This window comes from Lolium perenne, chromosome 4 (assembly GCF_019359855.2).
Source record: "Lolium perenne isolate Kyuss_39 chromosome 4, Kyuss_2.0, whole genome shotgun sequence".
Lineage (NCBI taxonomy): Eukaryota > Viridiplantae > Streptophyta > Magnoliopsida > Poales > Poaceae > Lolium > Lolium perenne.
The window spans coordinates 175,939,232-176,011,320 of NC_067247.2; the positions used below are offsets into that span (position 1 = coordinate 175,939,232).

Here is a 72,089-nt window from a genome sequence, read left to right on the forward strand (position 1 = left end):
TTGGTTTGCATATTTTACGTGGTTTAGGGTTTTCGAGTGAGATCTAATCTACCTACGAACATGAACCACAACGGTGATACTAGTGTTGTCAATAGAAGAGTAAATTGAATCTTCACTATAGTAGGAGAGACAGACACCCGCAAAGCCACTTATGCAATACAAGTTGCATGTCGAGCGTGGAGCAAATCTCATGAACGCGGTCATGTAAAGTTAGCCCGAGCCGCTTCATCCCACTATGCCACAAAGATGCAAAGTACTCAAACTAAAGACAACATAAGCATCAAAGCCCACAAAACAATTGTGTTCTACTCGTGCAACCATCTATGCATAGACACGGCTCTGATACCACTGTAGGGATACGTTGCATAGAAAACAAAAAATTTCCTACCGCGAGAACGCAATCCAAGCCAAGATGCAATCTAGAAGATGGGGGCAACGTGGAGATGAACGAGACTCACCCTTGAAGATTTCCAAAGCCTACAAGATGAGGCTCTTGTTGCTGCGGTAGACGATCACTTGCCGCTTTCAAAAAGCGTAGAAGATCTTGACGGCGCCACAATCGGGCAGCACCTTCGTACTCGGTCACATGTTCGGTGTTGATGAAGACGACGTCCTTCTCCCCGTTCCAGCGGGCAGCGGAAGTAGTAGCTCCTCCTTGAATACAGCAGCACGACGGCGTGGTGGCGGTGTCGATGGAGATCTCCGGCGGAGCTTCGCCAAGCGTTGTGGGAGAGGTGGAGGAGTGGGGCGGCTAGGGTTTGGGGAGAGGGGGTGGCCGGCCACTTAGGGGTGCGGCCAAGCTATGGGCTTGTGGTGTGGCCGGCCCCCTCCCCTTGCCCCTCATTATATAGGTGGAATCCCCAAGTGTTGGACTACAAGTCTTCGAATAAGACCCCAACCCAAAACCTTCCATGTGTAGGGAAACCTACCCAAGGTGGGATTCCCACCCTTCCATGAGGGGGGTGGCCGGCCACCCTTGGTGGAGTCCACCTGGGACTCCACCCCTCTAGGGTTGGCCGGCCATGGGAGGTGGAGTCCCTTTGGGACTCCGCCTTCCAAAGTGATTTCTTCCGGACTTTTCTAGAACCTTCCATAAATGCACCGGACCATTTTCAAACTTATAAAATGACTACCTATATATGAATCTTATTCTCCGGACCATTCCGGAACTCCTCGTGATGTCCGGGATCCCATCCGAGACTCCGAACAAAACTTCGAACTCCATTCCATATTCAAGTTCTACTAATACGACATCAAACCTTAAGTGTGTCATCCTACGGTTCGCGAACTATGTAGACATGGTTGAGAACTCTCTCCGACCAATAACCAATAGCGGGATCTGGAGATCCATAATGGCTCCCACATATTCAACGATGACTTAGTGATCGAATGAACCATTCACATACGATACCAATTCCCTTTGACACGCGATATTTTATTTGTCCGAGGTTTGATCATCGGTATCTCTCTATACCTTGTTCAACCTCGTCTCCTGACAAGTACTCTTTACTCGTACCGTGGTATGTGGTCTCTTATGAACTATTCATATGCTTGCAAGCTATTTAGACGACATTCCACCGAGAGGGCCCAGAGTATATCTATCCGTCATCTGGATGGACAAATCCCACTGTTGATCCATATGCCTCAACTCATACTTTCCGGATGTAGGGATTCGTTGCATAGAAAACAAAAAATTTCCTACCGCGAGAACGCAATCCAAGCCACGATGCAATCTAGAAGATGGGAGCAATGAGGGGATGAACGAGACTAACCCTTGAAGATTTCCAAAGCCTATAAGAGTAGGCTCTTATTGCTGCGGTAGACGATCACTTGCCGCTTGCAAAAGCGCGTAGAAGATCTTGATCACGGTGCCACGATCGGGCAGCACCTCCGTACTCGGTCACACGTTCGGTGTTGATGAAGACGACGTCCTTCTCCCCGTTCCAGCGGGCAGCGGAAGTAGTAGATCCTCCTCGGAATCCCGACAGCACGACGGCGTGGTGGCGGTGGTGGTGGAGATCTTCGACAGAGCTTCACCTAAGCTATGTGGGAGAGAGAGGTAGGAGGGAACCACTAGGGTTTGGGAGAGGGGGCGCCGGCTAGGGCAGCCATGAGGGGGGTGCGGCCATGGTGGCAAGGGTGTGGCTGGCCAGCCCCTCTCCTCCCCTCTTTATATAGGTGGAAGCCCCAAGGTTTAGGTCAAAGTGTCCGAATAAGACCCCAACAAAAACCTTCCATGTGACCAAACCTAGGGGGAGTGGGACTCCCCCCTTTCCTTGGTGGGGTGGCCGGCCACCATGGTGGGGAGTCCACTTGGGACTCCTCCTCCCTTAGGCTGGCCGGCCAAGGTGGGTGGAGTTCCTCTGGGACTCCACCTTCCATGCCGATTTCTTCCGGACTCTTCTAGAACCTTCCTGGAAAAATACCGGATCATTTTCAAACCTAGAAAATGACTTCCTATATATGAATCTTATTCTCCGGACCATTTCGGAACTCCTCGTGATGTCCTGGATCCCATCCGAGACTCCGAACAAAACTTCGAACTCCATTCCATATTCCATATCTACTTAAACGACATCAAACCTTAAGTGTGTCACCCTACGGTTCGCGAACTATGTAGACATGGTTGAGACTTCTCTCCGACCAATAACCAATAGCGGGATCTGGAGATCCATAATGGCTCCCACATATTCAATGATGACTTAGTGATCAAATGAACCATTCACATACGATACCAATTCCCTTTGTCACGCGATATTTTACTTGTCCGAGGTTTGATCATCGGTATCACTCTATACCTTGTTCAACCTCGTCTCCTGACAAGTACTCTTTACTCGTACCGTGGTATGTGGTCTCTTATGAACTTATTCATATGCTTGCAAGACATTAGACGACATTCCACCGAGAGGGCCCAGAGTATATCTATCCGTCATCGGGATGGACAAATCCCACTATTGATCCATATGCCTCAACTCATACTTTCCGGATACTTAATCCCACCTTTATAACCACCCATTTACGCAGTGGCGTTTGATGTAATCAAAGTACCTTTCCGGTATAAGTGATTTACATGATCTCATGGTCGAAAGGACTAGGTAACTATGTATCGAAAGCTTATAGCAAATAACTTAATGACGTGATCTTATGCTACGCTTAATTGGGTATGTCCATTACATCATTCATATAATGACATAACCTTGTTATTAATAACATCCAATGTTCATGATCATGAAACCATGATCATCTATTAATCAACAAGCTAGTTATACAAGAGGCTTACTAGGGACTCCTTGTTGTTCACATAACACACATGTATCAATGTTTCGGTTAATACAATTATAGCATGGTATGTAAACATTATCATAAACACAAAGATATATAATAACCATTTATTATTGCCTCTTGGGCATATCTCCAACAGTCTCCCACTTGCACTAGAGTCAATAATCTAGTTTACATTTGTAAAGATATAACACCTTGGCCTTCCGGTGCTTTATCATGTATTGCTCACGAGAGAGGTTTTAGTCAACGGATCTGACACGCTCAGAAACGTATGTATTTTGTAATTCATTTGCGTCTCAACGCATCACTCATTTCCAAATGAGTCGGCATTAAATATGTTTGGTCTTCTGGTGGAACCTTAATTCCGCGGTCTGAAATATGTCACTAATATTGTCACACACAATATAGCTTCAAAGTTCTCGACTCTTTAACTATACCAAGTTCTCAAAGAACCTCTTGATTTTAACATCCTTTGTCATTGTCAAAACAATGACATACTCTGCCTTCTTTTGTAGAATCCGTCACAATATTTAGAACTCTTCTAAATCTAGCATAGACAACTTCTAGCTCATTGTGCTACCTTTTAAACAACACTTAGTCTAATTTGAGATTGAAATTTTATTTTCATATGTGACAAAACAAATATCGGTGCAACACCTTACAGTGATTTGTTTGTCATTTCTCCATACAAAACTATATATATATATCCTTGGTTCTTCTTAAGTACTCAAGAATATTCTTACTGTTTTTCAATGATCATCACATGAATCATTCTGGTACATGCTCATAACATTTTTAAGAGCACATGACATCTGATTGTGTACATATTATTTGTGATCTATAATCACTCATGTGTTTTTACTCATTGAGTGTCAGATACACTCAAGTCTTGTTAAAACTTCACATGACAAGAACATTTTCTTAATATTTCTATATTGCACTATTTCAATATCCATTCTATGTACTTTGACTTAAACTTTTTTTGTGTTTCAATCTATCTTCATAGATCTTGACACTAGATATGTTTCAGTCCATATCCTTTCATTGAAGTTAATTTCTCAATGAAACCTTTTAAACAAGTATATAATTACATCATTTATAACCAACTATGTCATTTACATAAAGTATTATAAATATGTCTTAGCGCTCCCACTTAATTTCTTGCAAATGCAAGCCTCTTCATCATCTCTGATGAAATCAAAAACTCTTTGACTATTTCATCTGGTGAAGATTCCAACTCCGTGATACTCACTTCATCCAATTGAAGTTTGTATACCTATCTAGTATTCCACGGACCAGCAAAAACTCTTGGTTGTATCTTGTATACACCTTTTAATACACACTTCTGATAAGTTATGTATTTTGCCATCCTACTAACATATCTCATAAAAGAAATATGTAGTGATTACTAGAATAATCCACATAGACTATAAGCATTGCTACGGAAGATCTAATCTTATCGCAGTCAACTCTTTGAACTTTGTCGTAAACAACTTTTCGACAAGTCGAGCTTCTTCAAGGATATTTCATCCAAGTCCATCAATTTTATAGATCTATTTACTTTCAAAAAATATTTATCTATCTTGAATTTCATGGCGTATAGCCATTTTAACGGAGTCAGGGCCCATCATAACTTCTTTGTTTGTAGTTGGTTTATCATTGTTCAAAATCAATCTTTTGTCCACAAATTATTTATTTGATCACAAAGTAAACCATACCTACAAGGTTCAATATGTACTTCGATCTCCATGGCTAAAACACTTTGTAGTCATGGGAGCCATGATCGTCGTGGCCGCTTCCGGAACCAATTCCGATGCTGTACTACTCTGATCATTATGCTCAGGTTCATAAACTTTATCAAGTTCTATTGTCCTCCCACTCAAAAACTTCGCTAGAAACAATTTCTTGGAAATAAGAAACATTGATAAACACTTTTGTCTTTGTCTCCATAGTGGGAAGAATTCCCAATCAATTCTCTGGGATAACCAACAAAGACATTCATCCGATTTTGGTTGTAAACTTATTTACTTATGCTATGCATATCAAAATTTAAGAAAGGACTATTATGCCATAACTCGTATGGTGTCATTTCTACGGATCATGATGACGCTCTATTCAGTGTAAAAGTGGTAGTCTCTAAAGCATACAAAAAATATAATGGCTTTATTTTATTTTATCTCATCATTAATCCAACAAAGTTTGGATACATCTCTTGGATACTTGATGGCGTGTAACTCACACGTTCGTTGGGAACCCCAAGAGGAAGGTATGATGCGCACAGCAGCAAGTTTTCCCTCAGAAAGAAACCAAGGTTTATCGAACCAGGAGGAGCCAAGAAGCACGTTGAAGGTTGATGGCGGCGGGATGTAGTGCGGCGCAACACCAGGGATTCCGGCGCCAACGTGGAACCTGCACAACACAACCAAAGTACTTTGCCCCAACGAAACAGTGAGGTTGTCAATCTCACCGGCTTGCTGTAACAAAGGATTAACCGTATTGTGTGGAAGATGATTGTTTGCAGAAAACAGTAGAACAAGTATTGCAGTAGATTGTATTTCAGTAAAGAGAATTGGACCGGGGTCCACAGTTCACTAGAGGTGTCTCTCCCATAAGACAAACAGCATGTTGGGTGAACAAATTACAGTTGGGCAATTGACAAATAAAGAGAGCATGACAATGCACATACATATCATGATGAGTATAGTGAGATTTAATTGGGCATTACGACAAAGTACATAGACCGCCATCCAACTGCATCTATGCCTAAAAAGTCCACCTTCAGGTTATCATCCGAACCCCCTCCAGTATTAAGTTGCAAAGCAACAGACAATTGCATTAAGTATGGTGCGTAATGTAATCAACAACTACATCCTTAGACATAGCATCAATGTTTTATCCCTAGTGGCAACAGCACAACACAACCTTAGAACTTTCATCCTTTGTCCCGGTGTCAATGCAGGCATGAACCCACTATCGAGCATAAGTACTCCCTCTTGGAGTTACAAGCATCTACTTGGCCAGAGCATCTACTAGTAACGGAAAGCATGCAAGATCATAAACAACACATAAGTATAACTTTGATAATCAACATAACAAGTATTCTCTATTCATCGGATCCCAACAAACGCAACATATAGAATTACAGATAGATGATCTTGATCATGTTAGGCAGCTCACAAGATCCGACAATGATAGCACAATGGGGAGAAGACAACCATCTAGCTACTGCTATGGACCCATAGTCCAGGGGTAGACTACTCACACATCACACCGGAGGCGACCATGGCGGCGTAGAGTCCTCCGGGAGATGATTCCCCTCTCCGGCAGGGTGCCGGAGGCGATCTCCTGGATTCCCCGAGATGGGATCGGCGTTGGCGGCGTCTCTGGAAGGTTTTCCGTATCATGGTTCTCGGTACTGGGGGTTTCGTCACGGAGGCTATTTGTAGGCGGAAGGGCAGGTCAAGAGGCGGCACGGGGGCCCCACACCATAGGGCCACGCGGCCAAGGGGGGGGGCCGCGCCGCCCTAGGGTGTGGCCCCCTCGTGGCCCCTCTTCATCTCTCCTTCGGACTTCTGGAAGCTTCGTGGAAAAATAGGCCCCTGGGCTTTGATTTCGTCCAATTCCGAGAATATTTCCTTACTAGGATTTCTGAAACCAAAAACAGCAGAAAACAGCAACTGGCACTTCGGCATCTTGTTAATAGGTTAGTTCCAGAAAATGCACGAATATGACATAAAGTGTGCATAAAACATGTAGATAACATCAATAATGTGGCATGGAACATAAGAAATTATCGATACGTCGGAGACGTATCAGCATCCCCAAGCTTAGTTCTGCTCGTCCCGAGCAGGTAAAATGATAACACAGATAATTTCTGGAGTGACATGCCATCATAATCTTGATCATACTATTTGTAAAGCATATGTAGTGAATGCAGCGATCAAAACAATGTATATGACATGAGTAAACAAGTGAATCATAAAGCAAAGACTTTTCATGAATAGCACTTCAAGACAAGCATCAATTAAGTCTTGCATAAGAGTTAACTCATAAAGCAATAATTCAAAGTAAAGGTATTGAAGCAACACAAAAGAAGATTAAGTTTCAGCGGTTGCTTTCAACTTGTAACATGTATATCTCATGGATATTGTCAACATAGAGTAATATAATAAGTGCAATAAGCAAGTATGTAGGAATCAATGCACAGTTCACACAAGTGTTTGCTTCTTGAGGTGGAGAGAAATAGGTGAACTGACTCAACATTGAAAGTAAAAGAATGGTCCTCCATAGAGGAAAAGCATCGATTGCTATATTTGTGCTAGAGCTTTGATTTTGAAAACATGAAACAATTTTGTCAACGGTAGTAATAAAGCATATGCATCATGTAAATTATATCTTATAAGTTGCAAGCCTCATGCATAGTGTACCAATAGTGCCCGCACCTTGTCCTAATTAGCTTGGACTACCGGATCATCACAATGCATTGTTTTTACCAAGTGTCACAAAGGGGTACCTCTATGCCGCCTGTACAAAGGACTAAGGAGAAAGCTCGCATTGGATTTCTCGCTATTGATTATTCTCAACTTAGACATCCATACCGGGACAACATAGACAACAGATAATGGACTCCTCTTTTATGCATAAGCATGTAACAACAATTAATAATTTTCTCATTTGAGATTGAGGATGTATGTCCAAAACTGAAACTTCCACCATGGATCATGGCTTTAGTTAGCGGCCCAATGTTCTTCTCTAACATATGCATGCTTAACCATAAGGTGGTAGATCTCTCTTACTTCAGACAAGACGGACATGCATAGCAACTCACATGAATTTCAACAATGAATAGTTGATGGCGTCCCCAGTGAACATGGTTATCGCACAACAAGCAACTTAATAAGAGATAAAGTGCATAATTACATATTCAATACCACAATAGTTTTTAAGCTATTTGTCCCATGAGCTATATATTGCAAAGGTGAATGATGGAATTTTAAAGGTAGCACTCAAGCAATTTACTTTGGAATGGCGGAAAATACCATGTAGTAGGTAGGTATGGTGGACACAAATGGCATAGTGGTTGGCTCAAGTATTTTGGATGCATGAGAAGTATTCCCTCTCGATACAAGGTTTAGGCTAGCAAGGCTTATTTGAAACAAACACAAGGATGAACCAGTGCAGCAAAACTCACATAAAAGACATATTGAAAACATTATAAGACTCTACACCGTCTTCCTTGTTGTTCAAACTCAATACTAGAAATTATCTAGACCTTAGAGAAACCAAATATGCAAACCAAATTTTAGCATGCTCTATGTATTTCTTCATTAATGGGTGCAAAGCATATGATGCAAGAGCTTAAACATGAGCACAACAATTGCCAAGTATCACATTACCCAAGACATTTATAGCAATTACTACACGTATCATTTTCCAATTCCAACCATATAACAATTTAACGAAGGAGAAACTTCGCCATGAATACTATGAGTAGAAACCAAGGACATATTTGTCCATATGCTACAGCGGAGCGTGTCTCTCTCCCATAAAGTGAATGCTAGGATCCATTTTATTCAAACAAAACAAAAAAAACAAAAACAAACCGACGCTCCAAGAAAAAGCACATAAGATGTGATGGAATAAAAATATAGTTTCAGGGGAGGAACCTGATAATGTTGTCGATGAAGAAGGGGATGCCCAAGGCATCCCCAAGCTTAGACGCTTGAGTCTTCTTGATATATGCAGGGGTGAACCACCGGGGCATCCCCAAGCTTAGAGCTTTCACTCTCCTTGATCATGTTGCATCATACTCCTCTCTTGATCCTTGAAAACTTCCTCCACACCAAACTCGAAACAACTCATTAGAGGGTTAGTGCACAATATAAATTGACATATTCAGAGGTGACACAATCATTCTTAACACTTCTGGACATTGCATAATGCTACTGGACATTAGTGGATCAAAGAAATTCATCCAACATAGCAAAAGAGGCAATGCGAAATAAAAGGCAGAATCTGTCAAAACAGAACAGTTCGTATTGACGAATTTTAAAATGGCACCAGACTTGCTCAAATGAAAATGCCCAAATTGAATGAAAGTTGCATACATATCTGAGGATCATGCACGTAAATTGGCTTAATTTTCTGAGTTACCTACAGGGAGGTGGACCCAGATTCGTGACAGCAAAGAAATCTGGAACTGTGCAGTAATCCAAATCTAGTACTTACTTTTCTATCAACGGCTTAACTTGGCACAACAAAACACAAAACTAAGATAAGGAGAGGTTGCTACAGTAGTAAACAACTTCCAAGACACAAAATAAAAACAAAGTACTGTAGGTAAAAACATGGGTTGTCTCCCATAAGCGCTTTTCTTTAACGCCTTTCAGCTAGGCGCAGAAAGTGTGTATCAAGTATTATCAAGAGACGAAGTGTCAACATCATAATTTGTTCTCATAATAGAATCAAAAGGGTACTTCATTCTCTTTCTAGGGAAGTGTTCCATACCTTTCTTGAGAGGAAATTGATATTTTATATTACCTTCCTTCATATCAATAGTAGCACCAACAGTTCGAAGAAAAGGTCTTCCCAATATAATGGGACAAGATGCATTGCATTCAATATCCAAGACAACAAAATCAACGGGGACAAGGTTATTGTTAACGGTAATGCGAACATTATCAACTTTACCCAAAGGTTTCTTTGTAGAATGATCAGCAAGATTAACATCCAAATAACAATTTTTCAGCGGTGGCAAGTCAAGCATATTATAAATTTTCTTAGGCATAACAGAAATACTTGCACCAAGATCACATAAAGCATTACAATCAAAATCTTTAACCTTCATCTTAATGATGGGCTCCCAACCATCCTCTAGCTTTTTAGGAATAGAGGCTTCACGCTCTAGTTTCTCTTCTCTAGCTTTTATGAGAGCATTTGTAATATGATGCGTGAAAGCCAAATTTATAGCACTAGAATTAGGACTTTTAGCAAGTTTTTGCAAGAACTTTATAACTTCAGAGATGTGGCAATCATCAAAATTCAAACCATTATAATCTAAAGCAATGGGATCATCATCCCCAATGTTGGAAAAAATTTCAGCAGCTTTATCACAGGCAGTTTCAGCAGTTTTAGCAGTTTCGGGCAGTTTTTCGCGCTTTGCATTAGAAGTGGAAACATTGCTAACACCAATTCTTTTATTAGTATTAGTAGGAGGTGCAGCAACATGTGTAGCATTAGCATTACAAGTGGTGGTAATAGTCCAAACTTTAGCTACATTCTTCTCTTTAGCTAGTTTTTCATTTTCTTCTCTATCCCACCTAGCACGCAGTTCAGCCATTAATCTTATATTCTCATTAATTCTAACTTGAATGGCATTTGCTGTAGTAACAATTTTATTATGATGATTCTCATTAGGCAAAACTTTTGATTTCAAAAGATCAACATCAGCAAGAAGACTATCGACTTTAGAAGCAAGTATATCAATTTTCCCAAGCTTTTCTTCATGATTTGTTAAAAGCGGTTTGTGTACTAATAAATTCTTTAAGCATGGCTTCAAGTCCAGGGGTGAACTCCTATTATTGTTGTAAGAATTCCCATAAGAATTACCATAGCCGTTGCCATTATTATAAGGATATGGCCTATAGTTGTTACTAGAATTGTTCGGTAAGCATTGTTGTTGAAATTATTATTTTTAATGAAGTTTACATCAACATGTTCTTCTTGTGCAACCAATGAAGCTAACGGAACATTATTAGGATCAATATTAGTCCTATCATTCACAAGCATAGACATAATAGCATCAATCTTATCACTCAAGGAAGAGGTTTCTTGACGTAATTTACCTTCTTACCTTGTGGAGCCCTTTCCGTGTGCCATTCAGAGTAGTTGATCATCATATTATCAAGAAGCTTTGTTGCTTCACCAAGAGTGATGGACATAAAGGTACCTCCAGCAGCTGAATCCAATAAATTCCGTGAAGAAAAATTTAGTCCTGCATAGAAGGTTTGGATGATCATCCAAGTAGTCGGTCCATGGGTTGGGCAATTTTTAACCAGAGATTTCATTCTTTCCCAAGCTTGAGCAACATGTTCCGTATCTAATTGTTTAAAATTCATTATGCTACTCCTCAAAGATATAATTTTAGCAGGGGGATAATATCTACCAATAAAAGCATCCTTGCATTTAGTCCATGAATCAATACTATTCTTAGGCAGAGATAGCAACCAATCTTTAGCTCTTCCTCTTAATGAGAAAGGGAACAATTTTAGTTTAATAATATCACCATCTACATCTTTATATTTTTGCATTTCACATAGTTCAACAAAATTATTAAGATGGGCAGCAGCATCATCAGGAACTAACACGGAGAAAATTGCTCTCGCATAACAAGATTGATAAAGCAGGTTTAATTTCAAAGACTTCTGCTGTAGTAGCAGGTGGAGCAATAGGTGTGCATAAGAAATCATTATTATTTGTGGTTGTGAAGTCACACAACTTAGTATTTTCAGCGTTGGCCATTTTAGCAACAGTAAATAAAGCAAACTAGATAAAGTAAATGCAAGTAAACTAATTTTTTTGTGTTTTTGATATAGCAAACAAGATAGCAAGTAAAGTAAAACTAGCAACTAATTTTTTTGTATTTTGATTTAGTGCAGCAAACAAAGTAGTAAATAAAACTAAGCAAGACAAAAACAAAGTAAAGAGATTGAGAAGTGGAGACTCCCTTGCGGCGTGTCTTGATCTCCCAGAGCAACGGCGCCGAGAAAATATGCTTGATGGCGTGTAACTCACACGTTCGTTGGGAACCCCAAGAGGAAGGTATGATGCGCACAGCAGCAAGTTTTCCCTCAGAAAGAAACCAAGGTTTATCGAACCAGGAGGAGCCAAGAAGCACGTTGAAGGTTGATGGCGGCGGGATGTAGTGCGGCGCAACACCAGGGATTCCGGCGCCAACGTGGAACCTGCACAACACAACCAAAGTACTTTGCCCCAACGAAACATTGAGGTTGTCAATCTCACCGGCTTGCTGTAACAAAGGATTAACCGTATTGTGTGGAAGATGATTGTTTGCAGAAAACAGTAGAACAAGTATTGCAGTAGATTGTATTTCAGTAAAGAGAATTGGACCGGGGTCCACAGTTCACTAGAGGTGTCTCCCCCATAAGACAAACGGCATGTTGGGTGAACAAATTACAGTTGGGCAATTGACAAATAAAGAGAGCATGACAATGCACATACATATCATGATGAGTATAGTGAGATTTAATTGGGCATTACGACAAAGTACATAGACCGCCATCCAACCGCATCTATGCCTAAAAAGTCCACCTTCAGGTTATCATCCGAACCCCCTCCAGTATTAAGTTGCAAAGCAACAGACAATTGCATTAAGTATGGTGCGTAATGTAATCAACAACTACATCCTTAGACATAGCATCAATGTTTTATCCCTAGTGGCAACAGCACAACACAACCTTAGAACTTTCATGTTTGTCCCGGTGTCAATGCAGGCATGAACCCACTATCGAGCATAAGTACTCCCTCTTGGAGTTACAAGCATCTACTTGGCCAGAGCATCTACTAGTAACGGAAAGCATGCAAGATCATAAACAACACATAAGTATAACTTTGATAATCAACATAACAAGTATTCTCTATTCATCGGATCCCAACAAACGCAACATATAGAATTACAGATAGATGATCTTGATCATGTTAGGCAGCTCACAAGATCCGACAATGATAGCACAATGGGGAGAAGACAACCATCTAGCTACTGCTATGGACCCATAGTCCAGGGGTAGACTACTCACACATCACACCGGAGGCGACCATGGCGGCGTAGAGTCCTCCGGGAGATGATTCCCCTCTCCGGCAGGGTGCCGGAGGCGATCTCCTGGATCCCCCGAGATGGGATCGGCGTTGGCGGCGTCTCTGGAAGGTTTTCCGTATCGTGGTTCTCGGTACTGGGGGTTTCGTCACGGAGGCTATTTGTAGGCGGAAGGGCAGGTCAAGAGGCGGCACGGGGGCCCCACACCATAGGGCCACGCGGCCAAGGGGGGGGGGGGCCGCGCCGCCCTAGGGTGTGGCCCCCTCGTGGCCCCTCTTCGTCTCTCCTTCGGACTTCTGGAAGCTTCGTGGAAAAATAGGCCCCTGGGCTTTGATTTCGTCCAATTCCGAGAATATTTCCTTACTAGGATTTCTGAAACCAAAACAGCAGAAAACAAAGAATCGGCACTTCGGCATCTTGTTAATAGGTTAGTTCCAGAAAATGCACGAATATGACATAAAGTGTGCATAAAACATGTAGATAACATCAATAATGTGGCATGGAACATAAGAAATTATCGATACGTCGGAGACGTATCAATACTTCATCATCACTATGATACTCCAAGAAACGTGAGTTGTAGAACAATTTCATAACTCTCTTAGATGTTCGCTAAAACTCGTAATTCAAATATTTCCACCATGATCCAATCATAGATATTTGACTTTTCTATTACGATGATTTCCATTTCATGCTGAAAATTATTTGAATCCATTCAAATGTTTCAAACTTCTTCCTTATCGAATATATCCACATATATATACTCAATTCATTGTTGGAAGTTTTCATGAAGTAGAAGAATCTCCCGCACACAACTATGCCCAGTGAACCACATACATCATCATGTATTTTTTCACTAAGTTTGTTGCCCGTTCAACTCTTGGCCTATGAACGGTATTTCAATCATTCTCTTTAGAAAAGATTTGCAAGCGCCAAATGATTCAAAAATCAAATAACTCCAAAAATCCATTTGCATGGAGTTCCTTCATGCGTTCCTTTCTAACATGACCTAAATGGCGGTTCCACAAATAAGTGGAATTTAAATCATTTGCCTTATGGCATTTTAGCGTCAGTGTTATGTATGTGTGTTTCACCATTAAGATTTATAATAACTTATCCATCGTATATGGAGTAATGTCATAATTTGAACAACTCATTGTTTTCATTTGACCAGAGCAAAATAACAATTATTAAGTTCTTTATTATAAATTCTAAGGGCTAGATAGAATGCTAACGACGAACATAATAACACTTTATTTTGTTCCAAGCGTGCATTCCTATCATATTCCTTGTCAGTCACTTAGGCCACTGTATTCTTGTATTGCGTTGTTTTGTATGACACTTCATACCAACCAATATAGTACTAATACCCAAGAATTTCATAGTGTGACTTAACTAGGAATACAACCATAACATGTATATCATTTATATACACCTGAGCTAGACTTTCTAGTCTTTTCTTTTCTTTTTTCCAAAATATCTTTTGCAGTTTCTCTTTTAGCTTTCCTCATTATTCAGAAAAACACTTTAACATTATTAACTTCTAGGTTTGTTGGTCAAATACCAATAACCTTGAGGTTCTTACTTTAAGTTGATCATCATATGACAAGTGTTTCAGATTTCACTATTAGTAACTTTGTAATATGATGAACAATTTCACTCATAATTTTATCCATCATATCATGATGACTTTCCGAGACCATGTCTGTACATGCTAGGCTCGTAAAGTTTTAACCTTGGTATTCACATGTGCAAATATGGCTTGCACCCGTTGTATGCACACGTAGAATCTATCACACCCGATCATCACGTGATGCTTCGAAACGACGAGTCTTAGCAACGGTGCATACTAAGAATGATAACTTCATGGATATGCGAATATTATTAGTGCCCCAATAGTTGGAGGATTGTGACGCCTGACGTCTTCAACCTTCATACATTCCCATAAAACTTATGAGTTTATGTAGTCTCACCAAATTTATATTCTATCATCTTGCAATAAGGTCTTAGATATCACATATATCTCATACCTTGATTATTTCTGAAAACTAAATTTTCAGCTCCTTACTTTTCAAACAGATTTGAACTTCAAGTTTCACGGAGACAAGATAACTTTAGGTACTAATTGAAACCATAGCTCTTTGAATCATCAATGTGAGGTTTACTAAAAGTTTGCAATAGGACTTAATCAATTCTTGATTCTTTAACAATACGGTACCAATCCGTAAAGTTTCTTGTCAGATTTTAACAGTATTTCTATCTCAATAACAAGACTAGCGCATGGTAGAAAACGGATGCCAATACTACAAAATTAATTCAAAATACTACTCAGACTATGTTTATGATAATTAGTTCATGTTTTAATCTAATTACTAAAGAACTTCCACTTAATACAACATCCCTCATAGTTGTTAAGTGGTACACGATCCAAATCCACTACACCAAAACCGATCATCACGTGAGATGATGTAGCTTCAATGGTGAACATCAACATGTTGATCATATCATCCATATGACTCGTGTTCAACCTTTCGGTTTCCGTTGTCCCGAGGCCATGTCTGTACATGCTAGGCTCATCAAGCAAACCCAAGTATTCCGCGTGTGCAACATGGCTTACACCCGTTGTATGTGAACGTTGAGTCTATCACATCCGATCATCACGAGATGCTTCGAAACGACGAACTGTACAACGGTGCATACGAGTGGAGAATACTTTATTATCTTGATATTAATGTGAGGGATCATCTTATAATGCTACCGTCGCGTTCTAAGCAAAATAAGATGCATAAAGGATTAACATCACATGCAATTCATATGTGATATGATATGGCCCTTTTGTCTTTGCGCCTTTGATCTTCATCTCCAAAGCACGAACATGATCTCCATCATCAACGGGCATGATCTCCATCATCGTCGGCGTAGCGTCAAGTTTCATGGCGCCGTCTTCATGGTTGTTCACCTCATGTAGCAACTATTACAACTACTTTGAAATACTACTCAACATGAAATTTAAAGACAACCATAAGGCTCCTGCCGGTTGCCACAATACAATTATGATCATCTCATACATATTCATCATCACATTATGGCCATATCACATCACCAAACCCTGCAAAAACAAGTTAGACGTCTCTAATTTGGTTTGCATATTTTACGTGGTTTAGGGTTTTCGAGTAAGATCTAATCTACATACGAACATGAACCACAACGGTGATACTAGTGTTGTCAACAGAAGAGTAAAATGAATCTTCACTATAGTAGGAGAGACAGACACCCGCAAAGCCTCTTATGCAATACAAGTTGCATGTCGAACGAGGAACAAGTCTCATGAACGCGGTCATGTAAAGTTAGTCCGAGCCGCTTCATCCCACTATTCCACAAAGATGCAAAGTACTCAAACTAAAGACAACAAGATCATCAACGCCTACAAAACCATCGTGTTCTACTCGTGCAACCATCTATACATAAACCTGGCTCTGATACCACTGTAGGGATTCGTTGCATAGAAAACAAAAATTTTCCTACCGCGAGAACGCAATCCAAGCCAAGATGCAATCTAGAAGATGGGAGCAATGAGGGGATGAACGAGACTAACCCTTGAAGATTTCCAAAGCCTATAAGAGTAGGCTCTTATTGCCGTGGTAGACGATTACTTGCCGCTTGCAAAAGCGCGTAGAAGATCTTGATCACGGTGCCACGATCGGGCAGCACCTCCGTACTCGGTCACACGTTCGGTGTTGATGAAGACGACGTCCTTCTCCCTGTTCCAGCGGGCAGCGGAAGTAGTAGATCCTCCTCGGAATCCCGACAGCACGACGGCGTGGTGGCGGTGGTGGTGGAGTTCTCCGACAGAGCTTCACCTAAGCTATGTGGGAGAGAGAGGTAGGAGGGAACCGCTAGGGTTTGGGAGAGGGGGCGCCGGCTAGGGCAGCCATGAGGGGGGTGCGGCCATGGTGGCAAGGGTGTGGCCGGCCAGCCCCTCTCCTCCCCTCTTTATATAGGTGGAAGCCCCAAGGTTTAGGTCAAAGTGTCCGAATAAGACCCCAACAAAAACCTTCCATGTGACCAAACCTAGGGGGAGTGGGACTCCCCCCTTTCCTTGGTGGGGTGGCCGGCCACCATGGTGGGGAGTCCACTTGGGACTCCTCCTCCCTTAGGCTGGCCGGCCAAGGTGGGTGGAGTTCCTCTGGGACTCCACCTTCCATGCCGATTTCTTCCGGACTCTTCTAGAACCTTCCTGGAAAAATACCGGATCATTTTCAAACCTAGAAAATGACTTCCTATATATGAATCTTATTCTACGGACCATTCCGGAACTCCTCGTGATGTCCTGGATCCCATCCGAGACTCCGAACAAAACTTCGAACTCCATTCCATATTCCATATCTACTTAAACGACATCAAACCTTAAGTGTGTCACCCTACGGTTCGCGAACTATGTAGACATGGTTGAGACTTCTCTCCGACCAATAACCAATAGCGGGATCTGGAGATCCATAATGGCTCCCACATATTCAATGATGATTTAGTGATCGAATGAACCATTCACATACGATACCAATTCCCTTTGTCACGCGATATTTTACTTGTCCGAGGTTTGATCATCGGTATCACTCTATACCTTGTTCAACCTCGTCTCCTGACAAGTACTCTTTACTCGTACCGTGGTATGTGGTCTCTTATGAACTTATTCATATGCTTGCAAGACATTAGACGACATTCCACCGAGAGGGCCCAGAGTATATCTATCCGTCATCGGGATGGACAAATCCCACTGTTGATCCATATGCCTCAACTCATACTTTCCGGATACTTAATCCCACCTTTATAACCACCCATTTACGCAATGACGTTTGATGTAATCAAAGTACCTTTCCGGTATAAGTGATTTACATGATCTCATGGTCGAAAGGACTAGGTAACTATGTATCGAAAGCTTATAGCAAATAACTTAATGACGTGATCTTATGCTACGCTTAATTGGGTGTGTCCATAACATCATTCATATAATGACATAACCTTGTTATTAATAACATCCAATGTTCATGATCACGAAACCATGATCATCTATTAATCAACAAGCTAGTTATACAAGACTACAAGAGGCTTACTAGGGACTCCTTGTTGTTCACATAACACACATGTATCAATGTTTCGGTTAATACAATTATAGCATGGTATGTAAACATTATCATAAACACAAAGATATATGATAACCATTTATTATTGCCTCTTGGGCATATCTCCAACACCGGATACTTAATCCCACCTTTATAACCACCCATTTACGCAGTGGCGTTTGATGTAATCAAAGTACCTTTCCGGTATAAGTGAATTACATAATCTCATGGTCGAAAGGACTAGGTAACTATGTATCGAAAGCTTATAGCAAATAACGTAATGACGTTATCTTATGCTACGCTTAATTGGGTGTGTCCATTACATCATTCATATAATGACATAACCTTGTTATTAATAACATCCAATGTTCATGATCATGAAACAATGATCATCTATTAATCAACAAGCTAGTTAAGAGGCTTACTAGGGACTCATTGTTGTTTACATAACACACATGTATCAATGTTTCGGTTAATATAATTATAGCATGGTATATAAACATTTATCATAAACACAAAGATATATAATAACCACTTTTATTATTGCCTCTTGGGCATATCTCCAACATCTTCATCAGTAAAGCTCGAGGCGACGTGGTCACCAGAGATCGAGGCGAGGAGGAGCTCGAGGCCGAGGGGTAGGAGGAGGAGGCGGTGGCTCTTGGTTAGTGGATCTTGAGGCCAAGGACACGACGTTGTGGAGGAAGAGCAAGAGAGGAAGAGGGAGGAGAGGAGAAGAGGGGGGAAATGAGGAAGGAGAAGAGTAGGACCTGCGGTTTCAACTTATATACCTAAGGTTACCGCTGGCGCACCTAGTAAGGTGGTGGGCCGGGGGTAATTTTTTATTTTTTTCACCAAAATCTAAAACCTGAAAAAGTCCTGTTTCTGATTTGAATTTGACGAATCCAAGTTTTTTCCAAATGACCTTAGGTGTTGAATTCGAGCAGGACATTTCACGTAGATATTTTTTGATATAAAAATGTTTATCATCGGAGGTCGTATGCAACCAGAATTTCCGTTTTACCGAAAATGACGCTATTTTGCATAATATATCGAAATTCATGTTTCTAAATTTTCATTAAAACTAGATGTCATAACTATTGGTCATCTCGACGAAGGATTTATTTTTTTCAAATTTCTATCATTTTCCTTTATTATTTCCAAAACTGAAAATATGTTCACCCTTACCCCCGGCGCACCTCTATGGTGGTGCGCCGGTGGTAAATAGTCTACCACCGACGCACCACCATAGAGGCGCGTCGGGGGTAAGGGTGCACATATTTTTTGATCCGGTCCAGACCTCTTTGAATTTTATCCCCGACACACTAAATTTTTGGTGCACCGACAATATTTGTTCTTCGCCGGCGAGGCCCTAATATGGCGCGCCGACAGTATTTGCCACCAGCGTGCATCAATGGTGGTGCACCAGCACTATTCCCTGCAGCTATAGCTCTTTTCCTAGTAGTGGTGAGGAGAAGAATAGTTTGACAAGAAAGGGGGCTCGTCAGGGTGGGCATAAAAACCGTGAAACTGAAAACCGAACCGAAGCCGAAACCGAACTAACCAAAATCTCGGTTTTTTCCATTAACCGCTATTTTTTTTTTTGGTTTCCATTTATACTAACCGAATTAAATTTGGTAGAATTTGGTTTTTAGCCCCACCAACCGAACAAGACCGAATAGACCGAATTGAGTAACCTACCATCAATTTGTGCATAAACCGATCATTCCATAGAAGCCCAATTGCGTTTGATGTTCCAAAAATTGTTCATTCAATGTGTGACTTTGGTCTTTGATGTACTAGCTTTTTCTGAATATAGCGTGAAGCCTGCATAATAGAACACGTCGTTTGAAGTCTTAGCTACCCCTTTTAATCGCTCACGAGTGATGCACCTGTACCACGAGTGCCGCAGCCTACCAAATAGCATCCCTCCACGATTGGTGCTCATTTGTCGATTTCTTGCGCAGTTGATGCTTTTTGTGTTGATATGTCAATCACTATTTGCTTTCTTTCGGTGATGCCTACTATTTGTTCAAGTGAGTAGGTTCATTCGGTTTTAACCGAAAACCGAACCGAATTTGTCGCTTAACCGAATCTTCGGTTTCCTAAATTTTCATGCCAATTTCGGTTATCATTTTTGAAAACCGAATTTGTTCATAAACCGCAAAAACCGAACCGAAATTTCGGTTAAAACCGAATGCCCACCGCTCAGGGAGTCTATTTGAGATTATGCATGCGCATCTATGTTTGAGACCTTAACCGTCCATTCTAGATCCCTTTTTCGTGCTCTTGCCTCTAAAATTGGCTAGAATTTTAAGGCATTTGTTAGGGTTTCTCTAAGCACAAGAAAACATGTAGGTGTGTTGCTTCTATTGCAATGTTTCTTTCAACCGTCGATGGTGTTGCGTTAAAACTTAAAAGGATCGAATGTAGATCTGTATTCCAAAAACATAAAGTGGAAACGATTTTATGCTATTAACTAGTTTAGTAACTAAACGAGTGTGATGGTGGATCGCGTGGCAACGATAGCGTTGAAGTGTGATGGTTTGGTCATGGCAAGACCTTGTTAGTCGGTTGTGCTCCGGCGTGTTCGAGTTTCTTCATGTTGGTCCTTCCTTGTTGTGAAGTTGGAGCTGCTATGTCCTTCGAGCGTCTCCATGTATATGAGCGGTGTACGATGACCTGCAAGGCATGGTCGGGTGAACTTCTTCTTCAACGCGGGTCTTGCGCATCTCCTCTCCGGAGCTCGTCATCAGATGCCTGTTCCTTTGCGAGGAGCCACCTGTTTGGCATTTGCCGGCTTGAGCTTCATGAGGCCAATTCGGCGAGGTTTTCTTTTTGGTCGCTTCTTGCAGAGTGACGACGATGACGCTGGTGGGCAACCTTGACGATGATCTTCAATTCGGTGGTATTTGTGCAGCTTCGGTGGGTAGCCAAGGTAGTTGTGTGTGCCCTCACGTCCAACGAGGGTGTTTGTACAATTTTTGGCTGATTTCCCGTTAATAAACTAGCCACCCATTCTTCTTTATTAATGAAAATGACAAATCTTGCCTTAGTTTCAAAAAGAAAAAACAGTGCAGATTTCAATGCGCAGCTGACAAGACAAACAATAGTAATCGCTCCCAAAGCAGCACATGACATGAATACATGATTAAGATAGGACGATACAGGACGGTCGATGAGATGTGATAGCTAGATGGCGACGACGTTGGCGGCGGATGGGCCTTTGGCGCCGTTTTCAATGGTGTACTCGACATTCTGGCCCTCGGCCAGAGTTTTGAAGCCGTCGTCACTAATGGCGGAGAAGTGCACGAAGATGTCCTTGCTGCCGTCGGCGGGGGTGATGAAGCCGAAGCCCTTGGATTCGTTGAACCACTTCACCTGGCCCTTGAGCTTCGTTGTCACCATTGCCTCTCGCTCTCTCTTCTCTAGATATTTGTTCTTCTATTTGCCTGGGGATGCTTGGACTTGGCCGGGACGGAGGAAGCTATATATAGCAGTGAGGAATGGGCAGGTGGAGAAGGCGCGTTAGGGAGTCAGCTCCTGCTCATGCTGATTCCTCCAGAACGTGGAGCACGAATGCACTTTGATTTGATCAGATTTGGTCCGATAATTAATTAACTGAGACATAGAATTTGTGAGAGGTTTATTCGCAATATAATGAACTTAGATATGGGATATCAACTCTTCTAACATTTACAAATGCATCACCGCGGCAGAGGTAGTAATAATATCTTAATCAGTTGTCAAGTTATATCAATGCCTTTGAATATTTTGCAGGTACGTACGAGAAGCGAAATTTCAATCTTTGGAATTTTTCGGTGCTATATTTTTTTTTAAATGAACTGAATATTCATCTTGCTAAGCACAAGCATATGCATGCATGATTAGCTGAAAACATATATCATCTAGTAGCAGTATTAATAATGAATAAACTCAAGCAATTAAATAAGGCATGATTATGGATCGCGTGGCCACTATAGTACTGTATGATTAGTTTATTTTGTCACCGACGGATCATCTCAAGACTAATTTATTGGATCATTTTGGATCCGCCACGCATGCGTGTGGCAGGGTGGAAAAGTTCTACTCCACCGTCTCGCCAAACATGTCGGAGCCTTCCTTCCCCCCAGCATCCGTGCCAATTTCCATAATTTTTTCAACACTGCTAGGTTCCTATACAAGGCAATTTTTTGTGATATTTTTCCACAGGAGTATATCTCATCCTGTGGCTGGCTTTTCAGATGTACAATCCATTATAAATGTACCTTCATGTAGTTTGTAGTCTGTACACGTGATCAGGCCGGTACACTTGACGGTGCACGCATCAGGCATTGATCAAGTTAAGTTAGCTCAGGATCACGCGAGTGTATACGTCATAACAACGATGGCTACCCGCCATCAAACACCATCATGTCAAAGCAAGAACAACAATCCGATTGCAATTTCTATGTTGCGAACATGATGATTCAGACTCCAAAGTGTAAATGAAATGAACCAGTGTATCGAATCCCTCCACCGCTCCATGTCACCGCGCTGATGTTTCGCCGATCAGCTCTGCTTCAAGCGCACCAACAGAGTCGCCGTCAGCAAACGCCGAGCTGCCTGTCCTCATGGAGCTGGACCTCATGGAGCGCGACAACATCTCCAGCTGCAAGCTCTCGCTGATTCCCTCCACCACCTCCCCCATTGTTGGCCGGTCCCGCGCCACACGCTCCGTGCACCGGAGGGCTACCTCTACCACCTTCCACACGGAGTTGATGTCGCAGTCTTCTCTTATCGTCGGATCGGTCACGGTGTCGATGTCGCCTACATGGAGCCTGTGTCGCGCCCAAAGCGCGACGTTGGTTCTCTCCGTGTCGCTGGTATTGATAATCACCGGCTGACCTGTGATGAGCACCAGGAGAACGATGCCAAAGCTGTACACGTCACTCTTCTCGCTCAGATGAGAGGTCGCGAGGTACCTGTTCAGGGTCAACATTTACATCACGCTCAGAACTCGGTTGATTCTAGTGCAAATGTGGAAGCTAGGATCAGAACATGCGTACTCTGGGTCCAGGTATCCCATGGTACCAGCAGGTTGGGTGGTCGTGTGTGTCATCGTTTCACTGCTGAATGCCCTTGTCAGTCCAAAATCTGATAACTTCGCGTCGAGATTTGCGGTAAGAAGGATGTTCCTGGTTTTCACATCTCTGTGGATCAATGGCGGGCTGCACGATTTGTGTAGGTACTCCAGTCCTATATGCAGTGCATGGATAATTTAAGTCGGAATGCATACATAATGGCTATATGACCTCCAAGATTTAAAGTATCAAAGAGAACTGTTTGGATACGCATATGGACAACAGCCCACATTGGCAAATTCAGAACTTGCTGCGTACCGTTTGCAGAGTCCAATGCAATCTTAAGACGCTGCAGCCAGTTAAGGGGTACTTGACCTGTGACCAAAATAAATAAATAAATAAGGGGTTCCAGTTACACAGTTAGAGGGTTGATCTAGTGACCTGATAAAGTAATATCACTCCGTTCCATAATATAGGTCGCTTTAGCAAACTAAAATTTCAAGTATCCCTGGCCATATATACGTGATGTTGCCCGGTCTGAGTTTTCGATTTAACTAGTTGGTGCAACCAACCAAGTTCAGCGGATGTAATAGTAAAAATTCTTGCATTTCCTATTTTGGCTAACAAACATTTTGGTATATAATTTGTATGGTGGCCAAAGAGTCCTGTATGTAAACGGGGTCCATTTTTTCCAGGTTTGGTCGCGTGAGAAAACATAAGTATATGCCTTTTAAGAGTTTGGAATGTTCGCAGAAGCATAAGACTCAACCATTAGTGTTTTTTTTCCGAAGAGTTTCTACACACTACACAATTAGCTCTCTATTTTGGTCATGAGTATCCCGGAGCCTTTATAAATCTGTTGAATACCAAATGCAATGATATCAAAGCAGCTGAAATTTAGTTGAATATAACATGCCCATAATTATATAAAACTTAATTTGACAATTCATTTAAAAACTGAATTTATAATCACGCACCATGATGTACGTGGGGCAAAGTTTACCAACCTATGAGACGGTCCTGTAGGTTTCCCCCATCCATGCACTCGTAGACAAGGCTTAGATGTTTCTTGTCCTTGCAATAGCCAATCAAGGAGACCAAGTTTCTGTGATGAATCCTGGCCAGGTGCTGAGCCTGCAATGTGAATATGATAATTCATAAGCCTGGAATACTTTTTAGTACACAGCTACTAATTTGATGAACAGAAAAATAATTTACATGTACCTCAGCCAAAAACTCGGTATTCCCTTGTAAAGATTCTTCTGACCTCATCTTCACAGCAACAGAAACTCCATTCTCCAAACGGCCAGCATAGACGAAGCCAAACCCGCCCTCTCCAATTTTAGTGTTGAAGTTATTAGTGATGCGCTTGAGTTCCTTGTAACTAAATCTCCGGTTCTCCAACGGATTAGCTGAATAAGATACATCTGGAGGCAGCATAAGCATGAACCATATTACAGCAGACATGCAAGATGAATGCCTAGCAAGCACGCTAATTCCTTTAGCAATGTATCTGTTTATGAAGTATTGTCAACTACGGTACCTGGTCTGCTTTTTATTCTGCGCCAAATGACATGCACAAATACAGCCACAAGTAGTAGAACTACTACAGCTGCAGCAATTACTGGAATAACAATCTGTAGCAGTTTTGCCTTGTTCTTCTTTTTGTTCTGAGTTGGATTGCAGATATTATTTCCACAAAGACTTGGGTTATTGTCAAGCCTGAAAAACAGAATGCTAATAGGTGAAAAATTGCAGCGTACTTGAAAGTGGAAGTAAATTAGGGACACAATCAATCTCTTGAATACTGTTGGGAGCTAAACTACTAGATCTCTTTCATCAAAATAGTGCATCCATTTTGTTTGACAACGGCAGAAAAACAGGCATGTTGAACTTATTGCAAGTACTATTCAAATAGTTTGATGAACACGGAATGACTCAGTTCAGTAACTTACAGAGATGCTATACAAAAATATATGGGAGACATGTGCAGACCTTAATGTGAAGGACCCTTGCTGAGATTTTTCTAACAGGCTCCAAGGAATCGATCCACTTAGGTTATTGCTCGACAAGTCCCTATGAGAGACAAAGAAACTAAAGATTGGAAGGGATATGTACTACGAAGTTTACAAAAAGGAAGTCCGATTGGCAGGAATACAGCAACACATACAGAAATTTAAGTGATGACAATCGACCCAGAAAATCAGGTATTGATCCAGACAGACTGTTGTGAGATAGATCCCTGGAAATGTAGTGGCATGATACATAAGAAAAGTCAAGTATAGAATATATGACATGTTTTAAGATTTAAACTTTTGGAGTAAGATATGATACTTGAAAGTCAAGATTTAGAAGTACTGAACTCGAGATTTAGATACTATGTTCAAAATGGTCAGATCAATACAGTTTAATAGTAAAAATCGAACGAAAAGATGATAGTTTTACAAGCATGTAGCTTCTAGGTATCAGAAGGTGATTTTTTACTGAAATTTATTGGAAGGCACGGAGCATTGAGGGGTCAATGGCCATACATGTGCAAATCTACAAGCATTCCTAATTCAAGGACTAGCTAGACACACATACGCGTTCTCCTGATGAAACCTGAAAATGCACCACAGGCTAACAAAAGTTAGCCCTGTATAGTTCATTTTTTTCGCTTTCTTTCACTTTTTTTCTTCTGTTTTTACCTTGTAGCCTTGCTACGCGTTGTTTTCTACCCGCTTTCTTTGCGGTTTTCTTCTAATATACAAAGACACACACTTTGGCGTGTCTTCGAGAAAAATATCTGAGGTAGTCTGAATTGTAATAATCTATTGAAGACGTACAAGTGTTGGAGCAGTGTTAGCTGACCAAAAGAAGCATCAATTTCACCAACCAATCCATTGTATGACAAGTTTCTGCAAGGAAAAACAATCACCATACATTAGAACTTAGGAGTGTAACTCCTTGTCTCCAGTTTCTGCTTTAAAAGAAAAATGAGAGCATAAATATATAGAGATTTTGTACGTTCAGAACTCACAAGCCTGTTATTCTTGGAGGACTGCTGGAAGTATAACTACAGTTCAAGCCATCCCATGCAAAAGATATAGGGGCACATGGATCACCCACCCAATTTCTTTTCACAGAGAACTTCGTTTGGATGGTCATCATAGCATTTGCTGAAGATACCAAGTGTAAGTGGAGAAAATGCCAGTTTAGTCAGAGTTACCAAGATGAACAAACAGTCATGCATACTGAAACGAAATGCAGCAGGACCAATGGTCATGTATTGTGGTAAACATGACCATTATCCTTAAGTGACATATTTAAGCTGTATGGATTAATAACTTCTAGCGGACATGGTTTTTCTGCTCCCAAGCTCATATGCTCCGCTCCAATAAAAAAATCGAAAAATGTAGCAAATAAGATCAAATAAATCTGAAATTCATGTACAATGAACATGAACATGTTTTCTAATAGCATGCCAAAACTACGAGAAAGGATGCATGTAGTGGTCTGTGTAAAAAATACAAATCTGAGTGTTGTAAACAACAAATCTAAATGCTCTAAACAGCACCAAATTTTGTTAATTTTTGCATAGACCACCATAAATGCCATTTCTCACCACAATGTTGCTTGCAGTTAGAACACTTTCTCCTGTTTGTTGTCAACAAAATTCAGATTTGTTTGATTTTGCTTGCTATTTTTTGCATACAATTTATTGGAGCAGGAGCATAGAGCTCGGGTTCAAATGTGAATTTTGAACAAGAACAAAAGGAATGTCTAATTGTACAACTCTGATCATAACATCGCTACCAAATACCAACTCCAAGCTTTATGCCACTAGCAAATATGTACAAATGTTTTTACCGCGTTCTCTAAACAGCAGATATAGGAATTAGCATACATTGATATGAGCCTGGTCAGCATTATCATCAAAACCCTGCCCAGCTATATTTGTCACACATACAGTGACCATTAATGGCATCTATAAGTACCAGAATCATTAATGCTATTAAAAAAGTACAGAAGCCTGGATTTGCATGAGATAAAGTGAAGAAAGAATGAAAATTAACGCATTTCAATAGTGAAACTAGAAGTATAAATCAAGGATCAAATGCAAACTTTGGAAAATTATGCTACTCTAGTGTAATGTACTAAAATTGAATAACACATTAACTTTTTCCTATCCAGCCAAGTTGACTTAGTAGCATACATTAAAAGTTACTTCTGGAAGTTGTAGTGCATACCATCTAAAGAGTCAGTGGTAGATTCATTCACTGGCCGCACCATGTATATCTCCATCGCACTGATCACAGGCTGAAGTGCTGAGTTTGATGTTGCCACGAGGGATACGCTATGATCATCTGAGCCCTGCACAATCCTTGAGAGAACGGTAGACAGCAAGAACTTTGGACTGAATGCAGAGGCTAATTGGTTATTATCCACAGAGACATCAAATTGCCTCAACTCTTGGATGACCTCCACCTCAGCAAAGTAAAGTACAAGAAAGAACGTGGGGTCAACACCAACACTCATTGATGAATCTGAACTCCAAGATATGTCCATCCTTGAGGCGTTCACGGGAGTGGATGCACTCCTCAGAACTGCAGATGGTGCATCATAAGTGTCATTCGGGGAGTTATGGATTGCCCCGTCGGATTTGTTGGGTACATCTGTCCAGCTGGGAACATCTTCATATCTTTGCCACACACGGTCAAAGGGGTCATCTGGGAACCTTGAATTGAATATAACATGTAGCACACTTAGTTTTATATAAAGAAAGAGCAAAGGAAACATTACATGATCAAACATTTCTTGGTCAGCTCACCTAATATGCTGATAGTTCGTTCCAAAGTGGTAACGGTTGGGCCCAAAACCAACTGTGTCGCGGAAATAGCTGAGCAAAACCAGGGACTGTGTCACATTAGCCTCCGGATAAAGATCTGATGAGAGTGACCTCAAGTCAAGCCCTGAGATGAAAGGAGTTCCCGATTCTATGTTCACCAAGCAAATTTGCACAAATTCGGCAGGGGACACAGCAATTATTTCAAACAAATATGCTGTACTCGAATTAACAATGGTCACTGTCGTCCAGTAGTTGACCCCAAAATAGAGATCAAAGGTAGGGAGGCTGTTTAGTTTGTCGTAGTCACCATAGCCAAATGCAGCCCTAACAAGGTACTTGCCACCCGGTGTTAGGGACCGCAACGTGTAGCAGTTGCGTTCCCCACTGGGAAAGTAACGGATGTTAAGATATCGGTCTGCAAGGTCGCCTTGCAAATTCCCTTTGTCAACAGGGTGGATCAGTCCTGCATCAGTGAAGCCCTCATCGCTTGAATATGTTATACCTGTATTGCCATCTGTGTACGACGGGGTTGTGATATATCCACAGTCAATGCTTATGAAACCTGCCAGAAGGACAGGAACATCATATAAGAATGGTAATGAATTGCTGTGCAGTGGAGACAAAATAAGTTATTCTTTCCTTCACATACTTGAAGACATATAATCAACGACCAAATGTAATACGGAGTATAAGAACCTATTTTTTTGCAAAACATCCCTGCTGCTAGAACAAAGGGCAGCAACACTGTGCAGTGGAGTGGAGACAAACTAATAAAGGCAACACACTGACACTGGCACTGCACCCCTTAAAACTGACTCTGCCATTTGGAAAAGCTCAGTTGGTTTGCACAGGCTGTATTCATCCGCGCCTCAAACTGACTCCAGAGTCCAGATGCAGTCTGCACGTGGCGTGCAACAAGAATGAGTGTGACATTTTCTTTATACAGGAAATCAGTCGATGTTACGTTTGCCCCTTAAGGGCTCATTTGATTCAAAGGATTTGCATAGGAATTGTGTAGGATTTGGTTCCTAAGGGAAAATTTTCTATACATGTTGTTTGATTCATAGGAACATATCCTATAGGAAAAATTCATATAGAAATCTTGTAGTGTAATTCCTTTAGGAAAAAACCATTAGCTCATACCTCATGAAAAAATTCCTTTGCTACAATCAAACAAATTTCATCTTCCTATAGGATTCAAGTAGACATGCCATTCCAATCCTATGCATTTCCTATTCCTATCCTTTAAATCAAAGGAGCCCTAAATCCGAATGCCAAATCTCTGTTCAAAATATAAGAAGAACGTGGCATTTATATACAGTATCACTATTGCATCCACGGCAAGCCCAAAACTGGATTCCGCGCTGGATCGCAGTTTCTACAGGGAAACGGGAGTGAGGAGACAACACGGGACGTTACAGACGTACAGTGGGGAAGAAGTATGCGTGCCTCCTGGCGCGCGGTGCGCACAGGCGTGCGGGACGACGGCGAAATCTAGGGTTTCATCCCGTGTTGTCATGGCGCGGAGGCCGGCGTATATCCCGAGAATCTCGGCGGTGGCAACTATGGAGGTTCGAACGCCGACCCGCGTTTCCGGCGCGGAGAAGGGGACGGCGCGCCGTTGGGCGTCTCTTCACCAGCGCAGGGCAGCGAGCGGTGGGATGCGGCGGAGTGAATAACACCGGCGAGTTCGTCGCAGGGTGTGACGTGGAGATCGATGCTGAGGTGGATTTTGCTCGTGTTCTTGTAGGTCTAGAATTCAAAACGAGTGACCGTTGATTTTGTTCCATCCTTTCAAAATTTTACAACGCAGATACACATAGGCGCACATGTTCTAAAAAGATACCTTTTGTGGTACTCTTAAATAAATTGTTAGGCCCATGCATTTTGATGGATCCAAAAGCTCAGCTCGCCAAACCGAAAAGCCCGTGTGTTGACATGGGCTCCATGCTTTCTTGCTCGAGCAATAAGGGAATCCTAGGTTCTGCTTGCCGCAGCAGGCGATGGTGTTTCCATGGCATCCTTTCCTCCCTAAAGGCACGGCATAGGTTGCTCGTGTAGTCCCTTGTTTGGTACGAATTTTTGTGTTGGCTGATGCCTAGCACATGGGCCACCGGAGCGCAATGTACATCCTCGATGATGATTCCTATAAGACGCCTTCCACATGTCATTTAGTCATGGTCACGCTACTAACATGTCCAATATTGGTGTTGATATCCTTTGCATGCCTCCTTACAATTCGTGGCTAGGGGTTGGACACGGTAAGTTTTTGTTGTGCGGTCGTTGTGGGAGTGTGCTGTAAACTAGAAGGCGATGTGTGAGTGAGTGTGGCGGATTTGTTGCTTGGCAACTCGTATGCGCCATATAGTGCACCTTCAAGGTCTGTTTGGTCCTCCGGAGGAAAGCACCTTCTCTCTTAATGAGGACTTAACGGACGATATACCCCAAGTTTCTATGGAAGAAAATGGTCTACTAACCGCACCTTATACTGAGGAAGAGGTTCAGAAGGCAATTTTCCAAATGGAATGCAACAAAGCACCGGGTCCTGATGGTTTTCCAGCGGAGTTTTATCAAACTTTCTGGGATACGATTAAATCAGACCTTCTAGATTTGTTCAGTGACCTACATATTGGACAACTAGAACTATTTCGTCTAAATTTTGGTGAAGTAATCTTGTTACCGAAAGTTAACGAGGTAGAAAGGATTCAACAATATAGACCTATTTGCCTCTTAAATGTAAGTTTCAAGATTTTCACGAAAGTGGCCACCATTAGACTTAATACGGTTGCGGATCATGTTGTCCAGCCATCACAGACAACCTTTATGCAAGGAAGGAACATCCTTGATGGAGTGGCGGTCTTGCATGAGACGGTACACGAGATGCATTCTAAGAAATTACATGGGGTTATTCTAAAACTAGATTTTGAAAAGGCGTATGATAAAGTTAAGTGGTCTTTCCTACAACAGACACTCAGGATGAAAGATTTTTCTCCAGAGTGACGCGCTCTAATAAATGATTTTGTGTATGGAGGTAGTGTTGCAATCTGGGTTAATGATGACACCGGCCACTATTTCCAAACACGAAAAGGGTTACGCCAAGGGGATCCGTTATCACCGATGTTGTTTAACATTGTAGCGGATATGCTGGCTATACTCATAGAGCGGGCCAAGGCTGATGGCCAGATTGAAGGAGTGATTCCACATCTGGTTGATGGTGGTTTATCTATACTTCAATATGCCGACGATACAATTCTGTTTATGGATCATGATCTTGAAAAAGCTTAAAATCTGAAATTAATTTTGGCGGCTTTTGAGCAGTTGTCAGGATTGAAAATCAATTTCCATAAAAGCGAATTGTTCTGTTTCGGTGATGCCCAAAACGATACGGCTCTGTATACAGAGTTGTTTGGTTGCGGGCAAGGCCAATTTCCTATTCGTTATTTGGGTATTCCGATTCATTATCGGAGACTTACAATCGCGGAATGGAAATTAGTGGAAGAAAGATTACAAAAACGCCTTAGTAGTTGGAAAGGTAAATTGTTATCCCTGGGAGGAAGATTGGTACTCATTAATTCGATACTCACAAATATGGTACTATATATGTTATCATTCTTCATCCTACCGAAAGGAATTCTACATAAACTCGATTACTATCGATCCAGATTCTTTTGGCAAGGGGACAGCGAGAAAAAGAAATATCGACTGGTTAAGTGGAGTATAGTTTGTAGTCCCAAAGATCAAGGAGGGCTTGGAGTTCATGACCTGGAGGTCAAGAATTCAGCTCTTTTAGGTAAATGGCTGTTTAAGCTACTTACTGAGGATGGGACTTGGCAAACTATTCTTCGGAGAAAGTATATCGGTTTGAAGACATTATCCCAAGTGGTTTGCAAACCTGGGGATTCTCACTTCTGGGCTGGTCTTATGGCGACAAAAAATGTATTCTTTCGCCATGGTACTTTCTCAATTAGGAATGGAGCACATATACGGTTCTGGGAAGATGCTTGGCTAGACAATGCACCCTTAAGTGAACAGTATCCTGCTCTGTATAGGATTGCTCGTCGCCAAGGTGATACCATTGCTACTGTAATGGCTACCTCACCTCCGAATGTGACGTTCAGACGGGTTTTACTTGGACAAAGACTTGTGGCATGGAATACCCTAATTCAACGGCTCGGAGATATTCATTTATCACCTGAACCAGACGAATTTAGATGGAACCTTCATGTAGATGGTACCTTTTCCGTAAAATCTTTCTACAATGCGATCCTTCTTTCTGACTTACCAGTTGACAACAATAAGAAGATTTGGAAGATGAAGATACCATTAAAAATTAAAAATTTTGGATGGTATCTTCGTCGTGGGGTTATTCTCACCAAAGACAATCTTGTTAAGCGGAATTGGCATGGAAGTACACGGTGTGTTTTTTGTCATCAGGACGAAACAATCAAACACTTATTCTTCCGGTGCCAGTTCGTGAGATCTATATGGTCTGTCATCCAAGTAGCGTCTACCTTGTATCCTTGACTAGTGTCGCCAATGTCTTTGGCAATTGGCTTCATGGTATAGATTCAAGGTTTAAGTAGCTTCTTAGGGTGGGGGCGCTAGCAGTTATCTGGGCGCTTTGGCTATGTAGAAATGACAAGATCTTTAATGACAAAAATTGTTCTTTGTTGCAGGTCATCTACAGATGTACATGTATTCTCCGTTCATGGTTACCTCTACAGCGAGTGGAGAACCGACAGCTTTGTACGGAGGTCTGTATACGGTTGGAGGCTACGGCGAGGGATACGTTTTCCCTACATGGGTGGCAGCATAGTCTACGGATAGATGCCCCACCTACACTTTAGGCGTTATATGATTTCATCGTTCCGATATGTATCTCGCCTAGTTTTTATTTATCCTTTTGTACTTGAGACAATAAAACGGCTGTGTGCATCCTGGTTATGCAGAGGCTGGATGTAATTGCTTTTTAAAGTAATAAAACATCCTTTATCGAAAAAAAGTGCACCTTCAAGGGTGTTATAGTAGAACAAGATGTTCTTAAATTTCAGACATCCAAGACAAAGATCCTTAAGAGCAAGTACAATAAGTCATAGTCAGCTGGTTACGAGGATTAAAATAATATATTTATGTCTATTTTGGAGGAGAGAAGAGGAGAGAGACTGTAAGTGGGCTCTTATGCAAGATCTAGCTCTAACACGTATTGCTAAGCAAGTTGTGTGAATAAAATGTGGATCATCCGTTGAGAAAGTAGTACATTATTATAGCCAACTATTGTATTTGTTGGTTACATGTTGGCTATAGAGGATATGACATCTTGCGTATAGCCAACAACTAGCTATACTATTGGAATTTCTCTAACTAACCTAGGATGAATCATCATTTTTTGTTTTCCGTGTAAGGGGTGGGGGGGGGGGGGAGAAGGGGAACACCTCACATAATACCATGGTACCACTTTATAAAATTTCAATTGTAAGTGTCAATTTTTTTTAAAACAAATTTGTGGTTGTTGACAAGATATGTGTTGACATTCTCTAGACTTTTCACATTCAAATTTAAAATATACCAAGAGAAACAAAAAAAGACAAATGCTATGTGAATAGTGGCATTTTGTGTTTTTGTCTTTATGTGACACTATTCATGCTTGATTTCTCATTTTTGTTTCTCTTATGCTCTGTTTGGTTGCGCGGAATTGGGGCTCGGAATTGGAATTGAGGGCCAAAAAGGCCAATTCTGTTGTTTGGTTGCGCTCGGAATTGGGGGCGTGGAATTCGGGCTCAATTCCGAGCAGCCCACCCACGCGTGTAATTTTTCGGCCCACCAATTCCGAGGTCCGGACCTCTGAAATGGCTCTGAATTGAGCGAAGGGGTAGACACCCCCAACCTCAAGCACAACCTCGCTGCAGCCCTATCCGCGCCGCCGCCGCGCCGCCGCCGCGTCGCCACCGATCGGCCCCCGCGCCGGCCGCGCCGCCGCGCCGCCACCGATCGTCGGGCCACGACACACCCACCGCCACCACCCCGTCTTCCCCACCACCGACGCCGCAGCCCTCTCCGCGCCGTCGAGCCTCCGCCGACTGCCGGGCCCCGCGCCACCACCTCGTCTTCCCCACCACCGGCGCTGCAGCCCTCTCCGCGCCGCCGCCGACTGCCGGGCCCCGCGCCACCACCCCGTCTTCCCCACCACCGACGCCGCAGCCCTCTCGCGCCGCCGAGCCTCCGCCGACTGCCGGGCCCCGCGCCACCACCCCATCTTCCCCACCACCGGCGCTGCAGCCCTCTCCGCGCCGCCGCGCCACCGCCGACTGCCGGGCCCCGCGCCACCACCCCGTCTTCCCCACCACCGTCGCCAGCGACTCGACCTGCAGGAGGGCAGTGATTTGATTTTTTTTTGTTTGATTTATTTTTACCTAAATTTTGTTATTATGTGAAAAATAATAGCATTCTAATATATACATGTATATTTCATTCATATTATTACACACTTTATATTGTTCAAATTCAATTCCACACAATGTACATCCAAACGGGATTTAGAATTCCATTCGCAGCGTTGATTCTACAGATGAATACCGTGCACATCCAAACAACATTTCTGGTATTCCATTCGCAACGTTGATTTGGTATTCCATTGCCAATTCAATTCGGAGGCGAATTCTGTGCAACCAAACAGAGGGTTAGGATATTTTGAATTTGGTTATGAAAGTTACATGGCGTGTAGACACACATCTTGTGAACACCCAAAATTTGGTTTTGAATTTTTTTACATTTAAAATTTAAATTTTAAAGAGTAGTATCATGGTATCAAATAAGGTGTGTTATCACTATATATGTTCTCAGAGGAGAAGGTAACAGATTAGCACTATCGATAGACATATTTATTGGAGTAAATATATATAATATGGCAAGATATTGTACCAAAAAAGTGGCCCCCTTGAGAAGATTTAGCTGGTATTTGGACCGCTTTTTGAATACACGTCACCCTAGCTATTTTAATTTCTTGAGATTTGTTTGATCCCAAGGACCAAGTGCAAATGTCAACACTTAATTTGGTGCCATGCAAAGATCATTGACTCTGCATTTGCATGCGATCCACACAGTTATTTATGCATACTTATAGAATAAGAGAGAAGAGATGCCAAGTAGTTACCATGACTGTCTAGCTGACCATGGATGCCTATTAAGCTTAAAGCCAGCACATAGAGCAAAATAACCATCACCCACCGATGCAGCACACGATCCATTGTCAAGTCCTTACACGCCGACGATGGCCTGCCTGAACTCACTGTTTATAGCGAAAGAGCGAGAGTACACGACAAGGATACCGATCAGAGTGCACCACATACTAGAAATAGCTTAGAAGGGGATGCTCCAAAGAAGCTAAGGCCACCAGTGTCATCGTAGTCTTCTCCATCAAACAAGAAGGTGCCAAAGAACAACTAGTTCAGGCAATACGACAAAGCAATGGCTAAGAAACACTTCATTTTACTTTTTAAAAAAAATCTTGTTTCATGTCCAGATCAATATCTAGCTAGTACGTACGTACGTAGGGAGTGATGTCACATCTAATAACCTTGCTTGCTCAATCACAAAGCACAGCCAGAGGATGATCAGCTTATCAACATCGTCTCTGTTTCATACTAAAACATGTCATGCCATACGCATCATATTGTAGTTGGAGATATACCCAAGAGCTAATAATAAAATTATTATTATTATATCTCTGTATTATAATAAATTTTTATTTCTTATGTTATAATTATATCTCCAACTGGCTGATCCCGTGCGCACGGATCAGCCGGCACATGCCACTGAGCCAGCAGATACCTAGCGCGCGCTATAAAAATCCTGCCGCTGGCTTCAGATGTAATGTACAAGCTACAGGTCGGCCAGTGCAAAACCTACCGTTACATAGTTCGTAATTTGTACACGTGACAACATGAACTTGAGCACGCATCAGGCGACCTTGATCAAGTTAGCTCACACGACATGGGCGTTGTACACGATGCCAACACGATGGCTACTCGCCATCAATTTCATCACATGCCAAGGCAAACACAACAATTTAAGTATGAATTTCCATATAATGGACTTAATAATTCAGACTCCCGAGTAAATGAAACGAATCGGTGGAATCAAATCCCTCCATGGCTTCATGTCACCGCGCCGATGTTTCTCCAACCAGTTCTGCCGCCTCAAGCGTACCACCAGGCTCGCTGTCAGCAAACGCCGAGCTGCCTGTCCTGATGGAGCTGCACCTCATGGAGCGCGACAAGGTCTCCAGCTGCAAGCTCTCGCCGATCCCCTCCACGACTTCTCCCATTGTTGGCCGGTCCCGCACCTCGCGCTCCGTGCACTGCAGGGCTACCTCCACCACCTTCCACACCGAGTTGATGTCGCAGTCTTCTCTTATCGTCGGGTCGGTCACGCTGTCGATGTCGCCTTCAGAGAGCATGCGGCGCGCCCAAAGAGGAATGTTGGTTCTCTCTGTGTCGCTGATATTGATAATCGCTGGCTGGCCTGTGATGAGCACCAGGAGAACGACGCCAAAGCTGTACACGTCACTCTTCTCGCTCAGATGATAGGTGGCATAGTACCTGCTCAGGGTCAACTCTTATATCACTCCTTAGAACTTAGTTTTTTCTAACGGAAATGTGGGAAAGAACACGCGTACTCTGGGTCCAGGTATCCAAGGGTACCAGCAGGTTGGGTGGTCGTGTGTGTCATCGTTTCGCTGCTGAATGCCCTTGTCAGCCCAAAATCTGATAACTTTGCCTCAAGATTTGCTGTAAGGAGGATGTTTCCAGTTTTCACATCTCTGTGGATCAATGGCGGGCTGCAAGATTTGTGCAGGTACTCCAGTCCTACATGCATTGTATGGATTTTTTTTAAAGTTGGAATGCGCAGATATATAACAGCTATATGCATGATAAAAACTCAAATATTTGAAGTATCAAACAAAAATGTTTGGATATAGAACCGAGATTTCCAGCATACCGTAGGCAGAGTCCAGTGCGATCTTAAGGCGCTGCTGCCAATTAAGGGGTTCTTGACCTGTGAACCAAAAAAAAGAAGGGTATCCGGTTATTCTAAAAGAATTGCGTTGGTAACTATATGCTGTACCCAACGGTCCCAACCACATTCAATTCAAGTATGCTTAGGTTTTGAACTGATGACTACTTGGTGCAGGGAAACTTGATGTTAAGTAAGAAACCAATAAGCTAGCATTAGGTAAATCATTTGCTTGTTGGTTGAAGAGGGCAGTATGTGAGCAGTGTCTAACTGTCTATTACATGTTGCAAGTCTGCTCATATAAGCTCAAGTATAAATGTTGCATTTCTCCTATCCTAGGACTCTGGATTGTTCGTGGAAGAATGGCAGTAAACTATCAGATTTACGCACTTCTTCAGTACATGTCACTCATGGACCCAGGACCAGATGCTAGTGAGGCAAGGAGTGGCATATCCTAAACATGTGTCCGTTGTTTACCAGAAAACACAGTGAATTTGGAGTAGCTGAGATTTACTTGAGCGGAACATACTCGGCAACTATGTTGACCTTAATTTCGCACACATGTAGCATGACATGGGACAAAGTCTACCAACCTGCCAGCCGTTCCTGTAGGTTTCCCCCATCCATGTACTCATATACAAGGCTTAGATGTTTATTATCCTTGCAATAGCCAATTAATGAGACCAAGTTCTTGTGATGAACCCTGGCCAGGTGCTGAGCCTGAAATATGTATATGATAATTCAAGCGTCTGAAATATGTATATGATATGCATTACGCAGTACAGAGACACTAATTTGTAAGATTCAGTTAAATAAATTTGTTGAACTGAATGACTAATGAACATATACCTCAGCCAGAAACTCGGCATTCCCTTGAGAAGATGTCTCTGATCTCATCTTGACAGCAACATGAGTTCCATTTTCCAAACTGCCAAGATAAACAAGTCCGAAACCACCCTTCCCAACCACAGTTCTGAAGTTATTCGTGATGCACTTGAGTTCTTTGTAACTGAACCTCCGGTTCTCTAATGGGTTAGATGAATGAGCCACATCTGGAGGCACCATAAGCACTAGCAATATTATAGCACACATGCTGGTAGAAGGCCAAGCAAGAACACTGAATTTCCTTAGCAATGCCACCGATCATGACGAACTTTAAATTTAGTTACCTGCTCTCTTCTTACTTCTGCGCAACACGATAAGCACAAATACAGCCACAAACAGTACAAGTACTGCAGCAACTACTAGAGCCACAATCTCGAACACAGGTTTTATGTTGTCCTTGTTTTTCCGGACATCATTGCAGGTATTATCTCCACGAAGATTTGGGTTGTCATCGACCCTAGAAAAGGAATGCTGATAGGTGAAAGATTGCAGCGTACTTGGAAGTGGAGTAAACTAGAAACCCAAACACTCCTGAATACTGTTGGGAGCTAAGATAATAAAATTGGGACAAGGCGTTTTGGCTCATAGGTGTAGATACACCTATTAGGAAAAGTAAAATTTAAATTTATTTCAAAATATTAAAAAAATTCGAATAAAATTCCTCATCGTGCATCTGGACATCCTATGTTACCTGATGAAAGTTTTGCAGGAAAAAATATGTTATGTGGCCTATGTAAAAAAGACAAATAAATATCTCGTAAAAACTTTTTTTGTAGCATCAGAAATTGTCTTTTTTGCACAGGCACATAGAAAATAATATTTTTTCGTGAAACTTTGTGTGCAAGCATAGAATATGCGGAAGTACACCCTGAATTTATTTTCAAAAATTTAGGAAATTTTAAAATATGCATTTTCAGTAATAGGTGCATCTACACCTATGAGCCAAAATGGATTTCAGATAAAATTGCCTCTTTTGTCAAAACAGTCCATCCACTCGTATATTTCATAACCGCGGAACGACGTTGTATCTTAAACTTACTGTAAGTATTATTCAAATAATTTGGTGAACAAACAATGGTTCTATTCAGTAATTCACAGAGATGTGCTACAAAAGATACACAGAAACCTCCAGGTCGTTATCGGGCGACCCCCGCGCTGCCGCCCACCGCCCCTCCCCCACCTCGCCTTCAGCTCCCGCCGCCGCCGGACGAGGCCGTCCCGCGGCGGACGGAGGCGGCGGGGGGCATCTCCGGCTTATTTTTCCCCAAAACATCCAAATCCCCCGAGCCCCCCCACCCCCTCTTCTTCGTGTGCCTTGTGCGCCGCCAGCCATTGCTGTGCTCGTCCTCGGCGCCTCCTGCTCCTCCGCCGCGCGGGCGTGCTGCCCCTGCTCCTCCTCCGAGCGGGTCTGCTGCCCGTCCTGCTGACGCGCACGACCCTCGTCGCGCTGGCGGCGGCGCATCCTCCGTGCCTTGGTCTTGGCTGCGGCCAGGACCCTGCGTCTTCGCCGCCTGTCCCTGCGTGTCGCCCTGGCTTTGGGTCTGCTGGGAGCCCTCCGTCCCCGACAGATCTGGCCGTGGAGGCCACGGGGCTGAGCCTGCCGGCTGCCCTCCGTCCGGTGGGACCCTTGGTGTTTCTGCCGCTCCCAACTTCGGTGGCCCGTGTCCCACCCTCTGGCCATGGTCTCCGCTGAGTGGGGAGTTGGCCTGTCCCGACGCTGCGTGCCAAGCTCTGAGAGAAATATCTAGTCCATGCTTTTGCCAGATCCGGCGGTGACGGTGCTCTCTGCGTTGTTTTTCCTCCTTGGAGGCACCGTTCTGGAGCTTTGCCTGCATCGGACAGCTGCGCCTCTTGTCTGCTTGTCGACCCTTGGCTCGTTTCCTTCGGGGCTTGAAGCTGTCATGGGGGGCAAGGCTAGGCTGCCTAGACGTTCTGGGGTGGCCTCGGCTTGCGTTGCCTTTCGATCACGGGGGCGGCATACCGGTGTCGTCGCCAGGCCCGTACGGGAGGCAAGTGCAGCATGTGCACCCGCACAGGGCCTCCCAAAACATAGGGCCTCCAAATTAGTATTGTTAAGCTATGCTAGGTAATGAATTCATCAATTCAAATTTCTCCATAAATTAGGTAGGAGTAATTTCCAGCATTTCTTCTTGCTAATTACTACTCGTTGGGAATCTGCCCATTGCCTAGCATTAACTGTTGAGTAACCAAGGCATTAACCGTTGGGAATCTACCTTTCGACTCTGCAATGGTTGCACTTGCAGTAAATCTCTATACAATTATGTCCATGTCTTAATGGCTAGTTCAACTAATTAGTGCGTCAGTCTAAAGTTCATCTAAATCAAAACTTTTGAAGTCCGACTTTGCAATGAGACCACAAAATATTTAACAGATTAAATACAATATAGTTCAAATTATGCTCGGGAAACATTTATCGATCCGATCTGTGATGGAGATTTATTTTAAAATTGAGTACCAAGGAATTCCATAAACATGGGTGGTTCCATATATGAATTAAAAATATTGGTACCATATATGAATTAAAAATATTGCATTCCGTTTTTATAATCACACTTCTTGCAAAAGTAGTGTTTCACTGAAAGTATGGTGAATCATTTTTTTTCGTATGTACTAATTTATTTTATTACATTTGGGGCCTACATTTATATTTCGCACGGGGTCCGCAAATTCTCGGGTACGGCCCTGGTCGTCGCCCCAGTCTCGGCTATCCGACGCCCTTCGACTGTGCTTGGTCTCGGCGGCACAACGCCCTTTGGCTTCGCTGACGGCACACCGGTGTCATCGCACGGTATCGGCTATCCGACGCCCTTCGCCTGTGCTAGTGACGCTTCTTGGTGTGGTCATGGCTGGTCTCCATGTATTCCGCTTCATGTTCCCTTGGGCTGCTTGCCATCGGTGTTGGGGTTCTCACCGGAGATCCTCCCTGGCAGTCGACTTGAGGTCCTCGAGGTGGCGTGCTGGTTGTGGCTTCGCTCCGGTGTGTGTCTTGTGGCGTGACTCGACTTTGCATCGCCCTTCGATCACAGGGTCGGCACACCGGTGTCGTCGCCCCAGTCTCAGCTATCCGATGCCCTTTGACTGTGCCTGGTCTCGATTCTGCAGGACCTCAACATCGCCCACCGCTCGCCTTGCAAAGTCGTGGCGGCTGTCCTTTGAGATGCTAGCCTCCAAGAGGGCTTGTTGGCTCTGTTTGCTAACCTCCCTCTTCCCTTTTTGTGTTCTCTAGCTCTAGTTTGTTTTTTTTTCTGTATTTTATTTGTTCTCCTCTCCCTTGAATCCCCGTGTAATTTCTCTATCTGTTTGTAAGAACATGGGCCTGCTAGGCTACTTTCGATGGAATGCAACAAACGGTCGGATTTTTCCCCGTCAACCTCGATAAAAAAAGATACACAGAAACCAGGTGCAAACCTTAGTGTCAATGACCCTAGCTGAGATCGTACTAGAAGATGACAAGGAATTGATCCACTGAGGTCGTTGCTCGAAAAATCCCTATTTGAGATGAAGAAACTAAAGATTCAAAGGGTTATGTGTTATAAAGCATGCAAAAAAAGAAGTTGCATTGGCAGGAATACATACAGAAATGTAAATGTTGGCTCTAGACCCAGAGAAAGAGGTATTGATCCGGATAGCTTGTTGTGAGATAGATCCCTGGAAAATGTAAAGTAGCATGATACTCGAAACATCCCTATTTGGAGATGAAGAAACTTCTTTTTTTTTTTTTTTTTTGCGAATGAGATGAAGAAACTAAAGATTCAAAGGGTTATGTTCTATAAGGCATGCAGAAAAGAGGTCGCATTGGCAGGAATACATACAGAAATGTCAATGGTGACCCTTGACCCAAATAATCAGGTATTGATCCTGACAGATTGTTGTAAGATAGATCCCTGTAAATGTAAAGTAGAGTGACATACTTAAAACAAAATTGGAATATGGTATAAAATTTGCAAAGAAGTCGCACTGGCAGGCACACATACAGAAATGTAGGTGTCATTTCACGACCCTGAGAATAAGGTATTGATCCTGACAGGTTATTGTGTGATAGATCCCTGGAAATGCAAAGTAACATCATATACTTATAAAAAATCAAAATATGGTCGAATAAATATCCACATTTTATCAGTCAAAATTTTGGAGCTAGATACTTGAAACCCAAGAACAAAAAGTGCCGTACGCGAGATTTTGCATGGTTACTGCTTTCAGAAAGGCAAGACCAATACAGTTTTAAAAAAGGGCGTACCCAATGCTTAAAGCTCCCACATATTGTGGGATCTTGGGAAGGGTATTTCTAGGCAGTCTTTATCTTGCTTTTTATTGTGCAAGGAGGCTGATTCAAGCCCAAGACCTCCAGGACACAAGTGGAGATACTCTACCACCATGCCAGATCCACCCTTCAGACCAATACAGTTTGATGATGAAATTTTCAAATGGTATAGTGATATTTTTACAAGCCTGTAGACTCTTAGGTTTCAAAATGTAAATTTTTACTGAAATTTACTTGTAGAGAAAGCCATGAGCTGGCTGATCGCCGCGCATGTTTAAATCTGCAAGCGCTACTAGCTCACAGACCAGCTACGAAGATAAGAGCTATTTCTGTACTCTGAGGAAGTCTGAAATTGTAGTCTACTGAACGTACAGGCGTTCGAGCTCCATTATGTTACCAAATAAATCAATTTCACCGACCAATCCACTGGATGACATGTTTCTGCAAGGAAAATCAAACAATCACCACCATATGTTAGACCAACTTTTCATCTAGCTTCTGAGGTAACTACCATAAAAAAACACAAATTTAGAGCAATTCTGTTAAGTCAATACTAACAAGGCTATTATTCTTGGAGGACTTCTGCCAATATAACTGCAATTCAAGCCATTCCATGCAAAAGATATAGGCACACATGGATCACCAGCCCAATTTCTCTTCACAGAGAACTCCGTCTGGATGGTCATCATGCTATGGACTGAAGATACCAAATGTCAGCCGAGGATACACACAGGTTTAGTCAGAATTAATGAGTAACTATTTTTCTTCTATAGTTGATGGTCAGTGCACCTGCTTTTTTTTTTCCTAAAATAACTAACCCTGCCAGACTAAACTATTTGCCACACACAATGGCTATCAATGACATTGACAGATGCCTGAAACATTAATGCCATGTAAATTACAGAAGCATGGATGAGACAAACTGAAGAAATAATGGAATTGGACAAAATCCTACAGCTAAAAGTAGACTTATAAATCAAGGATCAACTTCAATCTTTGGTAAATTACGCTAGAATGGCATGCATTAAAATTAAGTACCACAGCACCCGATCCAGGAGGAGATTGAAGCCGTCAAGGCCACGCTCGACCTCTTTGGACGCGCGTCCGGTCTAAGCGTCAACTACGGCAAGAGCACCGCCACGCTCATTCGCTGCGCCCCGGAGGACGTGCAACCTGCCGTCGACCTGCTCACCTGCCCCGTGGTCGAGCTGCCCATTACCTATCTGGGAATCCCGCTAACCATCCGCAAGCCTACGAGCGCCCAGATGCAGCAGATGGTGGGCAAGGTCGCTGCCAGACTGCCCAGCTGGAAGGCCAACCTCATGGACAAGGCTGGGCGTCTCGCCATGGTCAAATCTGTCCTGGGTGCTATCCCCATCCATCAGCTGTTGGTCCTCGCGCCCTCCAAGAAGATTCTCAGGCTAATCGTCAGGATCAAGCGTGGTTTCCTATGGGCGGGGAGGGCTGCCGCCACCGCCAATGGCGGGCACTGCCACATCGCACGTCGCCCGCCCCATCGCTCTTGGTGGCTTGGGCGTCCACGACCTGGAGCGGACGAGCATGGCACTGCGCGTGCGGTGGATGTGGTTCAGCCAGACCGACGACCGGCGGGCCTGGCATGGCTTGGAGCTCCAGTTCATGGACCAGGAGCGTGCCTTGTTCTTCGCTTGCACGGCGATGATCCTTGGCAACGGCCAGGCCGCTAAGTTCTGGGACGACCAATGGCTGGATGGACGATCGGTTAAGGAGATTGCGCGCTCACTCCACGTGTGCATTCCCAAACGGCGCCGCAAATCGAGAACGGTTGCTGATGGGCTGCAAGACAACAGATGGGCAAGAGACATTCATGGGACGCTGGGCATCCAGGAGATTGGCGAGTACCTGCAGCTTTGGCAGAAGGTCGAGGGCACGCTGCTTAACCAGGAACCTGACCACCTGCTTTGGATGTGGACAACGTCCGGAATTTACTCCGCTAAGTCTGCCTACCTCGCCACTTTCCACGGATCGACCACCTGCCCTGCCTCCAAGCACATCTGGCGGACTTGGGCCCCGCAGAAGGTGAAATTCTTCCTATGGTTGGCCCTGCAAGATCGATGTTGGACCGCCGAGCGGCTCGCTAGGCGTGGCCTACCGCATCACCCCAGGTGCTTACTCTGTGACCAGCTCCCTGAGACCATGCGCCACCACCTGATCGACTGCCCCTTTGTCAAGCAAGTTTGGCATGATGCACTCGCTTGGTTGAGGATGACCTGCAGGACACCAGACAGTGACTCTGCTTCCCTGACAGATTGGATCACAAAGACGACACCGGCGCTGCCGAAGCCGCTCCGCAAGGGTTTTGCAACTGCTACTTTGCTAATACCCTGGATGCTCTGGAAACACAGAAATGACTGTGTCTTCAACAGGGCTCGACCGTCGACACAGGTTTGCTTGACAAGATCAAAGAGGAAGCTACCGTTTGGGCTAGGGCTGGGGCACTTGGCCTACGGGCTGTGCTGCCGACCAGCTGGGATCTGCACTAGGCACCCCTCCTTTTTTTCCTGTAACTGCGTCTCTTAGGGGACTTGTAACCAAAACTCTATCTTTTCAATGATATGAAAAGCAAAGGTCCTTTGCGTTTTCTCGAAAAAGTTGAAAAAACTTTTTCCCTACATGACCAAGTTAGACAGCTTAATAGCACACAATAATGTCTTGTTTAAGCATAATACCATCCGAAGCATAAGTCGTAGATTCATTCACTGGCCGCACTATGTATATCTCCATCGCGCTGATCAGAGGCGGAAGCGCCGAGTTTGACGTGGCCACAAGAGAGATGTTATGAATATGCTCGCTTGAGCCTTGCACAAACTCCGAGAGAACAGTAGCCATCATGTATTTTGGGCTGAATGCAGAGGCTATTTGGTAGTTATCCACATAAACATCAAATTGCCTTAACCCTGGCGAGGTGTTCAGCTCAGCAAAGTAGAGTACAAGAAAGTAGTTGGGGTCAGCACCAACACTCATGGATGAATCCGAGCTCCATGATAGATCCATCCTTGAGGCACTAACTGGAGTGGATGCACTACTCATCACTGCAGATGGTGCACTGTAAGTGTCATTTGGGTAGTTCTGGACTGTCCCATTAGATTTGTTGGGTAAGTCTGTCCAGCTGGGAACGTTTTCATACCTCTGCCACACACGGTCATAAGGATCATCTGGAAACCTAAAATTGCATATAAACATTGAGCAGGATTCATTTCATTAAACTCAAGAGCTAAAGAAACATTACATAATCAAATTAATATTTATTCATCAGCTCACCTAGTATGCTGATAGTTCGTTCCGAAGTGGTAGCGATTGGGCCCAAAACCAACCGTGTCACGGAAATAACTGAGCAAAACCAGGGATTGTGTCACATTAGCCTCCGGATAAAGATCTGATTTGAGTGACCTCAAGTCAAGCCCTGAGATGAAAGGAGTTCCCAATCCTATGTTCACCAAGCAAATATGTAGGAAGTCGGCAGGGGACACCGCAATTATTTCAAACAAATATGCTGTACTCGAATTAACAATGGTTACTGTCGTCCAGTAGTTGACCCCAAAATAGATATCAAAGGTAGGAAGCCTGTTTAGTTTGTCATAATCACCATAGCCAAATGCAGCCCTAATAAGGTACTTGCCACCGGGTGTTACGGACCGCAACGTGTAGCAGTTGCGTTCTCCACTGGGAAAGTAGCGAAGGCTAAGGTATCGGTCTGCAAGGTCGCCTTGCAAATTCCCTTTGTCAACGGGGTGGTTCAGTCCTGCATCAATGAAACCCTCATCTCTTACATATGTTATACCTGTCTTGGGATCTGTGTACTTAGGGTTTGTGCTATATCCACAGTCGATGCTTATGAAACCTGCAAAAAGAACATGCACATCATATGAACAAATAATGTAGCTGTGTTACAACTTCTCAGACCCTAGCAAAAAGATCATAGCATTGCCACAAGTACAAAAAACCCGGCATGCCTGAAAGGCTGAAACAGTGGTAGTATGGTACAATACAGTTTTCATAGGAAAAACATTGGTATGATTTTTTAACTGACTGAATGGATTTTTCTCTCCAAATTCTGTGTTTTTGCTCTCAACGAGGAAGAAATATGACCAGCTACAAAAGTAGCAGCCAAACTCAATTTTCGACAAACACATGTGCTGCTCGGACAGAAGAGCAGCAACACTGTGCAGTGGAGTCCTTAAATTGTCTCCCAATCCCTAAAAACCGCCAACTCCACACAAAAAAGCGCAATTTTGTTGCTCCAGAGGGAAGCCCAACCACCCCCGCAGAAATGTCCCACCTCAGCCAAAGGAAAGAAGAAAAAGAGGCAGAAGAGGGCAACCGGCCGTACAGGAGCACCAGCAAGCTGTCTCCTCCCCTTTCCAGCACCCCTCCGCCATTGGGGACACGGTCCCCATCAGCCCAGGCCTTCACCAATCTTGACATGGGCAACATGTTCAATGCCAGTGAAATAAAAATCAATAGTTCCCCCTTTTTTGTACTGTCTTCAATTAGCATATATGTGTTAGTTTAGATATTGATGTTATATGGAATTCATGTGCATTAGTCGAGGTGGAATAGTAATTTTTTGTCTACATTTTACATATTTGAAGTTGAACAGCGATAGTTTTTATTGAGCACCATGGCCCATGGGACCATTCATTGGTGCCGAGGGTGGTGATGTCGATGCCGAGGTCATATTGGTGGCGAGGATGGTGCCGACATCGATGCCGATGCCAATGGTGTCGTAAAAAAAAGAGGGATTTGTTCAACCGACGAGATCAAGTAGCAAACGAAGACAAGGCAATTATACGAGTGATGAGGATGAGGCTATGTGCTGTGCATGGGACACCATTTGCCTAGATACTATATGAGGAGTTGAACAAAATGGCTCTACATATCGGCCAAGTATCCATGAACATTTTTACAAGAACAAGAATAGTGGAGAAGACCGGAATGAAAACCCACTCTCACATAGGTCGCACATAATTCTCTGGAGCTATGCACGCAATGGTCTGCGGCACGAGAACGAGTCAAACATCTCAATCCAAGTGGGACAAATGACCAAGATAAGGTAAATCTCGTGTTCCAGGCATGTGCACTTGTCTAGTTGTCTTGCATTGCGCTTTTTTTTTTTTTTTGCATACTAAATTTGTTGGCTTCATTCTTTCTTATTGTAGATCCTACTTTCTCAACAGTATTATAGGAAAATGACCAAGCACGAGAGTGGCAATTTAGGCAGGCCATTTGTTTTGCGCCATTGTTGGAAGATTCTGGAGTATACCAAGAAGTGGAAGACTAGGGGTGATGATACTTTTAGTATCAAAAAGAGCAAGTCTAGCAACTCGTCCTCTCCAATGGTTGACAATATGCCACTTGACTCTGATGATACTTATGACGACGATGATGATAAAAGAAGTGCTACACCAACCACCGAGAAGAGGCCACCGGGGAGAAAGGCGGATAAGGACTAGTTGAAGAAAGGAGGTGATCTCCCATACAAGGAATTTCTTGACAATTTGGTATCAACAAGGAAGGTTCTTGCGGCGGAGAAGAAAGAAGACAAAGCTAATGAAGGATGGCGCTTAAGGAAACAGAAGAGCGGAGAGTTGCTTCCCAGGAGTGTAGGGCGGCCATGTCTGAGCGTCGAGTCATGATGGAGGAGCGCCGGATTGCCATTCATGAAACGATGTTGAAGAACAAGCGAGAGCAAAAGCTCATGTTCATGAATCCAACCGGGTTTGATCAAAAGGAAAAACAATACCTCGAGAGTTCGAGTACATGCGTGATCAATGTGCTATTCGACGGCGGCTATATATATGGTGGTGCCGGCTTTGGTGGTGGTAGTGGATATGGTGGTGGTGGTGTCCACGGTGATGATGTCGGCACGATTGGCGACTATGGTGATGGTGGTGCACAATATGGTGCCTGCGGTGGTGATGATGGCACCACTGAAGCTGATGAGGACAACGATGGCCTGGTTGCTTAAACATGTTGATTTGGTTTCAATCAACTATGCACTTTTGTTTTGTCAAATTTGTAGTATTTCAATTACGCACTCCTTGGTTTGTGATGTTGAACTATGCCCTTCGATTTAAATTGTTACCGTGTTCATGTGATGTTCAGTTATGTGCGCAGAGTTGATCAGTTATATGTTCGCAATGTTCAAATAGCACAAACGAGATTTAGGGATCCATTTTAGGGACTTTGCTAGAGATCAATTATTTTCATTTCAAGATTGGTTTTTAGAGCATCTCTAGCCAATCCCCAATAACTTAGAGGAGCAAACGCCTCCCTATCCATTAGCAGCCTATATTTGCTCCTCTAAATTTGGCGCCGCAGATCTGAACCCCAATAATTTAGAGCAAAATTTTGTTTTTGCAAATCAAACCATACAAACCAAAGTATCAACATTGCAAACCGAATTAAATGTAATAAATCAAATTATTCATTATTACAAACTGAATGAATGAACTAAATAAATTGTTCCAACCCAAACAAGTGAAAAAAAAAACATAACTACCCGCCATGGAGACACCTGTGATGCTCAATAAGATCATTTTGTAGTTGACCATGTGCATCCGGGTTCTCTATGCGTCGGTGCATTTCGAGAAACTTGTGGATCGTGTTTGCATCATGCTCAGGCCCAACAAGGTCTCCATTTGAGATGTACATAAAGTTCTCTGACATGTCTCTCTCATCTTCAATGATCATGTTATGCAAAATAATGCAACATATCATTAGCTGCCAGAGTTTCTAATACTCGACTGGTGGACAGAACAATGCCAAAACGCTTCTGAAGCACACCGAAGGCTCTCTCCACATCTTTCCTTTGCGCCTCTTGCACTGTTGCAAAGTGTGATTTCCTGGTGCGCTATTGATAACACTCTGTGGGATTGTCTTCACAAATGTGAACCATGGAAGATAGATGATGTCAGCCAGATAGTACCCCATTGAATAACTCATGGCCATTGACCTCATAGTTGCAAGGAGGAGCTTCACCCTTAATAAGCCTTGAGAACAATGGTGACCTCGATAGCACATTGAGATCACTGAGAGAGCCACGCAATCCAAAGAATGAATGCCATATCCATAGGTCATGCGATGCAACTGCCTCAAGGATTATTGTTGCATCTTTGCAGTGGCCTTTGTATTGACCTTTCCAACCAGCTGGAAAATTCTTCCAAGTCCAGTGCATACAGTCAATTGTCATCTTCGTTGGGTGCCCTCAAGTACACTGGACCGAGATCTCTATCAAAGCTTGCAAAACCTTCTCGCAGACTCTAAAATTCTGTCCTCTCCAATGCGAACATAGTCATCAATGGCGTCGGCCGAGCAACCGTATGCAAGTACCCTCACGGTCACTACTCATTTCATGATTGGGCTTGCACTCATCTCTCCACATGCATTCCTCCGAAGCTTGAACCAATCATAATGATCCTCGGCGGCTTTTGCTATTGTGCGGAACAAGTCCTTTTGCATCCGAAACCGCCGCTGGAATTGCTTGTCGGTATAGATTGCATCGGGACTGAAAAAATCCCGCATGGTTCGAGCATAGTCATCGGCTCTATTCCGGTTGATGCACACATGGCCGAATTGCGATCCTAGCCTCGGCCTCCGAAAATTATCATTCAAAATCAACATCAAAGCCATCTCCAAATCTTCGTCTTCTTCTTCCTCCTCCGACGAAGAGTCGTCGAAGATCATCTCTCTCAACCTCTTCATCTTCAGCCAAAAGTGCTCTCATTCAAGCCGGTTGCGACGAGGCAAATACAAAATCATATGAACAATTCGTCGAATACCTTGAGCACGACGGAGGTGGAGTCTGCGACTGGCGCCATAGAGCCGACCAAAAGGATTGACGACGTCGCCGGGCGAATGCGACGGCCGGACTATCAACCATCGGTCGTCGAAATCCCAACGTCGGGCCAACGCCTCCACCGGACGTCGCCGAAGCTCGAGGCCGCCGCCGGGCAGAAAGCTCGTCGGACCGAAAGCTACAGCGGCTGTTGCGGGGCAATTATTCTCCACGGCGGTTGGTCTACACCCCCATGCTCCGATGGCCCTTTTCAAGCAAGAATCCACCTCTCCAAAGCCGAAAACGACCTCAAATTGGTGGCGGGATCCGGCTCGATGCGGCGGCTCTCTGGAGCGATTCCGGCGACGGCTTGCACCGGCGAGTGGCTCGGACAAAGGGGAAAAGGGCAGCAGTTGATTCCGACTGTCGGCCGAGGCGATTGGTGGTCGGGGGTGAGAATGTCGACGAAAATACGGCGCCGGGGTGGCGAGGCTGTGGCAGCGGGGTGGAGGAGCAAAATTTTAGGAGAGCTGACGCGGGAGGATATTTGGGGGCCGCGGAGGCCGATGACAAAAAAATATGCTCCACTAAAGCCTTTTGGGCTTCGGCTAGAGTCGGTCCAGCGGTTAGCGGCGCACATTTGCTCCTCTAAAGCCGTTTTAGGGATCGGTTAGAGATGCTCTTAGGGACGGAAAATTTAGAGACTCTAGTGGAGATCTAAAAGGCTGGGAAGTTGGAAAAAACTAAGACAAACACTGGCCGCTTAAAAATTGGCAAGCTCAAATGGTTTGCAAAGACCGAGATACCAACAATACCGAGCACTGATCTAGCGATCTTGGTTCATCATATAGATATACTTAAATAGAATACAAATGCAGTCTGGCCATGGTGTGCAAGTATAATCACTGTTGCATTTCTATTCTTCATCCATGTGGGGAAACAAACAATCAATGCTGCGTTGCCCCCCTGCCCTCAAACCTGATATACCCAGTTCACTGATATTTAGCTATCAAACGGAAAGAATCGAGACATGCATCCATCGGAAGCCCGAAATTGGCGTCTTTAGTTCTTTCAGATTTGCTATATACATAGGCACGCCCTCTATGGGAAAAGGGTGAGGATAGGAGACGGACCATGGCAAATAAGTATGCGTCATGACGCGCAGGGAACATGGTTGGCGGCGCTCCCTCCGGTGCGCGGCGGAAGCGTCTTCATGGCGCGGAGGCCTCGCCACCGTCGGAACATCCTGCGCGGAGGCCCAGATTGACAGCAAGCAGAGTGACGGCGACCATCGAGGTTTTCTCCTCGGCCCCGCTAGCTTCTCGGCCAGCACTGAAGGGTACGGCGCACGCACCGTCGGGAACTCTCTCCACCGGCACAAGTGGGAGCGGCGGAGGTGGGGAACCACCGCCGGTGGCGAGTTCGGGGGAGATGCGCTTGGTGATGCTTTAGGATTGGTGTCATTTGATAGATGTAGTCCACGTCATGACTCTGTTTACACGATCATTGATATTTCTGTTATCTTTACTATTAAATTACAACTAGCTAAATACCCGTGCGTTGCTCCGGGAAAAATTTCATAAATATTCTGCTATGACATTACTGTGGATGAACTTTTGCCACGGCCAATATAGTACCTTGATGCATGTTCCGCTACTATGTTCCATGAAGAGATCTAACGGACTGTGGTCGTCTTCGGAGGCGTCGCCGCCTCTGTCAAATTAGGCCATCTAAAACGGGGCGACCCTTCTCGCGTCCGCGCGTCCGTATGGTTCGAACCAGACAAATCCGTAGCACAACGCGCGGACGCATCCCAAAAATGGATAGCCACGGTGTCTGGGATGACCCAAAGCCGGCCCAAATCTGGGCCTGGTTTGCGTGGCAGCGGACACCGAGGGTTGTCCTCTCGCGTCCTCCCCTTGTCCTCCCCTGGCCAACGTGTCTGCCTCTCAAACTACAACCAGTCAACTCTAGTATCAAACCTAAAGGATGGCTGCCAAAGTTGTTGCCGTCGCCACCATCAGAGACGAGGCCGAGCTCGCCGCCATTTTCGCTCCTGTCGCTGAGGAGGTCCCGGCCGTTCCGGTGGTCGCGTAGCCCGCAGAGGTGGCGAAGAAGGCGAGGCCCAAACTCGCCGCGGAACAGAGGGAAATGGAGAACAAGTGTGACGAGCGGCACAGGCGCTCGATCAACGGAAGAGAGAGGCCTCCGCCGCAGAGGAGCAGCAGAGGACGGCCGAGCAGCTCCAACTCCTCCAAATGGAGGCGAAGGTGAAGGCCATACAAGAGCATGCCCTACTCTTTTACGGCCACAACGCGCTCGTGCAACTGGCCGCGACGGGCGTAGGCACAGCCTCGGCGGGAAGCTCCGGCTCCTCCGTGACTCGGCCGCTTCCTCCCCAGTCAACAGCCCCACCAACTGCCCCGTTTGGGTACCTGCCCGGCGCCGGCGGGCGGTTCTTGTACCCGCCACGGGATGGGTCACCGGAGGTGGGCAAGTCCATGACGGGACCATTGTCTTCGTCTATTGACCTCAACCGTGCGCCGACGACGTACTCCAAGGCCCCGAGGCCGATGCCCCTGCAGTGATGGCCGGTGCCCGCACATTGTTCGACAAAATGTCTGGGCCGCGTTGGCAAAATTGGTGGCCGTAGCATTGGGCGCAGCGCGCGACCCAAACGGCCAGGTGGAGGTCAGCCTCTGTGTGCGCGCACACCCAAACGAACACAAATGGATGGTCCAGCGTGCCGATTTGGGCCTCCCAGTTGGAGATGGCCTTAGAATTCTGTTAAATTTCATTAAATTTTAATAAGACTGGTCAAAATGATTTCTTCACCTTCTAGATCTCCAAATATACAAGTATAGTACTTGAACCGAAATTTAGAACCTTGAAATAAATTGCATGCGTGTGCATTAGAAGAACACTTACATGATCTACATGATTATTACGGCTTTTATCAGCCATGGTCGTATTGTAGTACTCCCTCCGTCCCAGTTCGCAAGGCAAAGTTCCAAAAAATATTTGTCCCAAAATGCCTCACCTCCTAGGCACATTTGTATATTTGTATTTAATGTGGGAGTAAAACTGATTCATTATTGCATGCAAAAGACTCCTCCTTTCTTATCCCACCAATTAAAGGGTAGAAAATAAAGTTTTTTTTTTAATTTCTCAATTAATTGCAGCGCCGATGTTAACGTTTTTACGTGAAAATTTAGAGCCAATAAAATTCACCTTGGTCAAGAGGAGGAAGTATGTGCAAATCTGTTTTGCATTCACTCCGTGATCAATACGTCATGATTGACCAGCCAATGCTTGCAAGATGTGTATGTAGCAATACGGTGTTAACAAGCTTTCTAAAGCGATCAGGTTATACAAAGTGCTTACGGGACGGATAAAGAAGTCTCTTTCTTTTTGTTGTTTCTCGGTGCATGCCGATGCTGGTTTGGATGAACAAGGACATCGCACGTTTATTTTCTTGCAGCGCTATGGTAGTTCCTTGCCCACAGCTGTGCAACATATGCACGAGCGCACGGCAGCACGTGTCTCCGGCTCTCCGTTGAGTTATCTCTTCAGAGCTCTATATAATAACATAGACAAATAATTTAAGTCAAACTCTAGTTGGAACAGACGATACTACTTGAACACGGATGCCAACCTAGTTTCGATCGGTCGATGTGGTATTTTCGATTATTTCTGACGTGCGACCGTAAACAACAACAGCGGCTGACGCTACCGATGGGATCTAAGAAGATATTGGGCCTACGGTTGCACAAAGACGTTGGGCCTAAAAAACTCTTTGGCCTGGCCTGTTTGTGACACCAACCACCACCTATTGCAATTTAATAGTAAAGATAGGTGAATGCCTGGTGTCACAAACGGGCCAAATAATTTTTCTCATAGGCCCAACATGCTAAAGTGTTTGTTAAATCCGAATCTCTCTAGAATTCCCATCGAGTAAGGTAAAGTTGTCTCGATCGATCGGTAATACAGTCTGGCTCAAACCCGAACATAACATGGCTGTAGAGTCTGGCTAGAATACGCCATGTACAATCCAATCCTCAAAAAACTATCGTTCGTTCAGAACAGTAAGCCACACGTGGCACCAGTCAGTCTCGAACACGATTTATACTGTAGCCTCATATAAACCAACCACGGCATGGTAAAAGAAGAGAAGGAGTAGGGGGATTGGAGAAGGAAGAGGACGAAGTTGGTCTACTCGATGAGGCGAGGCCACGTCGCTGGCCTCCCGGCAGCAACCAGCTAGAAAAAAACAGACGACGAGAAGGAAAGAAATTCCGGCGCGGCCCACGGATGCACAATTTTCTCTTTCCGGCACAACCTTATCATTCCCTCCGTCCAGATCTGGGCGATTCGCGCCGTCGAGGCCAAGTTCAGACACCAAGGTACACGACGACGGGACGGATACAACCTAGACAGCGAACGGAGGAAGCCAACCGTTTTCCCTGCCCAGCTGCTCCAACGCCCTAGCCATGCCGTCGGCGGCGGCAGCCTCTAGAGGGCCCTCCATGATGGGACACTGGTCTCCGGCGCCGCGCAGCCACCAACTGCTGTTCTCCTGCAAGGCTGAACGATACAAGCTACTCTCCATCTCCCTGCCGGCAATTTCTTTGTATCCACTGAAGTTTGTACTCTCACTCGTTTTGGTTTTGCACAGATTCCTCCTGCATCTTAGTCGGGGAAAGATCCATTTACGTCATGTCAATTCTTGTTTACAGATTCTTGCTTTGCTATGTGGGTAAAAGGTATCGATGGTTAAGACCAAACCATTGATTCATTTTGCAAAACATGGGTCTGAACCTATTAATAAATTAACACATTCTGCCTATAATTTGATTTATTGATTACTCCTACTGCTTGCCACTCAATCTGATTATCAAAGTTTAAAATACTACAAACTCTAACTTGTCGTACTCGTACTATTTGGCATTCAAACAAATATCATCTGCAGCTTCGTCCCTCCTAAGATTCCGTTCAAGCTCCGCCACTCACAAGGGGATAGTACTCTGCTTGCGAGGGAACTCGCTCCTCTGTCCCGCTTCTGTATTCAAAGATGAGGAGGATGGTAGAGGGAACATAGCTGCTTGCCACCATAAGCACCGGTAGGAAGCCATCGGTGGTGCTAGCTTTCAACGTTGACCATTAGGTGATCTACACGGTTCGACCATCGCGCTGCCTCCGGGTGAGCACGTCCCGTCAAGGCTGATAAGATACGGGGCCATCTCGACGCCTGTATCTGGGGCGTCGTCAAGAAAAACATCATGTTCTAGGTTTAGAAACCCTCACACCTACCGGCTCCAGCCAGCCTCAACCCTCACATCTTGTGTGAGGGCAAGATTGCTTAAGTTTGCCTTCTTTTTTTCAGATACTATTTATTTTCTTCGATGCACATAGAGTAATGCACATTATATTTAAAAGAGATATTTGTTTGCAAAAGGTATCCTAAAAATTACTATGAAAGCTTAAGATTAATATTTAGATTACTTTTTAAGAATGCTTACATTCGGAGATTTCGTGCCCTTGTGATGATATTGAACCGTCTTTCGCTTCTTCCCATGTAAGTGAATTACTGCTATTTCTCAAATTAAATTCAATAAATGTATATCTTATATTTTGAGATATTATGTGGTTACTTATTTCTATGCTTGTGAACTATGGTGACATTGTGGGGTAAAGAAAATTCTCTCGTGTATCTTAGTAGCTTACATATATCTCTCCCGTTGCAACGCACGGGCATTTTTGCTAGTCATTTCAAAGATCTGAAAATGCCACCTACATTTTTCAAGGAACAAACTCCATAACATCTCTAACTGTACTAACTATATTTGGCCATCATTATTAGCTAGATTTTGCTAATGTTATCATGGCTCGATCTCTAGTTTATAATCTTCGTACTTTGGTGCAAATGCGAAGATCATTGAGTCACAGAGACATGTTAACTGATAGCGAACAAATTAAGAGAGAAGCTGAGTTTGTTACCGTGGCTGTCTAGCTGACCATGGATGCTAACGAAGCTTAAAGCCATCAGCACCAACAAAGTAATCATCCAACAAACTAGCCACGAAGAGAGGTGCACATGACCCATTGCGATAACAGATATTTCTTTCTCTCTTTAATCCATGAAGACCTCACTGTTTTAAAACAAGAGAAGCATGGCTACAGGACATGAAGCTAAGACGGAGTGTACAATCATATTCATGCGGAATGGGTCAAAGGAGAACAGATTGCACTAGACTAGCTACTAGAGAGAGACCAGGCTCATGTACGTATGCGAGTTAGTGTCGTGAAAAGAAACAAATGAAAAGTGTCACCGGAGGTCCTCTTATTATTTTCTTTTTTTCTCGCAAAGATCGCGTAGTCCTCTCCGTCAGATAATAAGGTGCCAAAGAAGAACAGCTAGTGCTGGTAATAGTACAACAGAACAGTAGCAGAGAAACATCATGTAGGCCCCTTCTTTTGGGCTTCTACTTTTAGAAAAGCTAGTTTTCGAAAAACTTTGGAAAAAATCTGTGGTGGGGAAAAGCTCATAGAAGACACTTCTTACTATTCTTTTTGGCTTCTGAAAATTTAGCTTATATGATCTGCTGAGTTGTGAAATGTCTGTAACATCCCTAAATTTTATATGTGATCTATATTGCCCTTAAATCTCCAAAAATCATTTTCAAGCATTACAGAGCGGCCTGTAGCAGATCGTGATTCTGAGCAAGTAGAGAGAGGAGACCACCTTTTTGCACCATGATTTCTCCGTTTTGCATAAATCAATAGAAATTGAGAATGGACATCAACAACAAGAGGACAGATATGAGGATGCGGCGGGCAGGTGGGAGGTGGAGCTCGGGGAGGACTAGGGAATGGAGGTGGCAAGCATAGGGGAACTCGAGGATGTATTCCGAGGTGGAGCTGGCCGACACCGGGGCTGGATGCGGCGGCAACGGCCATGCCCTCATGCGAGAGGACGAGGTTGCAGCGACACGAAGCGGGTGGCGGCGGTGCGGGCGTCGGGGTGGTGGGAGCGCGCGACGACGGCGGGCGCGGCTGCAGAGGGTGTCGGCGGTGTGGGCATCGGGGTGGCGGGAGGGCGCGTCGACGGCGGGCGCGGCAGCCGGCGGCGGCGGGAGGAACCCTAGGGGTTTCATCGGGAGAGACTAGGGTGCGTGGCGAGTCCGTGTTTTCTGCTCTTTTTCGTTTTTTTTTTTTGGAAAACGCCGACGTTCCCCGGGGAACGGCGTTCTAATCCCCGCCTCCCCACACACGCCACGTCCATGTGGGGTCCACCCACGTTCTCATCCTCTCCCTTATCTTCTACTCTGTCCCCAAACCGAGTGCGCCAGTGCCGCCGCGCCTCGCGCCCCCGCGCCACCACCACTGCGCCCCGCGCCACCACGCGCCACCCCCGCTGCGCTCCGCGCCATCGCCGTCGCGCCCCATCGCCGTCGCCCCGCGATATCGCTGTGGAGGCGGACGACGTGCGGCACGCCGGCGGCAAGGGAGCCTCCTCCTGCGCCACCACGCCGCCCGCGCCACCCCTGCAGTGCCATCGTAGCCCCCTGCTGCGACCCGCACCACTGCTTTGTTGCTGCCAGTGACAGCGCTCAGGTCGTTGTTGTAGAGGTCGCCCGCCTGGGATTCACCGCTGCCCTCCATCTCCACGCCCGCGGGGCTCCATACTTCGCATAGCTCACCGAGGTGGTCGCCGCCATGGAATACGTTGCGGAGGTAGGCGGTGGGCGGTCGGCGTTGCTCCCCGTGGCGGACGCCGTTGCTCCCAGCGGAAGACATGCTTGCTACAAGGGGGGTGCGGCCTTGCTACAAATGTCGACGAGCTTCGCTACCATAGCGCGGCGGGCGCTATTTGGAAACCGGCGGCGGTGCCTTGCTACCGACGGTGGTGGGTGCTGCTGCTACCGACGGTGGCCCCTGCTGCAACCGGCGGTGGCCGCTTCTACCGTCGGTGTTTGGTTTCTGCTATGACCGGCCGACGGCTCTGCTACCATGGCATGGCGGTGGTGTTCCATGCGGCGGCCTGCTCTGCTACCATGGCACGGCGGTTGTGCTACGAGTCCTCCGGCGAGGTCTCCGGCGAGTCTTCGACGAGATCGGTTTTGCTACAATAGTAAAAAAAAAGCTGCTACAATTTTTGTGTTTTTTTGCTACTTTAGCATATTATTTTTGCTACCATGTCTCCGGCGACGCCTCCGGCGAGTTCCCGGGTGACATCTCCGGCGAGTTTTTTGCGAGCTCTCCGATGAGGTGGGTGTTGCTACAATACCAGAATTTTTTTGCTACAATAGTACAACATTTTTGCTACATCGTCTCCGGCGAGTCTCCGACGAGCTCTGTGTGTATTTTGGGTGAACCGTGTGTTACTACAATTGTATTGATTTTGCTACAAACAAACCGTTTTTTACTACTTTGGTGCATTATGGTAGCAAAAGTGGGACTGAAATATACTGTGACACGTGTCATGATCTGGATGGTCCAATCAAGCTAATCCAACGGCTGTCCACCCAGGGGATTAGAAATCTAATCCCCCGGGGGACGCTCAGAGTGACCCTATCCTACTGCGGTGGCAATTCTTTGAAAATACAGTCAACGAAGGGCCAGGTGTGGGTACCGGTTCGTTTTCATCCAGAGAAGCTCGGGGAGCTAGCAGAAAGTGTCTTTGATACATGTGCACTAGTGCTTCCTCTAATTTTAGATTTTTAAAATTTAAAATCTACAGTTTTATGTTTCTAAAAATTATGGTGTTAAATATATAGATATATATGTAGCAGAGGTGTATGCAAAAAAGCTCCATTAAAAATACATTGTATTTTGGAAAATATAAAAAAACACAAATTTGTGACAGTAAATGGTATTACAACAGTATTAAAATAGTATATTTTTTTGTCAAAAATTTGTTTATTTTGTATTTTTCAAAATTTAAAGTATTTTTTACCGGGACTTTTTATATAGACTTCTCCTGTACATATCTATCTACATATTTAGCGTCATAATTTTTAGAGAAATATAAGTGTGAGATTTAAATAAAAAATCTGAAAGTGGAGGGAGCACTGATGCCCATGTGCACCAAATTCCTATCCGGGAAGCTAGCCAGAAGTACCTTTGCGCCTGATTCTAGTTTTACTCACGATTTGGGATTGGTGGTGAAAATAAGCGGGCTCGAAGCTATAACCTTCTTTTGGGCTTGTGCTGTGGTGGACCGTGAAGAAGCCCGAAATAAGGAGCCCGTAGCCAGAGGTATGTAAGTACAGACTACCAGCTTATGATGTCACAGTCTCACACACCATCAGGAACTAGTCATATCCAAACCTCCATTAACACCCCCTTTCCCCTCCTCCCCCACCGGCATCGCTAGCATGTACCGCCGGGCAAAGCCCACGCGGTGCCGGCAACGATGTACCTAGTTCGACAATGGCGCCGGTGGTGGTGTGCCGTCCTGGATGGCACAACTCCGGGTGGTGTGGCGTCTATGACGCGGCCGCTTGGTTGCGGGGTGGAGCAGTGGCCGGTAGCGGTGCCCTCCTTGCCTAGATCTGGGCCCTTCAGCCCCATCTAGGTTTGGGCAGGCTAGGCCTAGGCTTGATTGCGTCATCTTCGGCGGACGGAAGAGCGGTGATGGCGTGTGTCGACTGCAGCGCAATGACGGGAGCTTCATGAGCTTGCCTTGGGCTCGGCCGGGCCAGGTGGGCCTGGTCGGTTACCGCCAATGGCAGTGGAGGTTGTTCTCTCCCGTGTGGCTGTTGTTTCGCCGCTCCTCGCTCCCGGTTTTCTCTTCTCGTTCTGGCAGTTTCGCTTCGTTCACCACAGTGAGATGGCGTTAATGATTGCAAGATCGTGATGGCGCGTGTTGGTAGGCTGCAAGTTTGGTGGAGCACGATGGAACATCAGGGGCGTGGTTTTGTGGGGTTCAGGACAAATCCATGTCGGTTTGGCTGGTACCGACGATGTGTCTCCCTCGAGCGCCACCCTTCCTTCCAAAAGGGTGTCGGTTGCCCCTCCGCGCATCGGGGGAAACCCTAGGACCAGTTCGGGAAGCAACGTCTTCGTTGTAGCATTCCTTCTTGAATGTGTTAATTGGTATGCGGCGCTTCGAATTTCTAAAAGCGTGGTGGGAATTTTTCAGAGGGACATTCATCTTCGTTTTTTGACAATTTGGGCGTTGTTGACATTAGTTTCTCTTTTTATCCTCTTTTGTTTTGTTTGGTCTTGTTTGTGTTGAGGCTTCAACAGTTATACCGTGTGGTTGCTATATTAACACCAAAAGCTTGTTTCAAGGAGCTTATGATGTCACAGCTAAGCTTGCTGGCTCAAGCACGCAGCATAGCCAGAGATGATCAGCTTATCGCTATTTCCTCCACTGTTCATCATAAAGAAACAGCATGAGCTTACTAATCACACGTTTCGAGCCAAATGAGCATCTGAACCAACAATGGTAGCATCATACTGGTTAATTACTATTCACTAGTATGGATCCATCCACATGTCTAGATAATGGCCACAAGGTGATCTTCTCCTCGCTAATGGTGGCGTGCGTCGACGATAAGATGGCATCCACTAAGCCCTATGGCATGACAGGTGCCCCCAAGTCCCATCAATCCATAACCCCATCATGTGTTATTAAACCTCGCAGGCTAAAAGCATATATCCTTAATTTTCCATCATCCACTAGACGTTGCTTTTGCTCCAACTTTGAGAGGTGTGGAGACCAAATCAGACGAATTGGGTGCGCTTTCGCTCAATCTGCATTGCAGTCACCGTCGTCGCTGCCGTCACCTACAAAATCAAGATAAAAGGAGTGGAAATTCGGTGTTTCTTATCAACCCCGCGGGCATCGACATCGTAACCGAGATTAGTGCACCACGGGGAGCCAAGGTTCACATCATCAGTCACAAGCCCTGGGTTTTTCTACCATTCCCAGATAAATCAATCCGGGTGTGACAGCTCTGAATACTTACATCGCATTTTTTCGAAACGAACACGATTATCTGTCATCTTGTTGTTGTGGTGGTCAACATCATCACAGGAAGAGAGTTATCTCCCGGCAACTGATGTGCACCACAAGAAATGGAGAATTAAAACTGACACCCAAACAAACATTTCACCATTCTTCTCAAGCGAAAAGCATGAATATTCTAATCTGATAGCATTTCACCATCTTATCCTACCAAAGGCAGTTACCAAATGCAATGGAACACTTGCCACTCACTTCAGGATGAATTTCACCATCCTGCAAGAATTCATATACGGACTCATGATCTATAAACCAATGTTTTAATTTCAACAACTATTGCTCAGAGTAGCGGTGAGATGCAACTTTTCATTAGATTGCAGTAGTGTGTTGGCATCGTACAAGGTCTTAGAATGACTGACAAACGCAAGATTTGATGGAAAACATGTGCAGGTACAAAGAAATTGTGTATAGTTATGCCCTTCACAGTAATATTTAAGTGAGCTTTTATGTTGTAGCCAAAGCATTTACTTCCAGAAAATATTATGGCCTTGTTCCCTAAGGAGAACCGTGTAAAACATACATATCTGAGAAAATGACCTGACTTAAGTGATCCATTCAATGGGCATGAGAACATGAACTAATTTCCACCACACTGATGATGACTGATCAGTGTTGCAATTAAGAGAGTGAGATCCTGCTTCAGTCGTACAAGCAACCAAGAATAACTCGTGTATTGAGATCCTCCGAAAGTAAGATGCCTGTTGTGGGTATACTTCATGGGTGTACCATCGACAGTGCCTAGATCCGGCAAGCCTGGGTGGCCCACAGATGGTGATGAGGCATGTGGCCCATCGGACGGCCCAGTTGCTGTTGATCATGAAGGAGGAAGTCCAGCCCAGGATCAGCAGGCCGGATCCGTACCGACCTTAGGAGTAACCCGGATCCATGGAGGCCCATGAGGAACCCGGATCCAGTATGACGTGTATGGAAGGCGGATCCGTGGCGTGCACGGCAAGATATTGTACCGTAGCTAGGCTATCTGTAATCCGGCTAGGACTCTCCATGTAAACCCTAGATCCGTGCGCCTTTATAAGCCGGATCCCGGGAGCCCTAGAGGCACAACCACAACTCATTGTAACAACGCGAAAGCGCCCAGATAATTCCAGACAAGCAGCAGTAGACCCTGTCATCGTGCAGGTGTTCCGAAGCTGGGTAACTCGCGTACCACCGTCCCGTGTGCACTCCGCCCTATGGCCCCTACTTCTTCTCCCCCTCGTGAGGATCCCTCCTCCGAGGTACCGTCGATTAGGCAACGACAGTTGGCGCCCACCGTGGGGCCTGTGGCGTCTGGAGGCCGGAACCGGGAGGGTTCCGCCATGGGAAGCTACGACGACACCATCGCTGTGGGGCGCGTCCTTTACGCCGGGAATCTGCCGATCGTCCCTCCGGATGAGTGCTGGATTCCGGCTAGGACAAACCCCGTCAAGCTCTCCATCGTCCCAATTGGCGGCATTCACATCTTCATCGGGGAAACCGTCGATTCCGACGGAAACCCACTGGTAAGTAACGCAGACGCGACCGCCGGCCGAGTGGACTGGCCCGTCGCGAAGATCCGATCTGAGATGCAGGAGCTTCCCAAGAAAGATTCCGCCTTGGATCTGGAAATTTCAAAGCCCACCCAATCCGCCCCTGAGCAGGAAACAAAGGTGGAAGACCAATGCAGATCCGCCTGGGTCTCCCAGGTGTTAGAAAAGCAGAGGTGCCACTTCGTACACTTCTTGGCCCATACCGCCGGAACCGCCCCTCAAGAAGACGGAGCTGGTCCTGAGCAGGAAGAGGCACCGGAAAACAGCGCAGATCCGGATCAGGCTCAGCCTGTCGGAGAAAGCGAAGCTCCGGTTGAAGAGTCGATTTTGGGAAATCTGAGCCCAATTTCCGGCGACACCCCGTCCATGGAATCTGATGACTTCGTCCGCAAGCTGGAGGAGTACGGTCTCGGCGATCAGCCTGAAGTCGACTCCGCCCAGCCTAAGCAGGTTCTTGCAACGGTAGCAGCGCTGGGACAAACTGGATCCGGAGACCAAGTCAGCCAATCTGACCCCCAACCATCCCATCAAGGATCTCCAATGTCTCGGGTGCGACCCCAAAGGGATTCTCCCTCGGAGGAAATATTGTCAGCAGAGGAGATGGCCGCGCGAGCAGTTCTTAACACACCTATAACCCCGGGCGACGCCGCAGATCTGGAGGCCCTAGAGACCGCCAGAAAGGAGATGCTGGCCACAGCCAAGAGGCTCGCCGATACCGAAGCTGCGTTAAGGATAGGAAGGGCAGATCATGCAGCCTGGACGGAAAACTTCGAGAGACAGGACCGCGAGATTACTGCCACACTCGAGCTGGTCAAGAACATGAGGGCTGAGTGGGAGGTAAAGATGACCTATGCGCAGGCGGAGGCCGATCGAATTGTTAGAGAAGCAATTCCGCCTCGCAGGATACCCTTCAACACGCCCGCAGATCACCAGCCGCTGGAAACTCCAAAGGACAACATGCAGAAAGCAGCGGAATTGCTGAAGAAGAAGGACGAAGAAGTTGACATCAACTACCTCCGCACACTCGTCGCTTCAGCAATGCAGCAGCAGAGCAAGGCAGATACTTCGCGCAGGTTGGAATCCAATCCGGATAACTGTGTATCTACCGCGCAGAAGGACGATGAATCGCACACCGGATCCTCGGAGCGCAGAAGAAGGGCCAGGGAGCACCCAAATCCGATCCCCGTTCCGTCACAGACGCCTCCGTCGGATCCAAGGAAGGGAAAGGACGCGATGTACTCCGGAAGAGACAAATACCGCAACCCCTCACCTCCACCCAACGGTTACCCGCGACCCCCTCGCCGCCGTAGTCCAGCCGGAAACACCAGGCCCATAGGGCATGGTGCGCTTGTTATCCGCGACAACGTGCTGCCAAGAAACAGAAACAGGGAGCGCTCGCCAGAACCTCGCCGGAATCAGAACAATGTTCATGAGCCCGAGCCCAGGAGGAGTCGGAATGAAGACCGCGGTCCAGAGCCTCGCCGGAACCGCGATCCAGAACCTCGCAGGAGCCGCGACCCAGAACCTCGCAGGAGCCGCGACCCAGAACCTCGCAGGAGCCGGGACCCAGAGCCTCGTCGGAGCCATGACCCGGAGCCTCGCCGGAACGACCAGGGCAGCCAGCGCCAAGGCGAAGGCAGCCACAGGAGCCGGAGTCAGCACCAGGAAGGCCGAGGAGATTCAGATGGCGGAAGCAAGAAGTCAGACCGCCCACCTCGCAGGTCTCCCTCACCACCACCTAGCGGTGGCGGCGGAGGTGGAGGCGGAGGCAATGGCCGGAGATCTCGCTCTCGCTCAAAGTCTCCTCGCCACGGCTCGCGCGACGCACGGGACCGCCTTAACGAGTACAGAACCGACTACATTGGCCCGAAGTGCTTTGGCAGGATGATTCGAGAGGAACCAAAGCCAAGGATGAACCTCAAGCTACCCGGAAATCTGAAGCATTACGATGGCACCGAAAGGCCGGATACCTGGATTGAGGATTACTACAATGCTGTAACCTTCGCCGGAGGAACCCCTAACATCGCTTGCCGCATGCTCCAGTTGTACCTTGTAGGTCCAGCCCGGATCTGGCTCAGCGACCTCGAGAAGAATTCCATCTTTTGCTGGTTCGACCTGAAGAACGCTTTTGAGAAACACTTCAGGGCACCTACAAGAGACCTGCCACAACAAGCGACCTACAGGCTTGCATCCAGAAGAAGGGCGAAACATCGAGGAATTTCCTCACCCGATGGTTGGCATGCAGAAACGAGTGCGAGAACGTTGACAACCGCACAGCAATGCACGCCTTCATTGGGGGCCTGCAGCGAGGAGGATTGCTGCGACACAAGCTAACCTGCATGGTCAATGCAAATCAACTGACGTTGGATGACATGATCACCATCGCTAGCGATCACACTGCCGCCGATGACGACGCAGGCGGTGATCTCGCAGCTTCTGACAATCCCCCTGCACCAACAAAAGAAGAACCGTGACAACGGCGGCAGCAGCAGCCATAAGCGCAAGAACCCTGATGACCAGAAGAGTGGCGGATCCGAGATGGTCGCCATGGCGTTTCAACGCGGAGGTCCAGGAGGCGGAAGAGGACGCGGACGCGGAGGCGGAGCCGGCAGGGGTCAGCAGCATACCTCCGAGGTCACTGCAGCCGGATCCCGCGCACCGCAAACCTATGAGGAGTACAGAGACATGCCCTGCCTGGCCCATCTGGATCCGGTTCTGAGGGGAAGTCCACTCATACCAACCGCAACTGCAAGTGGGTCAATGATCTAAAGAACGACCCGGAGGCCGGATACAAGCGCGCCCGGAAGCACCGCCCTCGCGGAAAAGGTGGCAAGGGCAAGAACAAGGACAAGGAGGACGATAGTTCCGAGGCGATGGATGAGGATGATAACTCGCCGGATCCCAAGGCAGGATCCGCAGGAAAATCCAACCCATTAGATAAAAAGAGCGTGGGGGCTTACCACACTTTCCTTGGAACCCCAACAGTACGCGCCTCCAAGTCAGCTACCCGGATCCTGAACGCCATAGTTCCGGCTGTGCCGCAGTACGTCAGGTGGTCGGAAATCCCGTGCACATTTGACAGGAAGGATCATCCCGCAATTGTGCCGAAGGAATGCTACGCCTTGGTTGTAAGTCCTCGCATCGATGGGTATGACTTCTCCAAGTGCCTCATGGATGGCGGAGCCAGCCTGAACATCATGTACCTGGAGACTCTAGAGCGGATGAACCTCACCAAGGAACAGCTCAAACACAGCAACACTGAGTTTCATGGCGTGGTTCCGGGTAAGAAGGCGAACTCCCTCGGCAGCATCACACTTCCCGTGGCTTTTGGCGATGTTCATAATTTCCGCGAAGAGAAGATCACGTTTGAAGTTGTGCCCTTCAAGAGCTCCTACCACGTCATCTTCGGCAGGCCCACCTACCACAAGTTCCACGCAAGAGCGTGCTACATCTACAACAAGCTCAAAATTCCGGGTCCTAAAGGTATGATTACCGTATCCGGAGACTACAAAAAGGCTCATGAGTGCGAGTTAGGCGAAGCCGCCTTCGCAGAGTCTGTGATATCCGGAGAAGAGCTGAAAGGCTACAGAGCCGCGGTGGATCCGACTGAGATGCAGACCACCAAGAAGCAGATCTCCGAGCAGAAAACCTCCTTCAAGCCCGCGATAGAAACCAAGAAGCATGACCTCATCCCAGGTGACTCTTCCAAGCAGGTTTCAGTCGGAGCCAACATGGACCCCAAATAGGAAAGCGCGCTTGTCGAGTTCCTCCGCGCTAACATGGATATCTTCGCATGGCAACCTTCTGACATGTCCGGAGTACCTAGGGAACTCGCCGAGCACTACCTCAACATAAATCCGGGGGCCAAACCAGTGAAGCAAGCTATGCGACGCTTTGGAGATAAGAAGCGCCGCGCCATAGGGATGGAACTAGCAAAGTTATTAGAAGCAGGTTTTGTAATAGAAGTTATCCACACCGATTGGGTCGCGAATCCCGTCCTTGTACCCAAAAAGAACACTGAAATACTAAGAATGTGCATCGATTACTCTGGCTTGAACAAGCATTGCCCGAAGGATCCGTTCCCCTTGCCGCGCATTGACCAAGTCATTGATTCGACGGCGGGGGCGGAACTTCTGTGTTTTCTTGATGCGTATTCCGGGTATCATCAGATCCGGATGAAGGAATCCGACCAAAAGACGACTTCATTCATTACCCCGTTCGGTACTTACTGCTATGTTACTATGCCCTTTGGTTTGAAAAATGCAGGTGCTACCTACCAACGTACGATGCAGCGGTGCCTGAAGGACCAAATTGGCCGGAACGTGCACGCTTACGTCGACGACATCGCGGTCATGACCCGGAAAGGATCCGACCTGATCAGCGACCTCACGTAAAACCTTCGACAACCTCCGCAGGTACAAGATGATGTTAAATCCGCTGAAGTGCGTCTTTGGCGTGCCAGCCGGAAAACTCCTTGGCTTCATAGTCTCTCACAGAGGCATTGAGGTTAACCCGGAAAAGATCAAGGCAATCCTGTGCATCAAAAGGCCAACTTGTCTCAAAGATGTGCAACGACTAACTGGTTGTGTTGCAGCAATCAGTAGGTTTGTTAGCCGTCTTGGCGAGAAGGCACTACCTCTGTACAAGCTGTTGAAGAAAACGGACAAATTTGTGCGGGATGACGCAGCCGACGCAGCTCTTCGAGGGTTGAAGGAAATACTTACCTCCCCACCTATCTTGGCGGCACCAAAGAGAGTCGAGCCAATGCTCCTTTATCCGGCAGCTACCAACAAAGTCGTCGGCCTCGTCATCGTGGTGGAGCGAAAGGAAGAAGGTCATGAATATGACGTCCGTGAGACCTGTCTACTACATCGGCGAGGTGCTTGACGGAATCAAAACAGAGATATCCTCACTTTCGAAGCTAGCTTATGGCGTGTTCCTAGGCAGCCGGAAGCTGAGGCATTATTTCCAAGAGCATCCGATGTGATCGTGAGCAAGGCTCCGCTGTCAACAATTCTCAATAACGCTGACGCAACAGGACGTACGGCTAAATGGGGCATCGAATTATCTGCCTTCGACATCGCTTACAAGCCAAGGACTGCGGTAAAATCCCAGGTTCTGGCAGATTTTGTTGCAGATTGGACAGAAGCTCCGGATGCAAGTCTGGAGCCGGAGCCAGAAACATGGGTCATGCACTTCGATGGATCCAAGCAGCATCAAGGCTCAGGAGCCGGAGTCACCCTGAAGTCCCCTACCGGAGAAGAACTGCAGTATGTTCTGCAGATCCACTTCGAAGCTACAAACAACATGGCGGAATATGAGGCTCTACTGCACGGTCTGCGCATCGCTAAGGAAATGGGGATCAAGCACATCATATGCTGTGGAGATTCCGACCTGGTGGCACAGCAAGTAGCCGGAACCTGGAACGCCAGAAATTCCGTCATGGCGGCCTACAGAGACGAAGTTGACGAGCTCGCCAAGTGCTTCCTCGGATACGAAGTCAAGTACGTCAGAAGAGACGACAACACAGCGGCAGATATGCTATCCAAGCTCGGATCCGGCAGGAAACCAATTCCGCCTGGCATTTTCCTGGAGCATCTACGGATACCCTCAGTTAAGGGCGCTAACCCGGAAAACCCAGAGGTGGCAGTATCTCCGGCTAAGGAAGTGATGGCTGTCACTCCGGCTTGGACACAGCCTTTCCTGGACTACCTCATCGATCAGAAGTTGCCAGAGGACGAGGTCCTCGCACGACAGATCGTCAGACGAGCAAGAACCTACACAATAGTTGATGGACAGCTCTACAAACGAAGTGCAGCAGGGGTATTTTTTAAATGCGTCTCCAATCAAGATGGCATTGAAATCCTCAGAGAGATCCACGCAGGGGATTGCGGGCATCATGCCGCTCCCAGATCCCTCGTTGCAAAAGCTTTTCGGTTAGGTTTCTATTGGCTTACAGCTAAAGAAGACGCTGATAAAATAGTCAAGACCTGCCGAGGTTGTCAGTACTACGCTACTCAACCAAACGCTCCAGCCCAAGAGCTGAAGACCATACCTATCACCTGGCCATTTGCGGTCTGGGGGCTCGATATGGTTGGTAAGTTAAAAAGATCATCTCCTGGCGGTTTTGAGTACCTCCTGGTCGCTGTTGACAAGTTCAGCAAGTGGATCGAGGCTAAGCCAGTGAGAAAAGCCGACGGTGCTACGGCACTAAAATTCGTCTGCAGCCTCGTGATGAGATTCGGCATCCCACACAGCATAATCACAGATAATGGCACGAACTTCGCTCAAGGAGAATTGAGGGATTATTGTGAAACAATGGGGATACGACTGGACCTCGCATCTGTGGCCCATCCACAGTCCAATGGTCAGGTTGAAAGGGCTAACGGCCTAATATTATCAGGAATTAAACCACGCCTTGAAGGACCGCTGCGACGAGCAGCTGGAGCTTGGGCTGATGAGTTGGAAGCTGTTCTGTGGAGTTTACGAACTACCCCTAACAGATCAACAGGGTTTACCCCTTTTTTCTTGGTATACGGATCCGAAGCCGTGCTTCCCTCCGACATCATCCACGATTCACCGCGAGTTTCCGCCTACAATGAAGAAACAGCTGACGAGGCCAGACAGCTATCTGTGGACCTGATCGAGGAAGCTCGGAACTTAGCAGACCAGAGATCCGCCATCTACCAGCAAAAGCTCCGACGTTATCACAGTCGTCGAGTCCGGAAACGCTCCTTCATGGCAGGAGACCTGGTCCTCCGCCTTCGACAGGTGAAAGACCATAAGCTGCAATCTCCATGGGAAGGACCCTTCGTCGTTAGCAAAGTGCTTCATAATGGGTCGTACTACCTTGTTGATTTCCGCGAGCTAAGGGACAGACCTGCTAACTGGCGCCGGAAACGCAAGCGTGAGGATCCGGATGACATCTACGATGAAACAGATCGCCCCTGGAATATCGCACAGCTACGTCCTTTCTACACTTAGCATATATTTTCCGAGTTATAAACTCTGTAATAGTTATACATGATCAATGAAATAAAGCTTCTGGTTCACTCTTTGAGTCTTTTACCTCCTTTACTTGTTCATTTTAGATCGTGTATGTTTTTCCGACTAAAACCGTAGAGCTGGATATTTCCGCCTAGGCGTGTATGAAAGTTGTGATTTTCAAAATCGTCCTTTAGGACGTAAGCTTAAGTTTTCTGATTAAGTTGTTATCTGTTGCGAACTCGTGGATTCCTAGTAGCGATTTCCGGCACCTATGCCTGGGGGCTTGTTTCCGCGGTTATGGACGGATTGCCATTGGGCTTCGTCGCCGCTGGCGAGCGTTTCCGGCTAAGGTTTTCCGGCTCGTGGAAGGTCAAGCGGGCAAGCCGGAAAATAACGAAGTCAGCACTTGCTTTCCGACATAAAACGAAACATGCACATAATATTTAACGGATAGCAGGATAAGTGTTTCCGCCCCATGCATAATCGTTTCGTTCCTAGCTACTTAAGAATTTAAAGTCTTATTACAAACCCTCGCTGGGGCCAAAATGATGCATTGTTTTTCCCGCAGGAATAAAAGTTTTCACTCCCCCTTAGCCGGAGAAGTCTTGCCCTCTGGATCCTGTTCCTTGGCGCCTTCGGCCGGAGAAGACACGTCTTCTTCACTTTCTTTTTCTTCAGAGGCAGCAGTGCTGGTCTTGGGTTCCTCTTGGGGAGCATCCTTGGAGCTGGTCCAGGTAAACTGGGCTCCGGATTCCGCAGGTCGCGCCTTGGCGTCGAGTTCCTTCTGAAGTTCCGCTTCTAAGGGCTCGTCAGCAGCGAGGACGACCTTGTCGTAGAATTCCTCGTGCCGGATCCTGCGCGCGATACGGGTGTCGTAGCCGCTCACTGCATCCAGCAGCGCGCCGACGTCCGCATCAGGAGGAACGCCCGTGGTCACTTCATCAAGATCAAGACCCGGAGTATGTGCTAGGCACATAGTCAAGGCCATTGCAGCTGCGCCTCGGGCTGAAGATGCTTGCAGATCCATCACCAGCTCCGGCAGAACATCCATCTTACCAATAAGCTTGCGCACGTCGCAAGTGCGGCTCCTCTTGATGTTCAAGTTATAGCATATCTTGCGGGAGGCGGAGATGAGATCCTTGCAGTCATCACCCGCGAGTTGCAGAAGGTCGTCCCGTGGGAACAAATTCCGGCGCTGTTCCGGGTACCCAAGCGGCTCTGCATAAAAAGATAAGCAGGATATAAGCACGCAATTTGAGCGCAAAGTAAAAAACAATCGGAGCAAATATCTTGACAAGGTTCCGATATCATACCCAAGATGTTCTCATTGAGCAAGTCCCAGTGCTGCTCCGCTATCTCCATAAATTTCCGGAGTCCATTGAGCTCTTTTTGCTGCCTCCTGATGGTCTCGCTATCAGCATTCTTTTTTAGTTCCAGTTCGCCCTTCTCCCTGATATGCTCGGAGTTTTTCTCCGCCAGCTGTTTTTCGGCCTGCTCCCTCTTAAGTTCCGCCTCCTTTAGCTTCGTCTCCAACTCTTGGTACGAGGAGCGCAGGTTCTCAAGTTCAGTCGAAGCTGTTGCAAGGGAGGAGGATGCGCCTATAATAACGTAAGTTAACAGCAAATCTAAAGTCGGAATTTGGTTAATGACGAAGAAGGCGGAAACCAACCTTGGGCGTCCGCCAGTTGCTTAGCCAATTCTGCATTCTCATCCTTCAGGGTCCGGATATTTTCCGCCTGACTCAAAGTAACGCGGCGCTGCAGGGCAATGTTCTTGTGCAGCTCGTAGTGCAGCGCCTGCTGTTCCTGTAAAATTTTAACAGTGCAGGAGTAAAAATTCCGCCTGTAGCAGTGGTTTCTTTTAAAGCATTATTGCCGGAACTTTTCCGCCATAATGCTTGGGGGCTACTGGTCCATTCTAAAAAACTTTCCCGGAAGTAATTTTTCTCTAAGCATTTAAGCGCTAACTACTTTTTGAGTTTCCGCCTACATGCTTGGGGGCTACTGGGGAGTACCTTTTGCTTGCAGATAAGTTGATCGCAGAACTGGCCAATGTTTTTCTTGAAGTCCTGGATTTCCGATGTCCTGGAATCCGGCTTCCCCCAGGCGTTGTTCAGCATGGCGTTGAGCAGGTCTTGTTCAAGCTCCCACTTCTCCGCCTCAGTCAGCTTGTTAAAAAACTTGGTGGCATACGCCTTGGGTGTGGAAGTGGTGTCAGCCGGATCTCCGAAGTTCTTCGGAAAAACGACCATGTCGCCAGCGCCCTCTCCAGCCTTCTCGGAAGTGACTTCCGCCTCTCCTTGGCCTTGTGTTTCCGCTTCTTCTTGGGCAGGGCCTTTGGCCTTGGGATCTTCTTCCTCCGCATGCCCGCTGCTAACCGGAATTATTTCCGGTGGAGTGTTTACGGCAGGCGGGGGAGATGGGT

General features: G+C 45.6%; 2 protein-coding genes across 3 annotated transcripts; both read right to left on the bottom strand.

Moving 5' to 3' along the window:
• Positions 1-22,648: 22,648 nt before the first annotated feature.
• Positions 22,649-34,378, bottom strand: LOC127347401 (probable LRR receptor-like serine/threonine-protein kinase At1g05700). The gene is made up of 14 exons (XM_071829255.1): positions 34,133-34,378; positions 28,942-29,023; positions 28,108-28,687; positions 27,527-28,014; positions 26,317-26,455; positions 26,123-26,194; positions 25,468-25,539; positions 25,293-25,373; positions 24,841-25,019; positions 24,522-24,724; positions 24,305-24,431; positions 23,616-23,672; positions 23,283-23,472; positions 22,649-23,198 (listed from the first exon to the last, which is right to left on the bottom strand). The coding sequence occupies exons 1-14, from the start codon at positions 34,376-34,378 to the stop codon at positions 22,763-22,765; spliced, it is 2,952 nt and encodes a 983-aa protein (XP_071685356.1). The 3' UTR covers positions 22,649-22,762.
• Positions 34,379-36,087: 1,709 nt separating this feature from the next.
• On the bottom strand, positions 36,088-45,652 carry LOC127294606 (putative leucine-rich repeat receptor-like serine/threonine-protein kinase At2g19230). Of its 2 annotated transcripts, XM_051324459.2 has the most exons (15): positions 45,605-45,652; positions 45,471-45,506; positions 45,013-45,375; positions 42,863-43,001; positions 42,677-42,745; positions 42,018-42,089; positions 41,856-41,927; positions 41,620-41,691; positions 41,452-41,550; positions 38,307-38,479; positions 37,987-38,207; positions 37,731-37,857; positions 37,123-37,179; positions 36,800-36,989; positions 36,088-36,722 (listed from the first exon to the last, which is right to left on the bottom strand). In XM_051324459.2, the coding sequence occupies exons 2-15, from the start codon at positions 45,496-45,498 to the stop codon at positions 36,284-36,286; spliced, it is 2,121 nt and encodes a 706-aa protein (XP_051180419.1). In that variant the 5' UTR covers positions 45,499-45,506; positions 45,605-45,652; the 3' UTR covers positions 36,088-36,283. The 2 variants fall into 2 exon arrangements, with proteins under 2 accessions (XP_051180419.1, XP_051180420.1); XM_051324460.2 differs by lacking the exons at positions 45,013-45,375; positions 45,471-45,506; positions 45,605-45,652 and adding an exon at positions 43,343-45,002.
• Positions 45,653-72,089: the final 26,437 nt, after the last annotated feature.

Coding starts and splice junctions, on each gene's coding strand:
- LOC127347401 (XM_071829255.1), bottom strand. CDS start 34,378: ATGGGGTGGTGGCGCGGGGCCCGGCAGTCGGCGGAGGCTCGGCGGCGC. Junction 23,473..23,615: donor TGCATTGGACTCTGCAAACG/GTACGCAGCAAG, acceptor CACTGCATATAG/GACTGGAGTACCTACACAAA. Junction 23,199..23,282: donor ATGGGATACCTGGACCCAGA/GTACGCATGTTC, acceptor GACCCTGAACAG/GTACCTCGCGACCTCTCATC.
- LOC127294606 (XM_051324459.2), bottom strand. CDS start 45,498: ATGATCCTTATGACCGTGTGTGGCAGAG. Junction 45,376..45,470: donor TATGACCGTGTGTGGCAGAG/GTATGAAAACGT, acceptor CACCATCTGCAG/TGATGAGTAGTGCATCCACT. Junction 41,928..42,017: donor GAAATGACACCTACATTTCT/GTATGTGTGCCT, acceptor TTACATTTACAG/GGATCTATCTTACAACAATC.